General features: G+C 50.2%; 1 long non-coding RNA gene across 1 annotated transcript; it reads left to right on the forward strand.

Moving 5' to 3' along the window:
• Positions 1-1,254: 1,254 nt before the first annotated feature.
• Positions 1,255-29,895, forward strand: LOC147115202 (uncharacterized). The gene is made up of 2 exons (XR_015078933.1): positions 1,255-1,583; positions 28,304-29,895. It is a non-coding gene; the product is annotated as an uncharacterized LOC147115202 (long non-coding RNA).
• Positions 29,896-72,089: the final 42,194 nt, after the last annotated feature.

Raw genomic sequence — 72,089 nt, forward strand, 5'->3', positions numbered from 1 at the left:
TTTAATATTTAATTGACAAGGAAAATCATTGCAAATCTTCTGGCAATCAGTCCCTTTAAGCCGTGTTTCCATATTGTAATTTCTACGTAATATCTTGACAGAATATTCTTTCAGATGAGACATTAAACCGAGGCCCCATCTGCCCTCTCAGGAGGACGTGAAAGATCCCATGACACTATGTTGAAGAAGAGCGGGCGAGTTATCCCCGGTGTCCTGGCCAATCAGCATCACTAAAAACAGATTATCTGGTCATTATCACATTGCTGTCTGTGGGAGCTTGCTGTGCGCAATATGGCTGCCGTGTTTCTTACATTAAAACAGTGACTCCACTTCAAAAAGTACTTCATTGGTTGTAAAGCGCTTTGGGACGTCCTGGAGTTGTGAAAGGCGCTATATAAATGCAAGTCTTTCTTTAAACTGGGACACCGTGGTGGGGTATTTTTACCTAATTCACCAGGTGGGAAACCCATGGGATCGGGTGGAACTGACTTCAATGAAGAGCATACTCGGGCGGGCTGTGAAACCAGCGTGATGACCGATCCCGTCAGTTTCCCAACGGGCGGGTGAGGTTAAAATTGCCCCCGCCCCCCCCCCGCCCCCACTGAATTTCAAACAGCTAACCTTTAGCGGAATAGCAAATCAGTTTTGAAACCTTATTGGATTATTACAGATTTTTTGAATCAACAAAGCAGGATACCTTAGAACCAATTGTAAATACTATCTCAGACTAGATCTCTGAGAGTGTTATGACACGGTTATAAAATCATATTATTTAATTCCCCTTCCCCTGCCTGGAAATCGAAGGTGGCTGGTATCTGTAACTGTCCTGAGAACTGACCATACATGTTATGGCTGCAAGTGGCAGGTGACACCTTGGACCAAAGCCCCTGAATAATCCGTGCAAAACGGAATGTGTTACAAATGTGCCCTAACAGTGGTGCCTTATCAGGAAATATGACCAGCAGCCACCACATAGTTATGCTGGACGTCACCGATACTACCAGTTATTCCCTCAGTTACATTCAGAATTCCCTGGCATGCGACAGATCAAATTAAGCCGAATATGCGATGTTGCTCGGCAACACGCACACAGCAGACTGCGAGGGGAAAGGGCATTTCAGGGTATCCCACAAATAGATACACGCAGGCTGCAAGATGACGTCTTCCATTGCCACCGGTTTGTAAGAGCTAGATGTGCTGCACAGTTCATGTTTCACATTTACATTTATGGTCTGAGAGTGTATTTCACAGACATGTGTGTGTGTGTGTGTGTGTGTGTGTGTGTGTGTGTGTGTGTTGGGGTAATTTTAACCTCATGCCACCGCCCCACCCCACCCCACCAATGCCAACCACCGGCCTGGCGGAAACCGTACGGGTGGGCAGTTAGAATGGCCCATTCTGTTCCCGCCCCGATCTGGCCCACTGCAATTTTAAATCGCAGGCGCTAAGGAAATGTGCAGATCGGGCTCAAATTATGTTATTGGCTATTTTAATCTGAGGCCTGAGCAGGGGAACAGTGGTGGCCTCTCCACCAGGCCAAACCTGCTGAGAACAACAGCGAGGGACTGAAGTGCCCCAGTACGGTAAGTTTTTAACTTTTGTTTTAAGTTTTTAGTTTCTTTGTGGGCCAGGAGGAGCAGGAGCAGGAGTGGTCCTCAGGGCCCCACAAGGAAACCTTGGGCCTCCCCAACCTGGCTTTCCATCCACCCCCCACTCCTCCCCCCCAATAGTGCATCCGTTGTAGGCACTGCCTGGTGGAGTAGAAAGCCATACAGACAAGCAAGTCTCAGCTTCAATTTCTGGTCTGTACCGAGTTAGTCGATCTCAGCTGGGGCAACCCAATTGACCACAGCATCCCTGAGCTAGGGAGAAGAAGAACCAGCCAGAGAGTTCCCACTTCTGACCACTGACATGAATCAGTCATTCATGAAAGAAAGACTTATGAAATAATACTGAGCGGCCTACGGGTGGCGCTGTCCAGGGAGAGTATAAATACTCGGGCACGGGCCCAGCTTGTGCAGGACATTCTTAACAGGAACTAGTGAAAGACACAACTAGACCTCCATGTTGTAAAACAGTTGGTTAAAGCTTTGTTTAACGCTTAGACCAAGTGCCTAGTAGTTTTCGTACGTCAACCACTATCCAGTGACTAGAACTCAGGGGCATAGTTTCAGAATAAAGTGTCGCCCTTTTAGAACTGAGATGAGGAGGAATTTCCTCTCTCAGAGGGTTGTAAATCTGTGGAATTCTCTGCCCCAGAGAGCCGTGGAGGCTGGGTCATTAAATACATTTGTGGAGATAGACAGATTTTTACAAGATAAGGGAGTGAAGGGTTATGGGGAGCGGGCAGGGAAGTGGCTTTGAGCCCAAGATCAGCCATGATCTTATTGAATGGTAGAGCAGGCTCGAGGGGCCAAGTGGCCTATTCCTGCTCCTATTTCTTATGTTCTGCTGGAAAATGCACTTGGAAGAACGCCAGCTTGAGACAGGATCAAGCTTCAGTGTGAGACCTTCCATATTGGGACGTTTTACTACGTTAAAGGTGCTATATAAATGCAAGTTGTTGCTGTGTCAACTAATCCCACCAGTACTCATTATGAAAATTGACATATAAATAATGGTAGCACAGCGTAACCGATGGCTGTGGAATCATATCCAGGCAAGGAGTCAAGACCTTCAGTAGAGAGGAGCAGAGAAAATTTGAAAGCAAAATATAAGTGACTTATTGCCATCTCCCCAATGCCCTCCCAATGAAACAACCTGCTGACACTTACTGTCCCGGCTCACACAGGAATAACAGCTACTCGGATGAAGTGTTGGATGACTACTGGTGTCTGCGAATCTGTACCCCATCGACAGTCAGTGCCTTCATGAGAGGAGGGAAGAAAAGGGGGGGGCGGAATTGGAAAAAAGGAGCAGATTCAATAGTTTTCAAAAGAGAATTGGATAACTACTTGAAGGGGGACAAACCTGCAGGCTATGGGGAAAGGGCAGGGGAGTGGGACTAATTGGATAGCTCTTTCAAAGAGCTGGCACAGGCACGATGGGCCAAATAGCCTCCTTCTGTGCTGCATTATTCTGTATATAATTGACATATTGAAAATGAACCATTTCCTCCTTCCTCATTTTTCCTCCCCTTTTACTTCCACTTGTCTCTATAGCAGCCTGGCAAAGTAGGCTGTCAGCTCTTCAGTATTCCGCGCTGGCACTGCCCCAAGTAAGCTTAGAACAGTTGTCATCTCATCAATGTCGAAATATATATCCTAACAGATAGATGACATTGCATTTCCCAAGCCTGTTACTAGCATAACCTCAAAGTGAAATCCAAAGCTAAGGTAGATGGTGAGTGTGCCGAGAGCTCTCTCAGTACAAGGTGGTTCTCAGTATTAAACATACCGATCTAATTGCTGGTCATTTCTGGACAACTGGCCCAATTGTATCAGAGCAAATCTGTGGTTGTAATCTATTTGATTTCATTTTCACCATTGTAACTTACAATTACTGCACCCCCGCCCCCCTCAACTGTGGTTAGAGCAAGCAGAGACTGGACAGGAAGGCGTCGATTTTCATTGGGCCGTGAGGCGGGCTTTTAGGCGTGCGGGGGGTTAAAATCGCAAAACCTAGGGGTCGCGACCCCCCCCAACCTGGTTCCCGCCTCCACGCCATTTTAACCTAGGTGTGTGTGATTGACCCGAATCAGTCCTGCCTGCAACAGGCGGGACTGGTCTTTAGGGCCCTTAAACAGCACTGATTGGCCTTTATAATACCATTTTAACAGGCCCTTGCCTGTTTAACCCTTTTCCCACGTGAAACATGCCTGGTGGGGATCACGCCTATGAAACCTGGCGTGAGCACTATTGGCTTGCTGGCTATCAGCTGCAGGTCAACCATTAAAGAGGAGATTTGATCAGTCATCATTTGCAGGTGGCAGGACTTTGTTGTCTTAGGTCTGTGGCAACTTTTACCAGGCCTAACCACACCTGTGGAAGGTTGTAGCCTCACACACTTCTCCAGTGTGACCTCCTGGGAAACCCTCTCGCCACCCTCACTCAGCACTTCCTCAACGGAGTCATACACCAGAAACATGGGAGCCATTTACTTCCTTCCCTTCTGGGCATTAGATGAGGAAGAAGACCAGCTGCGGCACCAGCAGAACCAGCACCAACAGCAGCAGCACCAGCAGCAGCACCAGCAGGAGTGCCAAGCTGCTGCTCACCCACCTGAAGCTGCACAGGCCAGAAGGGGCCAGCACTTGGAAGTGGCTTGAGAGCACCTTGCTGCACATCAGGGGACCATGGGGACCTGTATCTGCACTGGCAGTCCTACTCAGAAGGACTTCCATGAAGGTCTGGTTTCTCTGTTCAATGGATGCCCATCGCTCCTCAAGAGATATAATTCTATTATGAGCACTCACCATGTTTTCCATACCCTGGCGACTTATCTCCTCCATGGAGGCTGCCATCCTTTCCATGGTGATGCAATCAGGAGCCAATGACTCCACAAAGGCTCTGCTCATGGTCGCTATGGACTCCTCCATTCACTCCACACTCACATCGACCCTGGAGACAAAACCTGCCACAGACTCCTGCATCTGTTCCTGGAGTTCCAGTCCCACTGATCTTATGGATGGACCCAGAGGCAGAGGGTCGACATGCAGCTGAGCTGAGCTGGCAGAGTCCTGCGCCCTCCGACTAGCACTCTCCACTGCTGTCCCTGTCTCCACAATCTACTGATGCTCACTTGTGAGCTGTGATACACCAGGTGACAACACTGCTCTATGTCCCGAAGGTCCCATTGAGGTGTGAGTGTCTGCGCTGGTGCTGGGTGCGCTGAATTCTGATGACGCTGCGCCCTCAGAGGTTGCAGATTCCTCTGAGGAGTCTGGAAGCTCATGCTCTTCCTCCTGGACAGTGGGGACGGGGGCTCTCGATGATCCTGTGGGGGAGTGAAGGAAAGAGTTAGAGGTGTGAGGTCAAGGTTACATGCACATTGCATATTGCAGGTGATCATAGGTCCATCTGTTATAGCTTCAGAATCATTATCAGCGAATCATGTAATGTCAATGAGAGAGATGGAAAACTATTCTGCCACCAGCTTGCTGTGATGCACCCGTCTATCCGTCTCCCACTTGCGCCTCATCCTCCAGTCCTACGATTTCCAGGATCGCCTCCTCCCAGGGGGTGAGGTGGGCTACTGATGGTGGCCCTCCTCCTGTCCTCGCTTGTTCTCTTTTATTGTGAGCTCTCTTTTCCTGCACTGCAACCACGTTCTTCGTGTGAGCCCCAAGGAGTTGACTTGACCTGCCACCTGTAGCCACACAGCCTTGGTCTGACTGGGAGGCCTCTTCCTCCCTGAAGAAGGGAACAGGGCCTCCCTGTGGGCCCTAGCACCATCCAGTATTGCCTGGAGTGAAGCCTCATCAAATTTGGGGGCAGATCTGGCCCTCCCGCTGGCCGTTGCTCCTGCAGGCTCCTGTGCCATCTTAATGGTGAAGTTTGGGAGCCTGCAGACGAAGCAGCAGCAATGATGATGTCATATTCTGCGACTTTCTGACTGGAAATACTCAATTACCAAGGCTTCCCACACGCTGGAAATCAATTGGCCAATTGAGTTAAAATTGCATCAATCTCACAGACCCATTTACAATCGTGTCGGAATCACTAAATTCGGGGAACCCGCCAATTCCCCACACCTGAACTAAAATCGACCCCGAAGAATCAGATGCTCAAAGAGTAAAGTGTTGTGGTCAGAACACACCTTGGGGTCTATTTTGGCTTTTGGCTGATCGCCAAGAGGTGGCCGTCACTTTGAGACTCCGGCCTCATCAACATCGGGCTGGCGAGCTGCGAGATGCCAAATGGACTTTCCAATGCAGCTGGCCAGATTGAGGCTTCCCGATATCGGGTCGCCCTGACCACCAACCAGGTAAGTGTGGCTGGAGGTCCTGATCACGGAGGTCCCGGGGCAGCAGGGCTCCGATTATTCGAAAAGAATTATTCCAAACTTGCCATGGGCAGGCCTCTTCGGCTCCATCGCCCCTGGAACTGGTGAGAATGTGCAGAGCGCACGGTCGGCTGCTTCCAAAATGTTGCCAGCCTCTTCGTCAGTGTTAACGGGGCAGTAAGAAAACTGACCTCATTTTGAGGCCATTAATGCCAGGCCATGGAAGTGCAAATTGAACCCTTGAGTATTGTGTCCAGTTCTGGTTACAAAAATACAAGAGACACATTTCAGATGTGTGTGACTGATCCGTCGAGTTAGAGGAACAAAGTATGAGGAAAAACTGGGGGGGGGGGCGAATTTAACCCTACCCACTTGATGGAAACTGGATGGGGGGCAGGTAAGGGGCAAATGGTTGGCAGGTGGGGGGAAGTGGGGGGAGGGTCAGGGGGAAGGTGGGGGGAAGTGGGGGGAGGTGGTGGGAGTGGGGGGGAGGTGGGGGAAGTGGGGGGGAGGTGGGGGGAAGTGGGGGGGGGAAGTGGGGGGGAGCTGGGGGGGAAGTGGAAGGGCAGGTGGAGGGGGAAGTGGGGGAGGGGGGAAGAGGGGGGAGGTGGGGGGAAGGTGGGGGGGAGGTGGGGGGAAGTGGGGGAAGGTGGGGGGGAGGTGGGGGGAAGTGGGGGAAGGTGGGGGGAAGGTGGAGGGGAAGTGGAAGGGCAGGTGGGGGGAGGTGGTGGTAGGTGGGGGGGAGGTGGGGGGAGGTGGGGGACGGGTGGGGGGAACATAAGAACATAACAACATAAGAAATAGGAGCAGGAGTAGGCCAATCGGCCCCTCGAGCCTGCTCTGACATTCAATAAGATCATGGCTGATCTGATCCTAACCGCCAATCTACTATCACAGAACCATCTCCTGAATCTAACAGAATTAGACACACGAAATAGGAGCAGGATCAGGCTACATGGCCCCTGGGCCCGCTCCGCTACCCACAGGGCCATGTCCGATCCGAACCTAGACTCATGTCCAAATTCCTGCCCGCTCCCCGTAACCCTTAATTCCCTTTACTTCTAGGAAACTGTCTCTTTCTGTTTTAAATTTATGTAATGATGTAGCTTCTACAGCTTTTTGGGGCAGCATATTCCATGGACCTACCACCCTCTGAGTGAAGTAGTTCCTCCTCATCTCAGTTTTGAAAGAGCAGCCCCTTATTCTAAGACTATGCCCCCTAGTTCTAGTTTCACCCATCATCGGGAACATCCTCCCCGCATCCACCCGATCCAACCCCTTCACAATCTTATATGTTTCAATAAGATCGCCTCTCATTCTTCTGAACTCCAATGAGTAGAGTCCCAATCTACTCAACCTCTCCTCATATGTCCATCCCCTCATCCCCGGGATTAACCGAGTGAACCTTCTTTGTACTGACTCGAGAGCAAGTATGTCTTTTCTTAAGTATGGACACCAAAACTGTATGCAGTATTCCAGGTGCGGTCTCACCAATGCCTTGTACAACTGAAGCAATACCTCCCTATTTTTATATTCTATCCCCCTAGCAATGAAAGCCAACATTCCATTGGCCTTCTTAATCACTTGCTGCACCTGCATACTAACCTTTTGAGTTTCGTGCACCAGGACCCCCAGATCCCTTTGTACTTCAGTACTTTCCAGTTTCTTGCCATTAAGATAATAACTTGCTCTACGACTTTTCCTGCCAAAGTGTATAACCTCACATTTTCCAGTATTGTATTCCATCTGCCAAATCTCTGCCCACTTACTTAGCCTGTCGATGTCCTCTTGCAGGTTTTTTATGTCCTCCTCACTCACTACTTTCCCTCCCATCTTAGTATCATCTGCAAACTTTGATATGTTACACTCGGTCCCCTCCTCCAAATCGTTAATATAGATTGTAAAGAGTTGGGGACCCAGCACTGACCCCTGTGGAACACCACTAGTTACTGATTGCCAGTCTGAGAATGAACCATTTATCCCAACTCTCTGCCTTCTGTTAGATAGCCAATCCTCTATCCATGCCAGAATATTACCCCCAATCCCGTGATTTTTTATCTTAAGCAATAATCTTTTGTGTGGCACCTTGTCAAATGTCTTTTGGAAGTCTAAATACACTACGTCCACTGGTTCCCCTTTATCCACCCTGTATGTTACTTCCTCAAAGAACTCCAGCAAATTTGTCAAACATGACTACCCCTTCATAAAACCATGCTGACTTTGTCCTATTAAATTATGATTATCCAAATGTCCTGTTACTGTCTCCTTAATAATGGACTCCAAAATTTTACCAACCACAGATGTTAGGCTAACCGGTCTATAATTTCCAGCCTTCTGTCTACTGCCCTTTTTAAATAAGGGTGTTACATTAGCAGTTTTCCAGTCTGCTGGGACCTTTGCTGAGTCCAGGGAGTTTTGGAAAATTATTACCAATGCATCCACAATCCCTACCGCCACTTCCTTCAAGACCCTAGGATGTAAGCCATCAGGTCCAGGTGATTTATCCGCCTTGAGTCCCATTATTTTACCGAGTACCACTTCCTTAGTGATTTTGATCGTGTTTAGCTCCTCCCCCCCTATAGCCCCCTGTTTGTCCAGTGTTGGGATAGTCTTAGTGTCCTCTACTGTAAAGACTGATACAAAATATTCATTCAGTGTTTTTGCCATCTCCATATTTCCCACCATTAATTTCCCGGTCTCATCCTCTAAGGGACCAACATTTACTTTAGCCACCCTTTTTCTTTTTATATAACTATAAAAACTCTTACTATCTGTTTTTATATTTTTTGCTAATTTACTTTCATAATCTATCTTCCCTTTCTTAATCAATCTTTTTGTTATTTTTTGCTGTCTTTTAAAGTTTTCCCAATCCTCTATCCTCCCACTAGATTTGGCTACCTTATATGCCCTTGTTTTTAGTCGAATACTATCCTTAATTTCTTTACTTAGCCACGGATGGCTGTCTTTTCTTTTACACCCTTTTCTTCTCAGTGGAATATATATTTTTTGGAAGTTGTAAAATAACTCCTTAAATGTACACCACTGATCATGTATCGTCTTACCCTTTAATCTATTTTCCCAATCCACTCTACTCAATTCCGCTCTCATACCTTCATAGTCTCCTTTATTCAAGCTTAGCACGCTTGTTTGAGATCCAACCTTCTCACCCTCTAATTGAATATGGAATTCAACCATGTTATGGTCACTCATTCCAAGGGGATCCTTTACTAGGACATTTTTAATTAATCCTGTCTTGTTACACAGGACCAGATCTAAGGTTGCTTGCCCCCTGGTCGGTTCAGTTACATACTGCTCAAGAAACCCATCCCTAATATACTGAATGAACTCATCCTCAAGGCAGCTCTGCCCAATTTGATTTGTCCAATTAATATGATAATTAAAATCCCCCATAATTATAGATGTTCCCTTATTACAAGCCTCAACTATTTCCTGATTGATACTCCGTCCAACAGAGTTGCCACTGTACGGAGGCCTATAGACTACGCCCACTAGTGTTTTTTTCCCCTTATTATTCCTTACCTCCACCCAAACTGTTTCATTATCCTGATCTTTTGACCCAATATCATTTCTCTGTATTACAGTGATTCCTTCCTTTATTAACATAGCCACCCCACCTCCCCTTCCTTCCTGCCTGTCCTTCCTGATCGTTAAATAACCTGGTATGTTTAATTCCCAGGCATTGTCACCCTGCAGCCATGTTTCTGTAATGGCCACAAGATCATACCCATATGTAGTTATTTGTGCCATTAACTCGTCTATTTTGTTACGAATGCTACGTGCATTCAGATAGAGAACTTTCAAATATGTTTTATGACACTTAGTTTCTGCTTTTGCCCTTTTTATTACTTTACCTTTTACTCCATACCTTCTGCCCCTTCCTGACATGCTCTGGTTTTTAATTTCCCCACTGCTACCTAAGTCTATGACCTTCTCTGTTGTCATTTTTATTATTTGCTCTCTAGGAACCTCCCCCCAACTAGTTAGTTTAAAGCCCTCTCTACAGCCCTAGTTATATGATCCGCCAGGACTCTAGTCCCAGCACTGGCCAAGTGAAGCCCGTCCCAACGGAACAGCTCCCTCCTGCCCCAGTACTGGTGCCAGTGTCCCAGGAAGCAAAACCCATTTCTCCCACACCAGTCTTTGAGCCACGCATTTAACTCTCTAATTTTATTTGTCCTAGCCAAATTCGCTCGTGGCTCAGGTAATAATCCAGAGAGGGCAGGTGGTGGTAGGTGGGGGGGAGGTGGGGGAGGTGGGGGAGAGAGGTGGAGGGGGAGGTGGGGGAGGTGGGGGAGAGAGGTGGAGGGGGAGGTGGGGGAAGGTGGGGGCAGGTGGGGGGCAGGTGGGTGAATTGCTTACCCACCCTGGAGATGCCGGGAGCTGACTTTTCCCAATTTTAATCTGCTCAACTGAACAGGCAGCATGGACACCTGCCCAAAGTCGGCGGGGTCCTTTTTAACATAGGCATGTCTCCATGACGTCATCGAGACCCAACTGCTACCAGGTGAAGAGAGTGATGAAGAGGATTGGAATCAGAAGATCCCACAAAAAGCTTTTTTTTAACTTTCCTTTTGGGGCCAGGAAAAGCAGGAAGACTTTGACCTCTCCTGCCGCAGACTCGCCCCTTCCCCCCTTCCCAATCGTGAGACCCCGCAGGACGGTCCCAGCAACCGATCCCAATGAACTATCTGGTCTCAGCGGGCAGCCTCCTGGCCACCCGATTTCGGCCACTTCCCACCGACTTCCTTCCCGCAACAGGTGGGAAGTCGGCCATCAGGAATTAAATGAGGCCCGGGAGTTAAAATGACCTGGGCCTTATTTCAGGAGCAGCGGATGAATTTGTAACTCACACCACCGCTCACTCGCCAAAAACTGGCCCGGAGTTAAGATCAAGGTTTGGAAAAACTTGAGCTTTTTAACCTTGAGGTGCACCAACTGAGGGGTGATTTGATAGAACGACATAAGATAGTAAACTCTAGAACATTACTTCAAATGTGGCAGCAGGACTAGGGGACACAGGTTCAAACTAATAATTGATGTCAGGAGCATCTTCACTCAAAGAGGTTAATTTTAATTTTGTGAGATAGTGTAAAACAGGTGACAGTGAATTTCCCATTGGGTTGGAAACAAAGCCCATTTTACATCTTTTCTCATTTTTATTTCCATCGGGAGAGATCTTGCACAAACTCAAAATTACCCCGAAGAGTTGTCAACACATGGAATGAGCTTCCAGGTTGGGTAGTAAAGGAAAAAACCCTGGAATCAATTAAACAGCAACAACTTGCATTTATACAGCGCTTTTAAAGTAGCTGGAGCATTATTAGATAAAATTTGACGCCAAACCACACAAGAAGATATTAGGACGGGTGACCAAATGTTTGGTCAAAAAGATAGGTTTTAAGGAGCGTCTTAAAGGAAGAGAGAGAGCTAGAGAGACGGAGAGGTTTAGGGAGGAAATTCCAGAGCTGAGGGCCGAGGCAGCTGAAGGCTCGGCCACCAATGGTGGAGCGATGAAAACGGGGGATGCGCAAGAAGCCAGAATTGGAGGAGCGCAGAGATGGCAGAGGGATCGTGTAAGGCTGGAGGAGGTTACAGAGCTAGGGAGAGGCGAGGCCATGGAGGGGTTTGGAAATAAGGATGAGAATTTTAAAATCGAGGCGTTGCCAGACTGGGAACCAATGTAGTGTCAGCGAGCACAGGGCTGATGGGTGAACGGGACTTGGTGCGCGGTAGGACACAGGCAGCCGAGTTTTGGATGAGCTGAGGGTGCAAGGTGGGTGGCTGACCAGGAGAAAAGGTTGGCTGCTGTGATAGGGAGTTGGAAACTGCAGGATCTTTCAGGATGGATGGGCTGAGATGGGATGGGATGGATAGCTTTCCCGATTTTATCGGCCTTGTGGTGTATGTAACCTGTTCCACCTTAAGAGAACTTAAGCCTGTTCCACCTTAAGAGATGTACTACTTTCTCTGGCTGCTGTATACGTAATACCGGTGGTGACCACCGGTATATAAGCACTGTGTAGTAATATTGTATTTTAGTATAGTGCTGACCTCCAACCAGTAAAGACCTGTTGAACTTTAATCTTGTAGTCTGTGTTAGTAATTACAACTAGAACACACAGACTTAACAGTGGCGACGAGTCCGATTCTTACCCTGCGGCAGTTTATATCCACGGCGGCTTCGTCCACAGAACGGACGTCGAAGAGAGGCTTCCACCCTCATCACCCTGCTGGAAGACACGGCGCGCGGCAGACATCGAGAAACCAGAGTGCAGAAGACATCCTGAACTCGAAGCCTCCATCAGCGGCTGTCAGCTATCTTCTTTCTTCCTCGGTGGTGGGTAAGCCGGGCAGCGACGCGACCAGAAAGTCGGCCGCGTTGGCTGTACAGACGGGGAGGGAAGACGGAGGAATAAGGGCGGTGAGATCGATCGCGACCGGAGATAAGGGCCGGGCCGCATTCGGGCCGAAAGGCGCAGCGCGGGGACATCGATCGCGGCTGGTGATAAGGGCCGGGCCGCATTCGGGCTAAAAAGGCGCAGCGTCTGGGGCAACTGAAGGCGCGAGAGCCGCGGTGAAGCGGAGACAGCGTCGGGGGGGACGGGTGAAGACTGCCAAGCGCGGGAAAACCGCCATTTTGTAGGCGGAGGACGAAGACAAGAGCGGGAAGCCACCATCTTGGATAAAAATTAAAATAAATTAAACTGCAACGATGCCTAAACATGGGAACATTAATACCTTTGATAGCGACATCGAAGATTGGGCCATGTATGTAGAACGCATACAAAATTATTGTAAAGCAAATAAAATTCCAGATGAAGAGAAAGCACCAACATTATTAAACTTAATGGGTGCGAAGACATACGGGCAATTGAAACACCTTTTATCACCAGATGAACCGGTGGATAAGACGTTCGAGGAGATTGTTACTGTCCTGAAAAATCATCTACACCCCACGCCGCTGATGCTAGCGGAACGATTTAAATTTTACAGCAGAAGGCAGCTGAAGGATGAAAGCAATGCTGAATATTTAATGGAATTGCGTAAGCTAGCAAAGTACTGTCAGTTTGGAACGAGACTGACAGAGGCGCTACGAGATAAATTTGTGTGTGGTTTATTAAAAGAAGATACACAAAAGCGACTGCTCGAGGAGAATGAGCTGACGCTTGAGAAAGCGGTCACTATGGCAGCAACACACAAAGCCGCAGCGAGAGGCACGGCAGTAATGCAGCTACGGTCACCGGAACTCAGTACAAATAAATTGGGTTTGAGTACTGTAAAATGTTATCGTTGTGGAAAGACAACGCACAATCAGAACCAGTGTTGGTTTAAAAACCAAGAATGCAGAACGTGTGGCAGGCTTGGCCACATAGCTAAAGTATGCCAGTCAGGAAAGAAGACCAGCAACAAAAAGTCACCGCAAGGAAAATACATAAAGGTACACAAGGTGACAAAGAACAGTTCGACCGAACAGAAGTCAGATTCAGACGCTAGCAGTAATGAACTGGGTAGCTTAAGAGTACACAACGTTGGTAAGGATGCAGATCTCCAGACAATTTGGGTCACCCTTCAGATAGCAGGAGTCCAAGTAAAGATGGAATTGGACACTGGATCGGCATTGACGGTCATGAATAAGAAAGATTACAAAAGGTTATTCCAACATATTCCCTTACGGGATACGGAGATTATATTGAAAACATACACGGGGCAAAGAGTGTACCCCATCGGAAAGATAGAGGTAAAAGTGGTCCACAAGGGCGAAGAAAGCCAAGTAATGGACTTATATGTGCTACCTGAAGGAGGTCCACCACTACTGGGACGGGAGTGGATTAGAAAAATGAATATGGACTGGCACTCCTTGAAGGCACTAACGGTAGATTCCGGGGAAGCAGATGTTAAACCTAAACGATTGTCCAAAATATTGGATGATGCTAAAGAGGTGTTCCAGCAGGGACTGGGAACACTGAGAGGAATTACGGCAAACATCAAGATTGATGAACATGCACACCCAAAAAATTTTAAAGCCAGACCGGTACCCTATGCAATACGACCTACTGTAGAAGCGGAACTGGAAGCGCTAGAACGTTCAGGTGTACTGTCTAAGGTAGATTGGAGTGAGTGGGCTACGCCCATTGTTCCCGTTATGAAACGTCCTTCGAGCAACAAGCCAGGAGAACCAGGGAAGGTTCGCATCTGTGGAGATTTCAAAATCACCGTTAATCCGGTGCTTCACACGGTGCAGTATCCGCTTCCACGGATTGAGGATATTTTTGCTTCATTGTCTGGCGGGAAACACTTCACCAAGATAGACCTGGCGCAGGCGTACTTGCAGATGGAGGTTGAAGAAGAGTCACGCCAATACCTCACGATCAACACGCATCGAGGTTTGTACCGGTACAATAGGCTGGTTTTTGGAGTGGCATCGGCTCCAGCAATTTGGCAGAGGGCCATGGAGCAGGTATTACAGGGAATTCCAGGCACACAATGTTGCCTGGACGATATTCTGATTACAGGTGATGGTGATGAAGAACACCTCGCAAACTTGGAACTGGTGCTCAACAGACTGAAAGAGTATGGACTTAGAGTTAATCGGCAGAAATGTGAGTTCTTCCAGAAGCGGATCTCGTACTGTGGTCATGTCATTGACCGGGAGGGGCTTCATAAGTCTCCTGACAAGATAGAGGCAGTTGTAAAGGCTCCCGCTCCGGATAATGTCTCTCAGTTGAGGTCATTTCTAGGATTGATTAACTATTACCATAAATTTCTACCAAATCTATCCACGGTACTGCACCCGCTAAACGCTCTTTTACAGAAGGGGGTACCATGGGAATGGAGCGAAAACTGTAAGAAGGCATTTCGCAAAAGCAAAGAATTGATCAGCTCAGAGGAAGTGTTGGCTCACTTCAACCCGACACTGCCTATTCGGTTGGCTTGTGATGCTTCTCCATATGGTATTGGGGCAGTACTCTCACACAAGTTGCCAAATGGCACGGAAAGGCCAGTCGCGTTTGCATCCAGATCATTGACCTCCGCTGAGCGCAACTATGCGCAGATCGATAGGGAGGCTCTCAGCCTTGTATGGGGAGTGAAGAAGTTTAATCATTACCTGCAGGGCCAAAAATTCACACTTCTGACAGACCATCAGCCGTTGGTATCCATTTTTAACCCTAAGAAGGGTGTTTCAGTGATGACAGCACAGCGTCTCCAGAGATGGTCCCTTTTCCTAGGGGCACATCAATATCAAATAGAATTCAAAGGTACGAAGCAGCATGGCAATGCTGATGGGCTGTCGCGCCTGCCACTACCTGAAGAAGAAACGACGAAAGTTGACCCTGTTGAGTTATTTCATTCGACCATCATCGAGTGTTTACCAGTCACCAATGCAAGTATTGAAAGAGAAACCAGGAACGGCCCGACACTGTCCAGAGTCTACGAGGTGACAGTGAAAGGATGGCCAACACGTGGTGATCCTCTGTTACCGGCATTCTCGGCAAGGCGAGACCAGCTGTCCGTCTGCCATGGTACTTTGATGTACGGGACAAGAGTGATTATTCCTCCCAAGTTAAGGGAAAGAGTTCTAAAAGAACTGCATGAAGGTCATCTGGGGGGAGTTAAGATGAAAAGTCTTGCTACGGCTTATGTATGGTGGCCGGGTATTGACCAACAGATAGAGGAGTTGACGAAAAGCTGCGCTGGGTGCCAAAAAGTGCAAAATGCACCTCCGATCGCACCACTACACCCATGGGAATGGCCTTCAGCCCCATGGCAACGCGTACATATTGACTTTGCTGGTCCATTCATGGACTCCATGTTCCTAATTGCGGTGGACGCACATTCCAAATGGCCAGAAGTGATCAAGATGAATACCACTACTTCAGAAAAGACAATTGCGGTGTTAAGAACAATATTCGCAAGGAACGGATTGCCAGAACAGATCTGTTCGGACAACGGACCACAGTTCGTGTCGGAAGAATTCCAAAAATTCTTAAAGAAGAATGGGGTGAAACATTATACCTCTGCCCCATATCATCCGGCGACAAACGGGTTGGCCGAGAGATTTGTCCAAACATTCAAAAAGGCAATAAAGGCCATGAACGATGATCAGATTCCGCTACAGCACAAGGTGGACAATTTCCTAATGGCATATCGAAACGCCGCTCATGCAGTGACTAACCAAAGTCCTGCCATGATGTTTTATAACAGGAGGTTGCGGTCCAGGTTGGACTTGTTAAAACCAAATGTGCGGAGGGAAGTGGAAAACAAACAGTTCTGGCATATTAATAACAAGACCACTCGAAGTTTCGACGTAGGACAACCAGTGTTGGCAAGGGGCTATGGAAACGAAAAATGGCAGTCCGGAACAATTCGGGCCAGACAAGGACCTCTAATGTACACAGTAGATATTGGTAACAATGTGATAAGGCGTCATGCGGCTCAACTGGTAGAATCGAGAGCAAGGGCCGAACGAATGGTTGCGACAAAGACAACTGTGGAAGACGTTAATGAACCGGCAGCATCTACCTCGGCAGGGAATGTATCTGAGGATGATAACACCCAATGCATGGGAGACCAACTAGAGGAGTCACCTCAGCAACAGGAATCAGAGACCACTGAAAGGCGTTATCCAAACCGAATCAGAAGGCCTCCTGAGAGACTGAACCTTTGAACTGTTTATACCTGAAGTTATATATGTTATTATGTTATGTTAAATGGGGATATGACTGTTAAGCTAAAAAGGGAGGATTGTGGTGTATGTAACCTGTTCCACCTTAAGAGAACTTAAGCCTGTTCCACCTTAAGAGATGTACTACTTTCTCTGGCTGCTGTATACGTAATACCGGTGGTGACCACCGGTATATAAGCACTGTGTAGTAATATTGTATTTTAGTATAGTCCTGACCTCCAACCAGTAAAGACCTGTTGAACTTTAATCTTGTAGTCTGTGTTAGTAATTATAACTAGAACACACAGACTTAACAGGCCTTGTGACATCTAAATGGTCGACTGCGATGAATCAGTCCCGGGTGTTATTAAAAAAATGCTAGTTTAAGCAGATCGCCCATTCTTTGAGAGACTTCAAGGACCTCATCAGCTTCTTTTCTTTCGAAAATGGTAGCTAGAGCAAACGGTCTGTCCGGACAAATCCTGCAAAGTTCCGCACTTTGCCATGATTTGCTGCCTGGGTACAGCAATTGTGCATCGAAAGCCCTGAGGGTAGTGAAGATAGTGATGTCTGAGCGGGTCGGAGCTGCAACAAATCACTTGGGTAATTGTTAGTAATTATGCGCAGAACGTTCCTACTTCCAGGTATAATTGAGATTGATCATCTCCAGCACAGGAGACAAATGGACCATTTGGTGCCAAAAAAAATTAGGCCATGCATCCAACAACAACAACAATAACATGTGTTTATACAGTGCCTTTAACTAAGAAAAGCATCCCAAGGCACTTCACAGGAGCGTTATCAGACACCAAGCCACATAAGGAGATATTAGCTTGGCCATTGTTTTACCTTATTTAGTTAAATAGTCCAATAATTTAAAAGTGGTTCCCTGATGATTCTTTCAGTTACGGATGGGCATCCATGTGCTGCATGCACCTTACCCAGATACAATGGGCACACCAGGGTCCTGTGTTCTGGCCTGTTCAAGCAGGCTATTTAAAAGGGAGATGGCAGCTTTGGAAGTCTATTTTTTTTTGTTGGCATTTTAAATTTCATTTTGCTCCATGTTTTTGCTGGGCAGTCTGCCATTTTTGGGTTTCTTTCCGTGCCAGTACAAGAAACATAGAAGATAGGAGCAGGAGTAGGCCATTCGGCCCCTCAAGCCTGCTCCGCCATTCAATGAGATCATGGCTGATCGTCCAAACTCAGTACCCTGTCCCTGCCTTCTCCCCATATCCCTTGATCCCTTTAGCCTTAAGAAATATATCTAACTCCTTCTTGAATATATTTAATGAATAAGCCTCAACTGCCTTCTGTGATAGAGAATTCCACAGGTTCACCACTCTCTGGGTGAAGAAATTCCTCCTCATCTCAGTTCTAAATGGCTTACCCCTTATCCTTAGACTGTGACCCCTGGTTCTGGACTCCCCTGCCATCGGGAACATCCTTCCTGCTTCTAGTCTGTCTAGTCCTGTTAGAATTTTATAAGTTTCAATGAGATCCCCTCTCATTCTTCTAAACTCCAGCGAGTATAAGACCAATCGACCCAATCTCTCCTCATACGTCATTCCTGCCATCCCAGGTATCAGTCTGGTGAACCTTGCACTCCCTTTGTGAGGGAATAAGCCATATTTCAAAAAGATACAACATAATATGAACAGAATACTGATATTATTAATACATGATATACTGAGTTTAAAAATCTAAAGCCTCAGAGACACAGGCTGCAAACAGAATACAGGCTCCTGAGATAAAGATCAATTGATAACAAAGTTGTAAACAAGCTTTGAAATGGGAATTAGTTAAATATACTAAAACAATGAAAGATTGAAGCAAACCATTGGTGCTTCCGAAAGGTCTATGGTTTGCAACCAACATAATGAAAATGCCCAGTTTAAAGTGTTAAGAGCTAACTCTTAAAACAGAAACACAAACATTAAAAGAACCAAGTGCCTTTGAAAAGGCCACATCAAGTAAAGAAACACCTGCTGGTCAAATAGTTTTATGTTAAACTTGGATGACAGGAAACACGATTAAATATGCAACCAATTGAGATAGCTAGAAATGCATGAAACACTCTGGTCAAAGTGTCTTTCATTTATAGACATAGGCCTAGAAATTCAGTTGGTAGCGCCAGCTGCTAGCGCCTTAAGAGGGCGATAAGTGGGGCGCGAAGCGGCTAGCGCCCGGGCGCGGTGCGATCTGCGCCTCTCGCGAACTTGAGTGAAGACTTAGTGGCAGCACAAAACCGCAACACCCGCTCAGCTGCGCGCGCAGATCCTGACGTCATTTCATGGGGCAACGCCCTTGGTGCGCCCCGAACCGGAACTTCAGTGGCGCCCCCTTCTTTCCGCCTGGCGCTCGCAGCGACTGTTTGAGAGGAACGGTTCCCAGTCGCTGTGGGGCTGGGGGGGCGCTATTTAAAGGGGACTCTTCCTGCATTCTTTGTGGTAGCCATTTTGTACCACTCCTGTGTGAGAGAGAGAGATTTGGGGAGAGACAAAGGGAGAGAGCTTTCTGCTTTGACTCAGCACTCGCACAGGTACTTCTGGCTTCAGGTCAGAGCTTTGCAGTTGGATTGATTTTTCAGTGCCATAGCCTTGAGTGGCCACATATAATGGGGGCTGTAATGGGTGGAAACGTTGGGTTTCTGCATTGCATTGAAAGGGCTCAGAGACGCTGAGAGAGAGTGCCAATCATGGCCAGACGGAGAAGGGCCAACAGGCGTCGGCACAGGAGGCCTTACCCTCCCAGGGTATACTGCCAGCACTTCTCCTACCTCAATATGTCTGAGGAGCAGTGCATTCGGAGGCTTCGAATCAGAAGGGAGGTGGCCACTGAGATCTGCCACCTGCTTCAGAGAGATCTGCAGTCTCAGCTGAGGAGCAGGACGTCTCTGTCGGTGGCAGTGAAGGTGACAGTGGCTCTCAACTTCTATGGCACTGGCTCCTTCCAATCCGCTACTGGGGTCATTGCCAATGTCTCCCAGTTCACGGTGCATTGCTGCATCCGCCAGGTCACGAATGCCCTCTTCAGAAGGAGACGTCAGTACATTTCCTTCCCCATGACCCTGGACAAGCAGCAAGAGCGTGCAATGGGATTTGCAAGAATAGCGGGCTTCCCCATGGTCCAGGGTGCCATTGACTGCACGCATGTGGCTTTGCGGGTGCCTCTAGAGAATGCCGAGGATTACCGCGACTGGAAGGGGTACCACTCGCTGAACGTGCAGTTGGTGTGTGACCACAGGCAGCTCATGCTAGCTGTCAATGCCCACTTTCCAGGCAGCAGCCATGACGCCTTCATCCTGCGCCAGACTTCTGTGGCAGACATTTTTGAAGCCCCAGGCTCACCCAGGAGGCTGGCTTCTCGGGGACAAGGGCTATCCTTTGTGCACCTGTCTGATGACCCCGCTCCGTGCGCCCACCACCCCTGCTGAAGAACGATACAATGACAGCCATCAAGCGACCAGGAACATCATTGAGCACACAATCGGCGTGCTGAAGCAACAGTTCCGCTGTCTGGACCATTCCGGGGGAGCCCTACAGTACTCGCCTGAGCGAGTCTCCCATTTCATTGTAGTGTGCTGCATGCTGCACAACCTGGCTATCCTCAGGACTCAGCCACTGACAGCAGACATTGGAGGACCACCAGAGGAGCAGGAGGAGGAGGAGGAGGGGGAGCACCAAGATGGGAGGGAGGCACAAAGTGCAAGGGCCATCCGTCAGCGGCTTATTGCAAGTCGGTTCTAGGCCCCCTCTCAGGGAATGGCTTGTGCCATTGAAAGAACATGAATGGAGCCGCTCCGCAAACCCTGAGGCGGTCAAGGCAACAAATAGTTCAAAGTGCAAACATGCACAATCTGAATAAAGACAATTTTTTATTTAACAAACTCTGTGCCCTCCCCACATGACAAACAAATACAGAGAAACCCCCCAAAAAACAGTCAGACACATAACTGGCTCTCACAACCTGGAGACAATCAACAAAGCAGTTAAACAAAAATGACCATGATCCTCGGCCTTCGTAAAAAAAACCCACAACATCCTCGGCCTTCAGAAAAAAAAACACAACATCCTCGGCCTTCAGAGAAAAAAACACAACATCCTCGACCTTCAGAGAAAAAAACACAACATCCTCGGCCTTCAGAGAAAAAAACACAAAATTTTGCCACACCTCCTACTTTTTGGCCTGCGAGGGTGATCTGCCTCGCTTACGAGATTGGCCCCTTCCCGCCCTGCAGCTCCTCCGCAATGGGACCCCAGTGGCTGCAGCAAGGCTGGGGGAAGGCTGCTGAGGGTCAGATAGTGAGTTGGCAGATGCCCTTGGGGGACGGCCTGGACCAGCTCTGGGCCTGGAGGGCCCGGCTGCTGACTGCTCCAACTCTGCTTGGGCGGCAGTAGTCTGTCCTACGGGTGGTGGCAACTGCAGTGGAGGAGTGACAGTGTTGGCAGCAGGAATGCTGCCAACCTGACAGAGCACAGGCACTCCCTGGTCGGACGAGACACTGGCACTCACACGGGCCAGCACTGAAGCATACGCAGCAATCTGCTGAAGCACAGACTGCTGGGCTGCTGCAGCGCGGCGAGGACCCCGGTGATTCCTGGCCGATCCAGCGAGGGTGGCAGCAGTTAGTGCTCGTGTGGTCCTGATCTGTGTCTGCATCAGACCAGCCAGTGACTGCATGGCACGACTAAGCACTTGGCTGGAAGCCGCCTGTGATGCAGCGACGTCCTGCTGACTCCTGGCCCGTGCTGCCCCGAAGTCCTGCAGACTCCTTGCCTGTGCTGCCCCGAAGTCCTGCAGACTCCTGGCCTGTGCTGCCCCGAATTCCTGTACACTCCTTGCCAGTGACTCTATGGAGTCAGGCATCCTTGCCACTGCAGCCATGAGCTCAATGTGCCTGCGCTCAGCCTGGGCGCCCATTTCACCAAGGAGCTGCACCTCCTCTGCGCTCACTGTAGCAGGACTGGAGGCCACACTCACCCTCCGGGGAGAAGGCCGCCGAGCTTCCCTACCCCTCCCGTGTTGCTGCAGCCCGCTGGGCCCCGGAGCTTCACCCTCCTCAGGCCCTTCCCCCCTGCTCCCCTCCAGGGAAGACGCGTCCCCATCATGGCCATGGGCTGCCTCGGCTGAGGGTGGCACTGATGGTCTGGCTTCCTCTTCCTCCTCCTCGCCTTCCGATTCACTCACAGTGCCAGCTTGAGGGCCCACCTCCTCACCTGGCGAATCAGCATCTGATCTTGCCTGCACTGCCTCCCATGGTGGAATAGCCCTGACAGTGTCAAGCCCTGATCTTGCTTGCACTGCCTCCCATGGTGGAATAGCCCTGACAGTGTCAAGCCCGGATCTTGCCTGCACTGCCTCCCATGGTGGAGTAGCCCTGACAGTGTCAAGCCCTGATCTTGCCTGCACTGCCTCCCATGGTGGAATAGCCCTGACAGTGTCAAGCCCTGATCTTGCCTGCACTGCCTCCTATGGTGGAATAGCCCTGACAGTGTCAAGCCCTGATCTTGCCTGCACTGCCTCCTATGGTGGAATAGCCCTGACAGTGTCAAGCCCTGATCTTGCCTGCACTGCCTCCCATGGTGGAATAGCCCTGACAGTGTGTCAAGTGGTGAATGTGCATATGATTTTCATGAGAGTCCCATAGGTGTTGGATGAGGGCTGGGCATTGGGGCTTTCAGGACCCTTTGGCCATAAAGTGAGGTGCACATGCAGGGATGAAGAGGATACTGGAAAGGGTACTCACCCTGACAACCCGAGTGAGATCGTTGAACTTCTTCCTGCATTGCGTTGGTGTCCTAGGGACCATGCTGCTGTGCGCCACCTCCCTCCAAGCTTTTCTATATTCGCTGGGCAGCGGCCTCCTGCCACTGTCAGGAAAGAGGATAGGTCCCCTGCGCTCCACTGCGCCAACCAGAACCTTCAGGGCACCCTCACTGAAGCACTGCGCTCGCTCCCTGGCCTTCTCCATGGTCGTGGGCGTAACGATGTCGAAGCAGGTCTGTCCAGGCCTAGAATCAGGGCTCCAGTGTGCAGGGCGTGGCAGCAAACCAAATCGACCCTCCCCCTTTAAGAGCTGACCGACGCCAGCGTGTCTGCCTGCAATCGATAACTCGCCGCACCTGCGCTGCGCCCGCCCTCGGTGGTAGCGCCTTGACTCGCCGGCTTAGCGCCTTATGATAGTCGTGCACCGCCTGCTTTAGCACAGCAGCAACCTCTCGGGACGATGCAACTCAATTTCGGCGATGGTGGCGCTAAGTTGCGCCGGGCGCTAAATTTAGCGAACGCTTGGCTGTAACGCCCCAAACGTGGCGATACTGAATTTCTAGGCCACAGTAAATATGATTCCAACAAGGACACTTTGAGGATATGACTTCAATAGATGACACCAAGCAATTACATTGTGTTTGTATTGAACTTGGAGCAGCAAGGAGAGTCACAACGTCTGCTAAAAACCAGTAAAGCCAATAGCCCTGAAATTAGGATCGGGAGCTTGCCGCGCGTGCAAGCCCCCGATCTGCACTCACCCTGCGCGCCGACATCAGAAGCCCGGGCCTGCTTGCATTTCCTGTCACAGGCCCGGTTCCGATGTCGGCGCGATGTGCTTACCTGATCCAGCGGCGTAGTTAGTGCGATGTGCCGGCTGGGATCAGGTGAGCACTGTGCAGCCAATCAGGGGAGGGGAAACTCATTCATGAGTTTGACAGTAAGAGCTGTCAAACTCATGAAAAGTATGGGCCGCCAAAACACTACTTTAACTTTAAATAACATTTTAAAAAACATCCCACTGATTGTATTAACTATAAATAAGTTTTTTAAAATGTTTTAAACAATTAATCAATTTTTTGAAAAAAATAAATTTTTTAAAAATAGGGTCTAAAACTAAACTTACCATCCTGTAAATTCTTTTAAAATAACAAACCTGTGGGGAAAAAAATTCTACATTGTGCTAAAAGCCCACTTACCTGAAAAACTAAATACTTACGTCTTGTTTTTCCACGCGCGCAACTCTGAAAAAAAAAAGGAATTTTACTGCACACGCGCTGCCTGTGCAGTCGTGCGCGTTCTGCCTCTTAACCCCTTGGGTCAGAGGACAGGAAATGTCGGTTTTCAGCGCATGCGCTGTGCATGCTGAAAACCGGCAATTCCTCCAGCACACGCGTGAGTACCCCATCCGTACTCACGCGTTGTGCCCGGAATTACTGGGCCAATATTAAGAATTGAATGAAGAATCTTCGATAAGAATGGCATCAAACAGAAACCATTGCTGTCATTGTTTTTATGATAGTTTTTGGAACACCTAAAGGTAGAGAAATAATTATGCATGCAATAGTTGAACTGATAGTAAGATAGAAAGCATTCAAACAGAGGTATCAATAGAGACAATTAGCTGACACCAGCAGAGAACATCAAAGAAGAAACCACTGCCAAAAGAGTATAAAAATAGACCTTTTCAACAGAAAGGCAGAACTCGCTGAACGGGCAAAGCATTTCTCAACTCTTCAGAGGCATCTCTGTAAGTCTTTAACTATGAGTCTCGGGAAGTCAAAGAAATTGATTTTGGTGGATGTTCTGGAATTAGAAATAAGTAAGAAATAAGAAATGTAACGAAGTAAAGATTTGAGAATAAGAATCGCTGAGAAATAAGAAATGTAAGCTAATTGTATTTTGAATTGTTAATGTTGCGACTGATTCAACAGCTGTTAACTGAAAGTCGGCTCTTAAATAAAATGATATGGCCTAGAAATTGGGTTGAGGCGCCAAACTGGCGCCAAGTTCGCCTGAGCACAGGATTTAGCGCAGCGTTCGAGTCTTCAGCGATCGTCAGATATTCAATTTCATTGCCCCTAGAGGGAGACGGGGCGAGGCTCGAGGCGCTCCGCGTCCCTCTTAGGGCGCTGAAACTGAATATCGCAGCGCAACGTGCCGCAGCGTGCAGCACGCTGCGGTACTGCAGGCCTTCCTCTCATTGTTAAGGGGGAGGGGCCTGCAACAGCATGATCCCCGATCACGGATGCCAGCAAAAGAGCCCGGCACCGAGGAGAAGTGCCGGGCTCTCGGGAAACAGCCGGCAATGCTGCGGGGGGGGGGAGGTGGGGGGTCAGGAGGCCGGGGACGGAGGTGCTGGCAGGCGGCCGCCAAAAAAGGCGGCCGCCCCGCACCTCCACCTTAACTTGCGCCGCTGCCGGCACAGTAAGGCCCCGTGAACCGGGCGCGGGTAGTGAACGGCGCAACTGCGCCTCAACCCAATTTCTAGGCCATATAGTTTTATTTAAGAGCCGACTTTCAGTCGTGAGGTCATCGGTGGCGGCGCAGCGCAAAAGGCTAACGCAAAAGGCTAACGCCACCATTATCGCCCCAACTCAATATCGCGGGAGGCGCAGCCAGTGGCGCTACAGCCACTGCCTGCCTCTTTAGGCGCTAACAAGTGGCGCTACTCACCCAATTTCTCCCCCTATATTTTTAGAATTGTCTCAAAGAGTAATTCTGTATAAACTCGCGAACCCAAATTCTGTACACTCTTTTGTAAGGAGTTGCAGAATTCTGGGGGGGTATTCCGGACCCTCATAATATCCGGAAGGTTACAGTCTAGTTCAACTTATTAAAAGTAATATCTGGAGGACGGTAACATCTTCAGTCATTCCTTTCCTTTAGGAAGAGATAGCCTGAACCTTTAGACCCATTTAAGCATCTTATGGAATTCAGCTATCTCTAACTTAAGTTGAAGGTGAATGTCTGGGGAATACGTCTGATCTGGTATAGCCCAAAAGGGCTAGGACTTGTAATTATCCCTTCACCTCCATGGCAAGAACACCCTTCCTCAGATAAGGCGACCAAAACTGCACACAATACTCAAGGTGTGGTCTCACCAAGGCCCTGTACAACTGCAGCAAGACATCCTTGCTCCTGTACTCGAATCCTCTCGCTATGAAGGCCAACATACCATTTGCTTTCTTAACCGCCTGCTGCACCTGCATGCTTACCTTCAGCGACCGGTGCACAAGGACACCCAGGTCTCGTTGCACTTCCCCTTCTCCCAATCTATTGCCGTTCAGATAATAATCTGCCTTCCTGTTTTTGCCTCCTTTGTTATTCTTGGTTGCAGGTGACATTTGAATTGTACTGTACAAAGTGGTGAGAATAGGTTTTACTTTGGGACTTTTGAACACAGTGCATGATTTAGAGGCACAAGAGATGTTCATCAGGAGCCTACAATGGCAGATGCAATGATACCCTCGCCATTAGGTCCACGCCTGTTACTACCTCGAGACCTGTATTTATAGTTACCTTCAGACCTTACCTGGACATGCCAGAGCAAACCTGTGTTCACCACCTCCACGACATGAGACAGGCAGTCACAGAGCTGTACCATCTGCTGGAGGATAACCTGCAGACACCGGCTGCAACAGGGACGGCTGTACCCACAGAAGAGAAGGTTACCACAGTGTGAGGCTTTCATGTCATCGCACCCTTCCAATAAAGAAAATAAGAAAGACTTGCATTTCTGTGTCACCTTTCGTGTCAGCTGTGGCTCAGTGGGTATCACTCTCGCCTCGGAGTCAGAAGGTTGTGGGTTCAAGTCCCACTCCAGAGACTTGAGCACATAAAGCTAGGCTGACACTCCAGTGCAGTGCTGAGGGAGTCTTTCGGATGAGATGCTAAACCGAGGCCCCGTCTGCTCTTTCAGGTGGATGTAAAAGATCCCATGGCACTATTTCGAAGAACAGCAGTGGGAGTTATCCCTGGTTTCCTAGCCAATATTTATCCTTCAACCAACATAACAAAACAGATTATCTGATCATTATCACATTGCTGTTTGTGGGAGCTTGCTGTGCACAAATTGGCTGCTGCATTTCCCACATTACAACAGTGACTCTACTTCATTGGCTGTAAAGCGCTTTGAGATGTCCGGTGGTCATGAAAGGTGCTATATAAATGCAAGTCTTTATTTTTAAGCAAGTGACATAATAATATTCCACTCAATGTTCACTTCCATTGAGTTCAGTGCAATTGAAAACCGGGTGGTTTCTATAGCGGGTGGCCAATCCACAGCACCAGTTTTACACTGAGCCGCAATTTAAAATCTACCTCAATGTTTGTCTTCAAACCCCAGAAAGCCGCAGCACAAGTCTCCAAGGGGGGAGAGGTGGGAGTTACTGAAAAAAAAAATGTCATTTATATCACATGATCCCTCCTTGGGCTTCCCCCTGGCCTCCCACAGACCATCTGGTCCACGTAGGTCCCTGCGCAAGCCCAAAGCCTGCTTGGGCAACCAAACATCTGTGAGAGATGTGAAACAGAAGTTTATTACCACTTCCTGCTACCTCATTTGAATACTTACACTGGACCTCCACTTACCACAGGCGTAGGCCCAGTCCTGCCCATCTGGAGATGCCCAGGAAATCCCAGGGCTGTGTGGCCTGGGGGCAAGCACCTTGAGGTCATGGTTCTCCTCCCCTCCTTCCTCTTCACTGTGCCTGGGAACTGAGCATTCCCCAGGCCCATGGAAGTAAGAAATGCTCTCCTAATTTAGTCAACCTTCCCTGCCACCACAACTTGCCCTTTAATAGCTGCTGCCTCGCTGGATTTTGTGCTCCCAAGGCAACTGTGCTTTAGGCCAAGCTTTCTGGGCGAGCTTTTCCTAGGCCTGTGGCCTATTCAAATGAGGATGAAGTGACATCCATCGGAAAGTTCAGCACAGCTCGTCATCTGAGCTGGCTGTGCAGGAAAGCCTGGACGGTGACCAGCTCAATCCCATTTTTGCTGCTATTAATAGAAGTTGGGCTTCTAATGTTCAATCCTTTTTTAAACATAAGTACGCATAATAAGCAATAAGAATTGGAATTAAAGTGCTAGTCCGGCACATTGCTAAACCACACAGACCAGTGTGGCTCATTGCCTGAATTGTGCTGAGTTTGCCCAGCTCAGCTTGGACAGCTGTGAGGCACTATAATAGGTCTCGGCATCCCAGATTAGCGAGCGGGGGGAAAAATTGACCAGGGATTCTATTCCCTATCACTTCCCAGTGTCCGCACCCCTCTTCCCTGTGAACATCAGCTGAGGGCTGAATCAAATTCGACTGCATGAGTTGCTTTTATATAGGCAAGAAAGAGAAAGGAACCCGTGTAACCGTATTAAAACCTACCAGAGAGCAACCAGTGAACTATTCCAGCATGAGTCACACTGCCTTCAAGAAAAGAAGGGAGAGAAGAGGAGAAATTGGGAGGGGTCTTGGGAGGGATAAGATTTTGAACATCAGCTGTTAGGTACATAAAAATTCAAAGACCCATCTGCCGTTCCATTCAAAATTTCTATTTCAAACATGAACAAATTTAATCAGCCAAAAAGACCGAGTATTTTTAAAAAATCATTCATGGGATGTGGCCGTTGCTGGCAAGGCCAGCATTTATTGCCCATCCCTAATATTTGACATTAAACACGATGCTCTAAATCCACATACAATTAGGCATTGTACAGGGTGCCTGAGAATTCATTTTTGCTTCTAAAAGTAAATAAACATAGAGCACCATCAATAATAGCCATCTCGCCCTTTTATGTGATAGTGCTATTATTGTATTAAGCTCTAAGCCAGGATAAGTTGCCATCTGATCTCACTTACTGTGATGCAGAGTGAGTACTATTAATTTATGCTTGTGCTATATTTATTTTCAGAGGCACCATGCAGTGCAAGATTTCCCTGCAGTGGCCCTTTGACTTCAACTGGCATCTGTACAGGATCCAATTATGGCTTAAAAAATCCATCCATGTAAAAACGAAACTCCTGAACGTCCATTTCATTACTAAACAAGGACCTTCTGTCACCCGCAACACGTGCCAAAAGAAAAACTGCCCAAGGCCACGCGAGGCAATGTCAACAAGTACACCGGCTCTGAGAAAGTCTCTTCCAATTCATGGCACCTCCATTCCAAGAAATTGTTACTGTTTAACTCAAGTGTAAACACCGTACAGTTTAGGGTGACAACATGATATGAGAAGTTGAAAGCCACTTCTTTTCAAAGGTATTAATGTCTTGCGTCACAGCATGATGTTGAAAAAAAAGTGGGCTTTCGGTGTTAACTCTTTGAAGACTGAAGGACAGTTTTCCTTTACTTGCTATTTTTTTCGAAGCATGTTAGACATTTTAACACAAGATGCCATTGTAACCCCTTTTTTGAAGATACCAGTGAGGTTACTGAGGCCAATTGGGCAGGACACAAACAAGGCTGAAAAAAGTGAACGAGAAGACAAGGTAAATTAGGAAGCCATGATTAGGCGACACCATTATTGGGTTTTAAAAGATAATAAATAGCAACAAAAATAACTTACATTTATACAGCACCTTTAATGTAGTAAAACGTTCTAAAACACTTCACAAAGGAGCGTTAACAAAAATTTGACACCAAGCCACATAAGGAGATATTAGGGGGATGACCAAAAGCTTGGTCAAAGAGGTAGGTTTTAAGGAGCACCTTAAAGGAGGAAAGAGAGGTAGAGAGGTTTAAGCAGGGAATTCCAGAGCTTAGAGCCTAGGCAGCTGAAGGCACGGCCGCCAATGGTGGAGCGATTAAAATCAGGGATGCACAAGCGGCCAGAATTGGAGGAGCGCAGAGTTGTGAGAGGGTTGCAGGGCTGGAGGAGGTTTCAGAGGTAGGGAGGGGCGAGGCCACGGAGGGATTTGAAAAGAAAGATGATCAAAGGAAAGAAAGCTGAGGGAGGTAAGGAGCTCAACAGTTTTGAGCTGCTGGGAAAGAACGAGTTAGAGTAGTGAGTCAGGGTTATGGTTTCAACAACAACAACTTGCATTTATATAGCACCTTTAACATAGTAAAACCTCCTGAAGCGTTTCACAGGAGCGTAATCAGACAAAAATGGACACCAAGCCATAAAAGGAGACATTAAGACAGGTGGTGATGCAGAAAGGAGGGAGAACATATGTGATGGTGTGGCGGAGCCACTGAATGACTCTGGGTAACTGTATATAATTCCCTTTAACGATGTTCTAACACCAGCCTAAGCCTGTACCATGGTGTTAGACATTACTTTGTTTTGTATATAGTGTTTTGTATGTACGGGGCGTGGCCCCTTTAAGGGCGTGGGAAAACGCAGGTAAACGCGATGACGTCACGTCGCAAACCACGTGACTGCCCAAAGAGTCCTCGTGGAATCTCCATCTTGTTAAGACCTGTTTTCGTGGTTCTCCTGTATCGATCTCAACAAACTGTTTGAACTCATTTAGTCTTACATTAAAGACCTGTTTGATTGATCTCCTGAGTCGACCTCGGTTATTAGTTAGGAATTCGTCAATTCCTACAATGGCATATTTGGAGCTTAGAAGGAAGAAGAAAGGAAAGCTCAGAGATAGAGTTAGGAGACGAGATGTGAGAGATGGATCACCTATTAGACATTAAGCATTACATTGCACTAGGTGTCAGCTGTGGCTCAGTTGACAGCGCTCTCACCTTTGGGTCAGGAGGTTGTCTTTCAAACCATTCTCCAGAGACGTGAGCACAAAATCTAGGCTGACACTCCAGTGCAGTGCTGAGGGGGTGCTGCACTGTCGGAGGTGCTGTCTTTCGGATGAGATGTTAAACCGAGGCCCCGTCTGCTCTCTCAGGTGGCTGTAAAAGATCCCATGGCACTATTGCGAAGAAGAGCAGGGGAGTTCTCCCCGGTGTCCCGGCCAATATTGATCCCTCAATCCATACTGCTAAAAACAGATTATCTGGTCATTATCACTTTGCTGTTTGTGGGAGCTTGCTGTGCAAATTGGCTGCTGTGTTTCCTATATTACAACAGTGGTTACACTTCAAAAGTACATCATTGGCTGTAAAGCGCTTTGAGACGTCCTGAGGCCGCAAAAGGCGTTATATAAATACAAGTCTTTCTTTCTTACCCTACCCAGAATGCATCAGAGGTGTTCGAAAAGCCACTTTCCCCTGATAGGGGAGCAGTTTCAGAAGGGCTTGAAATCTCATGTTGCTGAGGGGGAGAAAAAAAGCTATTGGCATGAAAGAGGAAACCACGGGGTAGATTTCTCCTCGGAACGGTGTTGAGGCGGCTACTGGGCAGAGCGGTAGTCCAGCTACCCACTTACGAGGCCTGGTTTTCAAGGCCAGGCCTTAGTTCCATGGCATTGGCAAGCTGCCTAGTCATTGGGAGTGATGACAGGCAGCCCGCCCAATTGGGCGGCGGAATTTCTGCCACAGACCTCCAGTCATTAAAGGGTGAATGCGTCTCTTAAAGAGAGGCGTGCACTCACCCTGACAAAAGTGCTTGCTGCGGACTTGACGTGATTTCTGAATAATTGGTATTGGTTCAGTGGGCCTGAGAAGTGTAAGTTCTGCTGTTTCTCCACCAGCAGTTGCAGGGCGTCGAGGGCAGGAGCTCCACATTTCAGGGACGTCGCGATGGAGGTGTTGATGGGGCAGGTACGGGACAGGAAGCATGCCCTCTTCCCAAAGGATGGCACCAAGATTCCAAAGCACACCAATTGCTGTCCTGGAGGGAGGTTGCTGAAGTGGTGTGCAAAGGGAGTGAGGTAGCAGTGGATGAACAGGGTGACTCACACAACACCTGTGAGCAGGAGCAGGAGACAGTGGAAGGGAAAGTCCAAGGCATGATAGGCCAGAGGACAAGCCCGTCCCCTCGCTCTGCTGTAAATCGAGAGGTAGACCAAGCCTGGGTCCTCGCTCTCCTAAAGAGGATCGAGAGGCAGACCAAGCCTGGGTCCTCGCTCTCCTATAGAGGATCGAGAGACAGACCACACCTGGGTCCTCACTCTCCTATAGAGGATCGAGAGACAGACCAAGCCTGGGTCCTCGCTCTCCTATAGAAGATCGAGAGGTAGACCAAGCCTGGGTCCTCGCTCTCCTATAGAGGTTCGAGAGACAGACCAAGCCTGGGTCCTCGCTCTCCTATAGAGGATCGAGAGACAGACCAAGCCTGGGTCCTCGCTCTCCTATAGAGGATCGAGAGGTAGACCAAGCCTGGGTCCTCGCTCTCCTATAGAGGATCGAGAGGTAGACCAAGCCCGGGTCCTCGCTCTCCTATAGAGGATCGAGAGACAGACCAAGCCTGGGTCCTCGTCCTATAGAGGATCGAGAGGCAGACCAAGCCTGGGTCCTCGCTCTGCTATAGAGGATCGAGAGACAGACCAAGCCTGGGTCCTCGCTCTCCTATAGAGGATTGAGAGGTAGACCAAGCCTGGGTCCTCGCTCTCCTATAGAGGTTCGAGAGACAGACCAAGCCTGGGTCCTCGCTCTCCTATAGAGGATAGAGAGGTAGACCAAGCCTGGCTCGCTCTCCTATAGAGGATCGAGAGACAGACCAAGCCTGGGTCCTCGCTCTCCTATAGAGGATCGAGGGACAGACCAAGCCTGGGTCCTTGCTCTCCTATAGAGAATCGAGAGACAGACCAAGCCTGGGTCCTCGCTCTCCTGTAGAGGATCGAGGGACAGACCAAGCCTGGGTCCTCGCTCTCCTATAGAGAATCGAGAGACAGACCATTGAGCCTGAGTCCTTGCTCTCCTATAGAGGATCGAGAGGTAGACCAAGCCTGGGTCCTCGTCCTATAGAGGATCGAGAGGTAGACCATTAAGCCTAGGTCCTCGCTCTCCTATAGAGGATCGAGAGACAGACCAAGCCTGGGTCCTCGCTCTCCTGGGTGTCTGCCTCTCGATCCTCTATAGGAGAGCGAGGACCCAGGCTTGGTCTGTCTCTCGATCCTCTGTAGGAGAGCAAGGACCCAGGCTTGGTCTGTCTCTCGATCCTCTATAGGAGAGCGAGGACCCAGGCTTTGTCAGCCTCTCGACCCTCTATAGGAGAGCGAGGACCCAGGCTTGGTCTGTCTCTCGATCCTCTATATATATTGCTGCCTGATCAACAACAACTGGTGTACAGATGTGCAGGTACTTTCACAATACTGTTCACCTAATCTGGAACTACTAACTATCAAGTGCTGCCCTATTTATTTACCGAGGGAAATCTCTGCTATTCTTATGGCAGCAGTTAACATTCAGCCACGAGCCGACGCTAACACTGCACTGAGCGAACATTACAGTGAGGTTAGCAAACTTCAGAACCGGTATCCCGAGGCAGTTCTCATCATTGCGGGAGACTTTAACCACTGTAATCTAAAGAAAGTATTGCCAAAATACTTTCAACACATCTCCTGTCCGACGAGAAACGGAAAAACTCTAGATCACTGCTACACAACAATAAAACACGCCTACCGTGCCATTGCTCGGCCGGGCTTCGGCAAGTCAGACCACGTCTCCGTGCTCCTACTTCCTGTTTACAAACAGAAGTTAAAGAGCACACCCACAACAGTGAAAATGGTGCAAAGCTGGACAGCGGACACAGAACTACAACTGCAGGGCGGGCTGGAAATAACGGACTGGAGTGTTTTCAAGAACCCAGACCTGGATGTGTATGCAGGCCACGTCACTGGATACATCAACAGACTGGTGGATGAATGCATTCCTACCAAGACTGTCCGTTCATTTCCCAACTGCAAACCATGGATGAACTCAGACATCCGCAACAAACTAAGAGAACGGTGTACCGCTTTCAAATCAGGGGACACCGAACTCTACAAGAAGGCCAAGTATGACCTCAGAAAGGCCATCAAAACAGCAATAAGAGACTGTAAGAACAAACTGGAGTCCCAGTACGGCGGGGGCTCTGACGCCAGACGCATGTGGCAGGGACTAAGGGCCATCACCAACTACAAGGGGAGTTCAGCGGAAGTCACCAACACCGATCCCTCCCTACCAGATGAGCTGAACACTTTTTATGCTTGCTTTGAGAGGGAGAACACTGAGCCGGCCATCAAAACCCCCAGCCACCCAGAGGATTACACATTACAGCTGACTGAGTCTGAGGTCCGGAGAACCTTCAGGAGGGTGAAAGCACAGAAGGCAGCCGGCCCAGATGGAGTTCCACCCAGTGTCTTCAAGACCTGCGCAGACCAGCTGGCTCCTGTGTTCATGGACATTTTTAACATCTCACTGCAGCAGTCTGTTGTGCCAGTGTGCTTCAAGGAGACAACCTTTGTGCCGTTACCTAAGAAGACCAAGGTAACAGGCCTCAATGACTATCGACCCATGGCTCTAACACCTATAGCCACGAAGTGCCTGGAAAAGCTCGTCATGACACACATAAACAGCATCATCCCCGACTCCTTGGACCCGTTCCAGTTCGCATACAGGGCGAACAGGTCTGTGGACGATGCCATCTCCCTAACACTACACACTGCCCTGGAACAACTAGACAGGAGGGACACTTACGTCAGACTGTTGTTCATTGACTACAGCTCTGCATTTAATACTATTGTTCCCTCCAAGCTGGTCCTGAAACTGAGGGACCTAGGCCTGGGCACCCCCATCTGCAATTGGATTCTGGATTTCCTGACTGGCAGGCCTCAAGTGGTGAAAATAGGGAACAACACCTCATCCACTCTGGTCCACAACACCGGAGCGCCACAAGGCTGCTGCCTCAGTCCTTGGCTGTACTCTCTGTTTACACATGACTGTACAGCCATACACAGCAACAACCGGATCATCAAGTTTGCCGACGACACCACAGTAAATGCCCTGATAAGCAACGACGATGAGACGGAGTACAGAGATGAGATAGTCCAGCTGATGAGATGGTGCAATGACAACAACCTTGCCCTGACTGTTGGCAAGACTAAGGAGCTCATCGTGGACTTCAGAAGCCATCGAGGGAACCACCGCCCCATCAGTATAGACGGGACACCAGTAGAAGTCGTCAGTTGCTTCCGATTCCTGGGACTGCAAATCTCCGATGACCTGGCCTGGAACCACAATACTGAGGCCATGCTGAAGAAGGCACACCAGTGTCTCTACCCTCTATGGTACCTGAGGAAATGCGGCATAAGCACACAGTGGCTTGTGAACTTTTACCGCGGCACCATAGAGAGCGTCCTGACGGGTGGTGTCAATGTGTGGTATGGTAACACCACTGCACAGGACAGGAAAGCCATCCAGAGGGTTGTGACGACGGCAGAAAAGATCATCGGGTGTGCACTTCCATCCATCGAGGAGATCTTCCAGACCAGGTGTCGGAACAAGGCCCGCTCCATCATCCAGGACCCCAATCACCCTGGGCACGAACTGTTCTCCCTCCTGCGGTCCGGCCGTCGGTACCGCAGCATTCGAACCAGGACCAGCAGGTTCAAGAACAGTTTCTACCCACAGGCAGTGCGCCTACTGAACTGCTAACCACACTGCCCCACATATCATAGTCACATTCTCCCCCCTACCCTGGAACTGTATGTCACATGAGCTGTGAGCACACAAGAACATTCTTGATCACTGGACTGTGTGCACATAGGACTCTTGTACCTCAACCTTAACTTATAACTTATAGAACTTATAACTCATTTGTACATTGCACACTGCATTTTAACTTATACTTATTTATTATACTTATATTACCATATACTTATCATATTATATTACTATTACTTCCAGTGGTAACAGAGGCTTATTGCACTATTCATCATATCCTGCAACTTGGACTGTCATTGCTATACTTATTTGCTTATTTGCTTATTGTTTCTATATTTATATTTGTTTTTACTTTTGCTTTTTATATTTATTATACTTATATTGTGGGAGTGAGTGGGGAGTAAGCATTCCATTGTACCAGTTACATATGGCAATAAAATTATCTTGAATCCTGATTCTTGAATCCTATAGAGGATCGAGAGGCAGACCAAGCCTGGGTCCTCGCTCTCCTACAGAGGATCGAGAGGCAGACCAAGCCTGGGTCCTCGCTCTCCTATAGAGGATCGAGAGACAGACCAAGCCCGGGTCCTTGCTCTCCTATAGAGGTTCGAGAGGCAGACCAAGCCTGGGTCCTTGCTCTCCTATAGAGGATCGAGAGACAGACCAGAGACTGGGTCCTCGTTCTCCAATAGAGGACTGAGAGACAGACCAGAGACTGGGTTCTCGCTCTCCTATAAAGGATCGAGAGGGAGACCATTGAGCCTGGGTACATGCTCTCCTATAGAGGATCGAGAGACAGACCAGAGACTGGGTCCTCGTTCTCCAATAGAGGACTGAGAGACAGACCAGAGACTGGGTTCTCGCTCTCCTATAAAGGATCGAGAGGGAGACCAAGCCTGCGTCCTCGCTCTCCTATAGAGGATCGAGAGACAGACCAGAGACTGGGTCCTCGTTCTCCAATAGAGGACTGAGAGACAGACCAGAGACTGGGTCCTCGCTCTCCTATATAGGATCGAGAGACAGACCAAGCCTGGGTCCTCGCTCTCATATAGAGGATCGAGAGGCAGACCAAGCCTGGGTCCTCGCTCTCCTACAGAGGATCGAGAGACAGACCATTGAGCCTGGGTCCTCGCTCTCCTATACAGGATCGAGAGACAGACCAAGAATGGGTCCTCGCTCTCCTATAGAGGATCGAGAGACAGACCAAGCCTGGGTCCTCGCGCTCCTATAGAGGATCGATAGACAGACCAAGCCCGGGTCCTTGCTCTCCTATAGAGGATCGAGAGGCAGACCAAGCCTGGGTCCTTGCTCTCCTATATAGGATCGAGAGGCAGACCAAGCCTGGGTCCTCGCTCTCCTATAGAGGATCGAGAGGCAGACCAAGCCTGGGTCCTCGCTCTCCTATAGAGGATCGAGAGGCAGACCAAGCCTGGGTCTTCGCTCTCCTATAGAGGATCGAGAGACAGACCAGAGACTGGGTCCTCGTTCTCCAATAGAGGACTGAGAGACAGACCAGAGACTGGGTTCTCGCTCTCCTATAAAGGATCGAGAGGTAGACCAAGCCTGGGTCCTCGCTCTCCTATAGAGGATCGAGAGACAGACCATTGAGCCTGGGTCCTCGCTCTCCTATATAGGATCGAGAGACAGACCAAGCCTGGGTCCTCGCTCTCCTATAGAGGATCGAGAGGCAGACCAAGCCTGGGTCCTCGCTCTCCTATAGAGGATCAAGAGACAGACCATTGAGCCTGGGTCCTCGCTCTCCTATAGAGGATCGAGAGGTAGAACATTGAGCCTGGGTTCTCGCTCTCCTATAGAGGATCGAGAGACAGACCAAGACTGGGTCCTCGCTCTCCTATAGAGGATCGAGAAGTAGACCAAGCCTGGGTCCTCGCTCTCCTATATAGGATCGAGAGGCAGACCAAGCCTGGGTCCTCGCTCTTCTATAGAGGATCGAGAGACAGACCAAGCCTGGGTCCTCGCTCTCCTGTAGAGGATCGAGAGGCAGACCAAGCCTGGGTCCCGATCGCTCTCCTATAGAGGATCGAGAGACAGACCAAGTCTGGGTCCTCGCTCTCCTATAGAGGATCGAGAGACAGACCATTGAGCCTGGGTCTTCGCTCTCCGATAGAGGATCGAGAGACAGACCAAGCCTTGGTCCCTCCAATGGAGGATCGAGAGACAGACCATTGAGCCTGGGTCCTCGCTCTCCTATAGAGGATCAAGAGACAGACCAAGCCTGGGTCCTCGCTCTCCTATAGAGGATCGAGAGACAGACCAAGCCTGGGTCCTCACTCTCCTATAGAGGATCGAGAGGCAGACCAAGCCTGGGTCCTCGCTCTCCTATACAGGATCGAGAGACAGAGCAAGCCCGGGTCCTCGCTCTCCTATAGAGGATCGAGAGGCAGACCAAGCCTGGGTCCTTGCTCTCCTATAGAGGATCGAGAGACAGACCAGAGACTGGGTCCTCGTTCTCCAATAGAGGACCGAGAGACAGACCAGAGACTGGGTTCTTGCTCTCCTCTAAAGGATCGAGAGGTAGACCAAGCCTGGGTCCTCGCTCTCCTATAGAGGATCGAGAGACAGGCCATTGAGCCTGGGTCCTCGCTCTCCTATATAGGATCGAGAGACAGACCAAGCCTGGGTCCTCGCTCTCCTATAGAGGATCGAGAGACAGACCATTGAGCCTGGGTCCTCGCTCTCCTATACAGGATCGAGAGACAGACCAAGCCTGGGTCCTCGCTCTCCTATACAGGATCGAGAGACAGACCAAGCCTGGGTCCTCGCTCTCCTATACAGGATCGAGGGACAGACCAAGCCCGGGTCCTCGCTCTCCTATAGAGGATCGAGAGGCAGACCAAGCCAGGGTCCTCACTCTCCTATAGAGGATCGAGAGACAGACCAGAGACTGGGTCCTCGTTCTCCTATAGAGGACCAAGAGACAGACCAGAGACTGGGTTTTCGCTCTCCTATAGAGGATCGAGAGGTAGGCGAAGCCTGGGTCCTCGCTCTCCTATAGAGGATCGAGAGGCAGACCAAGCCAGGGTCCTCACTCTCCTATAGAGGATCAAGAGACAGACCATTGAGCCTGGGTCCTCGCTCTCCTATAGAGGATCGAGAGACAGACCAAGCCTGGGTCCTCGCTCTCCTATACAGGATCGAGAGACAGACCAAGCCCGGGTCCTCGCTCTCCTATAGAGGATCGAGAGGTAGAACATTGAGCCTGGGTTCTCGCTCTCCTATAGAGGATCGAGAGACAGACCAAGACTGGGTCCTCGCTCTCCTATAGAGGATCGAGAGACAGACCAAGTCTGGGTCCTCGCTCTCCTAGAGAAGATCGAGAGGTAGACCAAGCCTGGGTCCTCGCTCTCCTATAGAGGATCGAGAGCTGGACCAAGCCTGGGTCCTCACTCTCCTATAGAGGATCGAGAGGCAGACCAAGCCTGGGTCCTCGCTCTCCTATAGAGGATCGAGAGACAGACCAAGCCTGGGTCCTCGCTCTCCTATATAGGATCGAGAGGCAGGCCAAGCCTGGGTCCTCGCTCTCCTATAGAGGATCGAGAGACAGATCAAGCCTGGGTCCTCACTCTCCTATAGAGGATCGAGAGGCAGACCAAGCCTGGGTCCTCGCTCTCCTATAGAGGATCGAGAGAAAGACCATTGAGCCTGGGTCCTCGCTCTCCTGTAGAGGATCGAGAGGCAGACCAAGCCTGGGTCCCGATCGCTCTCCTATAGTGGATCGAGAGACAGACCAAGTCTGGGTCCTCACTCTCCTATAGAGGATCGAGAGACAGACCATTGAGCCTGGGTCCTCGCTCTCCGATAGAGGATCGAGAGACAGACCAAGCCTTGGTCCCTCCTATGGAGGATCGAGAGACAGACCATTGAGCCTGGGTCCTCGCTCTCCTATAGAGGATCAAGAGACAGACCAAGCCTGGGTCCTCGCTCTCCTATAGAGGATCGATAGACAGACCAAGCCTGGGTCCTCGTTCTCCTATAGAGGACCGAGAGACAGACCAGAGACTGGATTCTCGCTCTCCTATCAAGGATGGAGAGGTAGACCAAGCCTGGGTCCTCGCTCTCCTATAGAGGATCGAGAGACAGACCATTGAGCCTGGGCCCTCGCTCTCCTATAGAGGATCGAGAGACAGACCAAGCCTGGGTCCTCGCTCTCCTATAGAGGATCGAGAGACAGACCAAGCCCGGGTCCTCGCTCTCCTATAGAGGATCGAGAGGTAGACCATTGAGCCTGGGTTCTCGCTCTCCTATAGAGGATCGAGAGACAGACCAAGACTGGGTCCTCGCTCTCCTATAGAGAATCGAGAGACAGACCAAGTCTGGGTCCTCGCTCTCCTATAGAGGATCGAGAGGTAGACCAAGCCTGGGTCCTCACTCTCCTATAGAGGATCGAGAGACAGACCAAGTCTGGGTCCTCGCTCTCCTATAGAGGATCGAGAGACAGACCATTGAGCCTGGGTCTTCGCTCTCCGATAGAGGATCGAGAGACAGACCAAGCCTTGGTCCCTCCAATGGAGGATCGAGAGACAGACCATTGAGCCTGGGTCCTCGCTCTCCTATAGAGGATCAAGAGACAGACCAAGCCTGGGTCCTCGCTCTCCTATAGAGGATCGAGAGACAGACCAAGCCTGGGTCCTCACTCTCCTATAGAGGATCGAGAGGCAGACCAAGCCTGGGTCCTCGCTCTCCTATACAGGATCGAGAGACAGAGCAAGCCCGGGTCCTCGCTCTCCTATAGAGGATCGAGAGGCAGACCAAGCCTGGGTCCTTGCTCTCCTATAGAGGATCGAGAGACAGACCAGAGACTGGGTCCTCGTTCTCCAATAGAGGACCGAGAGACAGACCAGAGACTGGGTTCTTGCTCTCCTCTAAAGGATCGAGAGGTAGACCAAGCCTGGGTCCTCGCTCTCCTATAGAGGATCGAGAGACAGGCCATTGAGCCTGGGTCCTCGCTCTCCTATATAGGATCGAGAGACAGACCAAGCCTGGGTCCTCGCTCTCCTATAGAGGATCGAGAGACAGACCATTGAGCCTGGGTCCTCGCTCTCCTATACAGGATCGAGAGACAGACCAAGCCTGGGTCCTCGCTCTCCTATACAGGATCGAGAGACAGACCAAGCCTGGGTCCTCGCTCTCCTATACAGGATCGAGGGACAGACCAAGCCCGGGTCCTCGCTCTCCTATAGAGGATCGAGAGGCAGACCAAGCCAGGGTCCTCATTCTCCTATAGAGGATCGAGAGACAGACCAGAGACTGGGTCCTCGTTCTCCTATAGAGGACCAAGAGACAGACCAGAGACTGGGTTTTCGCTCTCCTATAGAGGATCGAGAGGTAGGCGAAGCCTGGGTCCTCGCTCTCCTATAGAGGATCGAGAGGCAGACCAAGCCAGGGTCCTCACTCTCCTATAGAGGATCAAGAGACAGACCATTGAGCCTGGGTCCTCGCTCTCCTATAGAGGATCGAGAGACAGACCAAGCCTGGGTCCTCGCTCTCCTATACAGGATCGAGAGACAGACCAAGCCCGGGTCCTCGCTCTCCTATAGAGGATCGAGAGGTAGAACATTGAGCCTGGGTTCTCGCTCTCCTATAGAGGATCGAGAGACAGACCAAGACTGGGTCCTCGCTCTCCTATAGAGGATCGAGAGACAGACCAAGTCTGGGTCCTCGCTCTCCTAGAGAAGATCGAGAGGTAGACCAAGCCTGGGTCCTCGCTCTCCTATAGAGGATCGAGAGCTGGACCAAGCCTGGGTCCTCACTCTCCTATAGAGGATCGAGAGGCAGACCAAGCCTGGGTCCTCGCTCTCCTATAGAGGATCGAGAGACAGACCAAGCCTGGGTCCTCGCTCTCCTATATAGGATCGAGAGGCAGACCAAGCCTGGGTCCTCGCTCTCCTATAGAGGATCGAGAGACAGATCAAGCCTGGGTCCTCACTCTCCTATAGAGGATCGAGAGGCAGACCAAGCCTGGGTCCTCGCTCTCCTATAGAGGATCGAGAGAAAGACCATTGAGCCTGGGTCCTCGCTCTCCTGTAGAGGATCGAGAGGCAGACCAAGCCTGGGTCCCGATCGCTCTCCTATAGTGGATCGAGAGACAGACCAAGTCTGGGTCCTCACTCTCCTATAGAGGATCGAGAGACAGACCATTGAGCCTGGGTCCTCGCTCTCCGATAGAGGATCGAGAGACAGACCAAGCCTTGGTCCCTCCTATGGAGGATCGAGAGACAGACCATTGAGCCTGGGTCCTCGCTCTCCTATAGAGGATCAAGAGACAGACCAAGCCTGGGTCCTCGCTCTCCTATAGAGGATCGATAGACAGACCAAGCCTGGGTCCTCGTTCTCCTATAGAGGACCGAGAGACAGACCAGAGACTGGATTCTCGCTCTCCTATCAAGGATGGAGAGGTAGACCAAGCCTGGGTCCTCGCTCTCCTATAGAGGATCGAGAGACAGACCATTGAGCCTGGGCCCTCGCTCTCCTATAGAGGATCGAGAGACAGACCAAGCCTGGGTCCTCGCTCTCCTATAGAGGATCGAGAGACAGACCAAGCCCGGGTCCTCGCTCTCCTATAGAGGATCGAGAGGTAGACCATTGAGCCTGGGTTCTCGCTCTCCTATAGAGGATCGAGAGACAGACCAAGACTGGGTCCTCGCTCTCCTATAGAGAATCGAGAGACAGACCAAGTCTGGGTCCTCGCTCTCCTATAGAGGATCGAGAGGTAGACCAAGCCTGGGTCCTCACTCTCCTATAGAGGATCGAGAGACAGACCAAGTCTGGGTCCTCGCTCTCCTATAGAGGATCGAGAGGCAGACCAAGCCTGGGTCCTCACTCTCCTATAGAGGATCGAGAGACAGACCAAGCCTGGGCCCTCGCTCTCCTATAGAGGATCGAGAGGCAGACCAAGCCTGGGTCCTTGCTCTCCTATAGAGGATCGAGAGAAAGACCATTGAGCCTGGGTCCTCGCTCTCCTATAGAGGATCGAGAGGCAGACCAAGCCTGGGTCCCGATCGCTCTCCTATAGAGGATCGAGAGACAGACCAAGTCTGGGTCCTCGCTCTCCTATAGAGGATCGAGAGACAGACCAAGCCTGGGTCCTCGCTCTCCTATAAAGGATCGAGAGGCCGACCAAGCCTGGGCCCTCGCTCTCCTATAGAGGATCGAGAGACAGACCATGTCTGGGTCCTCGCTCTCCTCTAGAGGATCGAGAGGTAGACCAAGCCTGGGTCCTCGCCCTCCTATAGAGGATGGAGAGACAGACCAAGTCAGGGTCCTCGCTCTCCTATAGAGAATCGAGAGGTAGACCAAGTCTGGGTCCTTGCTCTCTGTGATGAAACATGCCGTTCATCAGGCACTGTATTCTCTGTGTTCTCAGGCACTGTATTCTCTGTGTTTAGTTTAGTTTCAGTTTCATTTCCCCACCGGTACTGTATTGTGTGTAGGGCTCCGCCCATACCTGGCCACTACTTAAGCAGGCTGCACTGTCTCACAGACAGTGCAGCAGATCTTTGGATGGGAGACACTTCTCCACTGTGTATTACTTTCTTCGTTAATAAAAACCTTGCTTTGCTCCGTTAACATCGAGTCTCGGATTCATTGAGGCACATCAATTTTATTGACTAAATTTTCAGCGCAATGGATCAACTCTTGAAACCCGAACGTTTGGATTTGGACCAGCATGCTTCGGACGCATCGGCACGCTTCGGACACTGGTTTAAGTGTATGGAATTCTTCCTGGACAATTCCGTAGCCATCACAGGCGCTACGGACGCCGAAAGTAGGAAACTCGGAATCCTGCGGAATTGGGTAAGCCACCGGGTTTACCCCCTCATCCAAGACGCCGACACGTACCCGGCCGCCTGCGACATCCTAAAGGCGCATTACCAGCAGCCTACGAATGAGGTGTACACTAGGCATCTGCTCGCTACTCGCGCACAGCGACCTGGGGAATCGCTGGATGAGTTCCTAGTCACCGTGAAAACGCTTGGCAAAGACTGCAAGTGCCAAGATGTAAAAGCCGCAGTGTACACTGACGAGCTTGTTCGTGATGCCTTTATCACAGGCCTCAGCTCCACTTACATCCGGCAGAGACTACTGGAAAAAACGGGATTGGACCTGAAACAGGCTGTGGACACAGCGCGATCCCTGGATGTGGCCCAGAGAAACTCGGACGCCTACTCTTCAGCCCGCGCCACCCACGCCACCACGTGTGCACCAAGGGGGCCGCCATCTTGGAAGGCATCTTCCCCGCCCGGCAGCCCGACACCGTCGGGGCCCCGCTCTCCCCCCAGAAGCCCTATGACAGCCGCGACGCGTCGGGGCCCCAACTGCTACTTCTGCGGGCAGCCGAAGCACACCAGAAACCTGTGCTCGGCGAAAGGCACCACCTGCTTTAAGTGCGGTAAGAAGGGGCACTTTGGGAAGGTGTGCAGAGGGAACCCCGCTGGAAAACCCGCCACCGCTGCGTGTGCGCCATGGGAGCAGCCATCTTGGACGCCATCTTGCCCGACCTCGTGGGGTCCGCCATCTTGTGAGCAGACAGCGTGGACGCCATCTTGTCTCGATCAGGGCCCTACAGTGGCATCGGTCACAGTGGACCAGACCAGACCGCACCCGCTATCCAAATCAATGGTAGACATCGAGGTAAACGGGTGCGGGGTTAAATGTTTAATTGACAGTGGAAGCACGGAGAGTTTTATCCACCCTGAACTGGCACAACAACTCTCTCTAACGGTGGTCCCTGCTCGGGGCACCATCTCTATGGCTGATAAAACCCAGACATCGACCGTTATGGGTTACTGCGCGGTACAATTGTCCGTTAACGGAACTGTATATGATAATTTTAAATTGTTAATCATGAAGAATCTATGTGCGAGCGTGATCTTGGGCCTGGATTTCCAGTGCCACCACCAAAGCATCACGCTCAATTACGGTGGGTCCCAGCCGCCCCTCACAGTGTGCGGTCTGGCTACCCTGAAGGTAAAGCCGCCTTCGCTATTCGCGAACCTTACTCCCAACTGCCGGCCAATAGCGACCAAAAGCAGGAGGTACAGCTGGGAGGACAGGCGGTTTATCGCGACCGAGGTAGACAGGCTCCTGAAGGAGCGCATTATCAAATGCAGCAACAGCCCGTGGCGCGCCCAAGTGGTGGTGGTGAGGGGTAGCGAGAAGAAGCGGATGGTGATAGATTATAGCCAGACGGTTAATCTATACACCCAGCTAGACGCCTACCCGCTACCCCGCATATCCGAGATGGTGAACCAAATCGCCCAATACCGGGTGTTCTCCACCATCGACCTCAAGTCAGCGTACCACCAGCTCCCTATCAGACCAGAGGACCGCCCGTACACCGCCTTCGAGGCGAACGGACGCCTCTACCAATTCCTCAGAGTCCCCTTTGGGGTGACGAATGGGGTCTCGGTCTTCCAGAGGGAGATGGACCGCATGGTCGATGACCACCACTTGCAGGCAACCTTCCCCTACCTCGACAACGTCACCATCTGCGGTCACAACCAGCAGGATCACGACTCGAACCTCGAGAGGTTCCTGAAAACCGCACAAAAATTCAACCTCACTTACAACGAGGACAAGTGCGTTTTCAACACCACACGCCTCTGCATACTAGGCAGCGTGGTGGAGAATGGGGAAATTGGACCAGACCCCGACCGATTGCGCCCCCTACGGGAGCTGCCCCTGCCCAACACTCCCAAAGCCCTGAAAAGGTGCCTGGGGTTATTTTCTTATTATTCCCAATGGGTCCCCAACTACTCCGACAAAGCCCGCCCCCTCTTGAAAACATCCTCTTTTCCGCTCTCTGCTGAGGCCCACGCCGCCTTCAAAAGCATTAAGCAGGATATTGAGCGGGCCACGCTACAGGCAGTGGACGAGAACACTCCATTTGAAGTGGAAAGTGATGCGTCTGACTTTGCCTTGGCGGCCGCCCTCAACCAGGCGGGGCGGCCCGTAGCTTTCTTCTCGAGGACCCTCCAAGGGCCCGAGATCAGACACTCCTCCGTGGAAAAGGAGGCCCAAGCCATCGTGGAGGCAGTGCGCCACTGGCGCCACTACCTAGCCGGCAAACGCTTCACCCTACTTACCGACCAACGGTCGGTAGCGTTTATATTTAATAATGAACAGAAGGGGAAGATTAAAAATGATAAGATTCTCAGGTGGCGGATCGAGCTCTCCACCTTCGAGTATGACATCATTTACCGGCCAGGGGCCCTTAACGAATCCCCCGACGCCCTCTCACGAGGGATGTGTGCCAGCGCCACCGGGGATCGGCTACAGACCCTCCACAACGACCTCTGCCACCCAGGGGTCACACGGCTGTTCCACTTCATAAAGTCTCGCAACTTACCCTACTCGATTGAGGAAGTTCGGTCTCTGACCAGGAACTGCCGCACTTGCGCTGAGTGCAAGCCTCGGTTCTACCGCCCAGATAGAGCCCACTTAATCAAAGCTACACGGCCCTTTGAGCGGCTCAGCTTAGATTTCAAGGGCCCCCTCCCGTCAGTCGACCGCAATGTTTACTTCCTGAACATTGTGGACGAATACTCCCGTTTCCCATTCGCTTTCCCTTGCCCAGACATGACCAGCGCCACGGTCATTAAATGCCTCAACAGCCTGTTCTGCCTGTTCGGTATGCCAAGCTACATCCACACGGATAGGGGGGCGTCCTTCATGAGTGAAGAGCTACGCCAGTACATGCTGTCCAGGGGGATCGCCACGAGCCGTACCACCAGCTACAACCCCCAGGGTAACAGCCAGGTGGAGCGAGAGAACGGGACAGTATGGAAAGCAGTCACTCTAGCTCTAAGGACCAAGGGCCTCCCTATCTCCCGCTGGCAGGAAGTCCTCCCAGATGTGCTCCATTCGATACGGTCGCTATTGTGTACTGCCACTAATGCCACGCCTCATGAACGAATGTTTGTCTTTCCCCGGAAATCCACCTCAGGCGTATCCATGCCGTCATGGCTCTCCACCCCAGGTCCGGTATTTGTACGAAGGCATGTGAGGGGCCACAAGACAGACCCTCTCGTGGAGTCAGTGCACCTACTCCACGCCAACCTCCAATACGCGTATGTCCGGCACGCCGACGGAAGGGAGGACACCGTGTCCATAAAAGACGTCGCCCCAGCCGGTAACGACAACAACCACGACAACAACAGCAACAGCGATCACAGCAACTCTTACCCACCCACTACTCTTTCATCACCCCCGGAAGAACATTGACCAACGGTGCCCCCACCAACTACCCCTTCAATAACCCTGGCGGCGCCGCCCAGCAGAGACCCAGGAGGCCACCGGCGACACCCAGCCGACACCCGCGGCACCATGTCAGTCACAGAGGACTATCAAACCCCTGAACAGACTAAATCTATAGAAGGGGTGAATGTGATGAAATATGCCGTTCATCAGGCACTGTATTCTCTGTGTTCTCAGGCACTGTATTCTCTGTGTTTAGTTTAGTTTCAGTTTCATTTCCCCACCGGTACTGTATTGTGTGTAGGGCTGCGCCCATACCTGGCCACTACTTAAGCAGGCTGCACTGTCTCACAGACAGTGCAGCAGATCTTTGGATGGGAGACACTTCTCCACTGTGTATTATTTTCTTAGTTAATAAAAGCCTTGCTTTGCTCCGTTAACGTCGAGTCTCGGATTCATTGAGGCACATCACTCTCCGATAGAGGATCGAGAGGTAGACTAAGCCTGGGTCCTCGCTCTCCTATGAAGGATCGAGAGACAGACCAAGCCTGGGTCCTCGCTCTCCTATAGAGGATCGAGAGACAAACCAAGCCTGGGTCCTCATTCTCCTATAGAGGATCGAGAGACAGACCAAGTCCGGGTCCTCGCTCTCCTATAGAGGATCGAAATGCAGACATCAGAGGCCCAGCCCACAGAAGGAGACTCCGTGCTATACACCAGCAGTTGTTGGGTGTTGGACAGTCTGCGAGGAGCTTCTGCAGCATGTTGGAGAGTATAGAGGAGTTCTATTCCAGCATTCTGGCCAGTGGCATCAGCAGTCTGCAGTCTACCATGGACCGTGTGGTCACCTCTGCAGAGGCTGCAGACAGGACTTCAACACAGGAGTCTGTGTCACCAACTCTAGGGGGGAATAATTGAATCATGCCCCCTTTGGGGCGCTAACTTCATCGGGGTGCTACTTTTAGCGCCCCGGAAAAATTAGCGCTCCCTCGGCCAAAATTGAGTGGTAGCGCTCCAAGAGGGAAGCGGGGCGCTACTAGAAGCACCTCGTCTCCCTCTTAGGGTGCTGCGAGGGAATATCTTAAAGGGGAGGGGCCTCGCACAGCGCGACCCGGGACCTGGGACCCAGCTGGGCCACCGGGGATCAGAGTGCCGGCAAAAGAGCCCGGCACTCAAGAGAAGTGCTGGGCTCACGGAGCGCAGCTGGTACTCCGCGGGGGGGGGGGGAGGGTTTCAGAGGAGCCTGGGAATGACAAATGGGGCAGGTGCTGGCAGGCGGCCAGCAACAAAAATGGCCGCCCGGCACCTCGCCTTTAAATAGCGCCGCCCCGGCCACAGGTAGGCCCCCCTGACCCTGTCGGACATAGCATCCAGCGGTAAGTCAGGGGGCATTACCGAAGATCGCAGCTGGGGCGCGTGCGGGGTGCTGCGCATGGCGATGACATCACTGCCCTCTTAGGGCGCTAACGGGAGGCGCAAAGCAACTGAATTTTTCCCCCTAGGAGCTTTGATGGAAGCTCAGGCTGATGCAGGGCCTGGACCCCTCAGTACCTGCCGCCTTCAAAATGCTGGTGGAATACTTGGTTCCGGCTTCCAAAGCTTCTCTGATTGCCGGCAATCTGCTCTCCCGCAGAGCATTAGGAGTAAGGATGTGCAGGACCGTGAGAGTGGCAGTGGCTCAATGGGAGTGGCGCATGCTGCCCTCTCTCAGGATGACAGCAAGTCTGCTTCCGCACTGCCCAAGCAACCAATGCCTGCCATGGTGCACGAAAGACAGCTGGGCCAGACTGGCCTGGCACCAGCCAAGGTATCGCAGTCTCCAACTGGCCTCTCAAGGGCCTTAACTGTTAGAGGTCACTGACCACGAGCATCTCAAAGGCCCTCATCTGACCACCAGCAGCTTTCCACCACCCCTGCTGAAGCCACTGGGGAAACAGCTCGTAGAAGCACTAGAATAGGTAAGAGAACACTTAAGGAAAGCACGATGGGGCAACACCAGGGTGAAAGTGTTTTGTTTGACATTGTATGAAGACATTAAAAATCAAAGCAGCTGAACAGTGCAAGTCTGTCTGTTCTAAGGATTATACTGAGGTATTCAGCCATCAATGGCAGGTGGCATCTGTGGAAATGGTGGTCAGTATATGGGCAGGGGGACTCTTGCAGTTCAGACGGTTATGATAGATTGGTATTGAAGGGATGTGAAGGGACTGATTCTGAATTTTCTTTTACTGGAAGTGGTGGTCTGTCAACTGTTGGCTAGATTGATCAAGACACCTGAAATGGTGCTTCAGCACACCAATGGCTTGCTCGATAACTGCCCTGGTCCTCCCATGAACTAACATTATTGCGCCTTTCAGCTGGGGTGCATGGTGCCGGATGGCTGTCATCGCCCGTTGCAATAGCCCTCGTCCCCTGGTTGCCATTCTTGGACCTGCTGCTCATCCTCAAAATAGGGTGGCGCTGTGGAAGTGGCGCAAGATGAAGACATCATGGTAACCTCCAGGTTACCTTGCACGCACCTATATGATTCTTAGACGATGGTCGAATGCCAGCTGCACATTGAGAGGGTGCAAACCCTTCCTATTCATAAAAGGAGCTGACTCATGTGGCAGTGCCTCAATAGCCATGAGTGCAGTCAGTAGCACCCATGAGAACTGTGGCAAATCCCACTGCTGGGTCATGTTGACTGGAGACCTTCAAGGGGAAGTTGATAACTGGTTTGCCTTCTCGAGCAGAGCTTTATGCAGGCATGTGCAGCTGACTGGCAAACATGTGCCATGTCCCACTTCGCTGCAGCCTGGAAGGACCCCGACGTTGAAAAGTTGCGGCCGACCGTCACTTTGCCTGCCAGTGACAGCGAGAGAGCGGATGGCAGAGAAGGTCACAGCTTCTCTTCTAGGGGACTGCACAGGTCTGCAACGATCTGTTGAGAGAACCAGTTCCACCTTGCACACGGCTCCTCTGTGAGCTCCTGGTAACTGATTCTGGGTCTATAGACCCTAAGTGGAGGGTAGGGTCGTTGGAGGCAGCTCTTTACCAAGGGAGGAAAAGTGACAACACCATTTCAGGTCAGCGGAAATTGAGAAGTAACCAAATAGCCATGAATATAGATTTGGTGGGCAGCCATATGATAGTATCTTACTGGAATATCCCAGTACCAGAAAGAAGAATAAAGCTCTTGCATTTATATAACACCTTTCCCATTCTTTGGTCATCTCAAAATGCTTGACAGCTAATTAATTACTTCTGAAGTGTAGAGACTGTTGTTTTGAAGGCAAACCAACTTACACACAGCAAGGTCCTACAACCAGCAATAAGATAAATCACCAGTTAATTTGTTTTGCTGATATTTTTGTTGTCAGCTGTGGCTCAGTGGGTAGCACTCTCTAGGTGGGAGGGGCTAGGAGTGAACCAGGTCTTTCTGGTTGCCTGATTGCAGCAGGGAGTTGGAGTGAGTTTGTAAAAAGTTGGTGGTGGGTTTTGGAGTTTTTGTTTTCAGGTTTTAGGGCCTTTCGGGCCCACAAAAACAGCCAGATGGCTGCTGAGGGGTCTGTAAGGTTTTGCAAGAATTTTGGAAATTTCTACAGCCCCAAAGATTATTTTTGATTAAAGAAAACCTGGGTGGAAAATACCTTTAAAAAAAAACCAGGGTATCAAAATGGCTGTCAGACCTCATGGCAGAAGACAAAGGACAGCCTGGCTGCATATCTTAAATCGCTGGCTGACAAAAGGATTTGAAAACATCAGCCTGTGTGTATGCATGAAGTACTTGAAACTGTCAATCAACTGCAGTTCAGGAAGTTTCAACCGCAGGACAATGGATGTTTGTTTACAGAACTCTCTACAATGTTGACTCAAAGGCTTAAATACTTAAAGTTGTCAATCAATTGCAGTTGGACTGACCACAGGACAATGGATTTGTTTACAAACCACTTAGTGCTATTGACTCAACACTTAGGATTCGTTTGTCCAGCACTTGAGATCTCGATAGGACATTTTAAACCGGACACATACCAGTTTAAACAAATGGGAAATACATTCAAACCCATCACAGTCAATGGGGACAGATCGATTCCCTTTTGTATAGCCCAGATACATCCAGATTTGGGAGCAAAAATTATGGCTCCCAATGGGGTATAAAGATAGCCTCTCGGGAAGCCATTCGCTCTCTCTGCAGCCTTGCCTCCGTGCCCTGTCTGCAAGCAGCAGCCAGCCCAAAGAAGTGGAATACAAGCAGTTACTTTGAATTACTGGGGTATCTCTACTTCGGGGCAGTGAAGAATCCAAGACAGGACCGCAAGGGCATGGAGCAGGTGTTCACTGGTGAGCATAAAACTTTCTGGCCCATTACAAGGCAACCTAGATAGGTATTAGGGGTGGGAATTAAAGGGGAATTTTAGTCAATTTTTCCCCGATATGTCCGTTTTCTCCTCCCCTATTAAGCAAAGGTATGCTGTGTTAAGTAAATGTGCTGTATTAAGCAAAGGTGTGCTGTATTAAGCAAAGGTGTGCTGTATTAAGCAAAAGTGTGCTGTATTAAGCAAAGGTGTGCTGTACTAAGCAAAGGTGTGCTGTAGGAAGCAAAGGTGTACTGTATTAAGTAAAAGTCTGCTGTATTAAGCAAAAGAGTGCTGTACTAAGCAAAGGTGTGCTGCAGTAAGCAAAGGTGTACTGTATTAAGTAAAAGTGCTGTATTAAGCAAAGGTGTGCTGTATTAAGCAAAGAGTGCTGTATTAAGTAAAAGAGTCCTGTATTAAGCAAAGGAGTGCTGTACTAAGCAAAGGTGTGCTGTAGTAAGCAAAGGTGTCCTGTATCAAGCAAAAGTGCTGTATTAAGTAAAAGTGCTGTAATAAGCAAAGGTGTGCTGTATTAAGCAAAGGTGTGCTGTATTAAGTAAAGTGTGCTGTATTCAATATTTTCAATTTATTCTTTTTATTTCAATAAATACTGGTCTTCTTTGCACCCAACCACGAGTCTCGTTTTGTCTATATCGCTACTGAAATAAGTCCGGCGGTCAGAACCAGAAAAGGGGAGCGATTTGAAACCACACGGGGCTCTGGAGCAGCTCAGATACTTCTGACTGGCCAGAGACAATAACCCCAGTAACCACCCCCCCTATTTCTACAGGTCCGGAGTGCTGGGCCCCTCAGAGGACAGTGTTCCCAAGATGAATTTAATTAGGGAAGAAACTGTGGTTGGAAGGGAAAGAAAAAGGCCCAAAGATTTGGGCCGGGACCCCAGGAGGTTTGGAAAAGAAAACACGGTGGTGGTTCAGTGCGAGGATAAGGAGATTCGAGCTTGGGATATTATCCAAGCGGTACATGAGGACTGTGGCGAGGGAAGCTGCTTTGCCTGCCGACCAAAGCCTAATGTTGGGTTCAAGGTGACGGTCAGTGGCCGAGAAGAGGTGGAAAGACTTTTACTCAGTCTGAAAGTTGGCGATAAGTTCTTGGACGTATCTCTGCTATATTCGGAAGAGGTGGTTGTCTCATTCTTAAACTTGCCAGTTTATATTGAGGACGATGCACTAATCAAAAAGTTGGAGTCGTGGGACATTAAAATTTGCTCAGCAATAAAGAGGAGATACTATCCAGGAACACAGGTAGCAGATGGAACCCATTACGTAAAGGTGCAGTTCCCAGAGGGGGTGAGGTCATTACCATACAGCATGAAATTCGAGACAATGGAAGGAGTGCAGTACTTTCGAGTGCTGCATGATAACCAAGTGAAGGTTTGCTATTATTGTCTTGGACACAACCATCTTGTAAGAAACTGTCCAGACTTGTACTGTTATAATTGCAGTGAGTCTGGACACATCGCTCGGAGCTGCAAGACGGCGAGCTGTGGGGTGTGTCACAAAGGCCCCACCTGCTGTGAGTGTGAGGCAGAAGGAAGCTCTATGAGTGATGAGGAGATGGGAGAAGGAGCAGGAGATGTGAGTGGAACGGCCGGAGGAGTGGAGCAGTCAGAGGACACAGCTGGTAAATTGAAGGAGAAAAGAGCACAGGAAGAGGCAGAAAATTGCGGCGCAGAGAACAGGATGGAGATGGTGGAAAACACACCAAGTACAGTGGAAAAGAACAAAGACAGCAGCGGGCAGCAAGGGTCAAGTGCAGACTCGAGCCTTAATATGGTTCAGCTCCCCCTAAAGAATCTGGTGTCCGCGGGGGGAGAGGAGGCGGGAGCTGGGTGCGTGGTAAATGTAAGTACTCCAAAGAAAGACGGGGAGTCGGACATCTCAGGGAGCAGGAGGGGGCAAGACAAGGAGAGGGTGCAAGAGGCAGGAGCCTTAAAGGGGCAGCAGGACGGGATCGGCGAGACAAAGACGCCAGAAGGGAACAATATAGGTGCGCCATTGTCCCATAGAGAGAAGGATCAGGGAGCAAGGGTCAGAGGTGGAGATGAGGTCGAAGGGAGCGGCACTGTTGGAGAAACCGCGATAGCAGGAAGACTCTCTATGGGAGATGATGTATCTGACGGGGAGCAGCATTATGTATCTGATGAGGCGCAGGCACAGAGGGTTGCAGAAGAGCTTGAGAGTGAGGAATTAGAGGGGGACAGAGACATGGAAGTCGGGGGTGGGGTGGCATCATGTGGAAAGAGAAAGGTTAGTGAGGGGCAGAAGGAGGGAGAAAGTGCAGCTCCTGGGCCCAAACTTAATGCAAGGAAAAGGCTGAAACAGCAGGGAAGGTTCAAACAGGAGGTGAAAAAGAGTCGGAGGCTGCAGGAAAAAGCAACAGCTGGCCGAAAAGTTGGGAAGGAGCATGTGAGGAGGGAAGGGCCAGAGATTAAATGATGGGGAGATTATCAGGCATACTTCCCTTCTTTGGAGCCATGATTACTTTGGTCTCAATTAATGTGAATGAACTGAGGGGTGAGAAGAAATTACAGCAGTTGTTGCAGGGTTTTAAAGATACGGACTTGTTGTGTCTACAAGAAACCTTTTGGGATGAGGATATCCTAGAAAGAGTTCAGAAGGTTTGGAAGGGAGAGGTGTTTGCAAGTTGTGCAAACAATAACCGTAGAGGGGTGGCTGTTTTGGTGAGTCCGTCCATAAAAGAGAACATTGCCTTGGTGGACAAGGACACTGAGGGGAGATTTTTATGGCTAAGGGTAAAAATGGAGGGATTTAATTGCGATCTCTTTAATATCTATGCACCGAACGACCATTGCAAGCATCGCGAGTTTTTTCGGGGGCTATTTACTGAAGCGGCAGAGGTGGAAAATCCTTGTATAGTGGGGGATTTTAATGTATTTTTATCTCGGATGGACATTTCAGCCCAGATGACCTTTAAGGATGATAACTCCAGAGGGATGATTGTAAAAATGATGGCAACTTTAAATTTGAGAGACTTATGGAGGGACCGACCGGAACCCCTTAAAAAGGGAGTTCTCCAGATCAGGTTGGGTGGGTGATGTTTTAAAACAGAGCTGAATAGATTTTGTGTTAATGCGGGAAGGGTTAAGTTCTGAGGTAATGGAGATTTATTATAAAAAAGTATTTTTTAGTGATCACTCGGCTTTGGTTCTTAGAATTAGGAACAGCAGAGTTAAGATCGGTTCAGGGGTATGGATTTTAAACAATCAATACCTGAAAGAAATTGCTTATAAAGAAGGGATTGTAAATATAATAAAGAATGCTCGGAAGGAACCTTTGTTCTTGAAAGAAAGAAGAGTTTGGTGGGACAATTTCAAATATGAGGTAAAAGTTTTTTTGGTACGTTATGGGAAAAAGAGAATATAAACAAAAGGTTTACGGATGTCTGTAAAGCAGTTGATGGAGGGGATAAGGGAGCGGAGACTAAGTTCCGGGTGCTAAAAGTAGAGTGGGAATTATTGCAAGCTGAAAAATGCAAGGGGGCCATTTTCCGTGCAAAGGCTAGAGATGCATTGGAGGGCGAAAGATGCACTAGATATTTTCTAGAGCAAGAGAAGCTGCGACAGAGATTATCGTTAATTGAAGAGTTGAAGGTTGGGGAGAAGATCCTTTATGAAAGTGGGGAGATTTTAGAGGCGGCTAGCAGCTTTTATCAAGAGTTATATACAAAAGAAGACATTTCCAATTTGGCGACTGCTTTTATTGAAGAGGGTTTAAAGGAGGATGAGAAAAGCATGTGTGACAAAGCAGTAGGATTAGCGGAAATAAAAGTAGCAATAAGTGGAATGAAGGGGGGGAAAAGCCCAGGGTCTGATGGACTAAGTGCAGAATTTTATAAAGAATTTTTCGAGATTTTAAGTCCATTGCTCTTAGAAGTTTTTAAGGAAATTAAAATTGAGGGAAGCCTGGCCCCATCTATGAGGAGAGGTATCATAAGCTTAGCTTATATAAAAATAAAGGAGATAGACGGATCTGAAGAATTGGAGGCCCATCACATTATTAAATGTGGATTATAAGATCTTGGCGAGGGTTATGGCAAATCGTTTGAAGGAGTTTTGCCCTCTCAGTCCTATGGAGTCATAGGCCAGGACATCGCAGACTCTGTGGTCTCAATCCGAGATGCGATAGAGCTCATGGAAGAGAGTGGCAGGGAGGCTTATGTATTAAAGATAGATCAAGAGAAAGCCTTTGATGGGGGGGTCTCATGAGTTTTTATTGAAGGTTTTGGAAGCATTTGGTTTCAAGGAAAATTTCATTCACTGGATAAGGATTTTTTACTCAAACATATTTAGCTGTGTTAAATGTAATGGTTTTTTATCCAAGTATTTTCCGATACAGAGATCAGTGAGACAGGGTTGTCCCCTGTCCCCATTGTTGTACACATTGGTTGCAGAACCATTAGGTTACATGATGCGAAAGAAACAAGGTGTAGTTGGGATTGTGGTCCCCAGTTCTGGGCTGGTGTCGGTGATGCACCAATATGCAGATGGCATAACCTTAACATTGAGAAATGGGGAGTCAGTGAGGAAAGTTAGGGATGTAGTGGAGGAATATTGTAGAGCTTCAGGAGCCAGAGTGAATTATAGTAAGTCCCAATGCCTAGTTGCAGGGAGGGGTAGGGGGAAAGGGTTGGGGGAATGTCCCTTTAAGGTGGTGGAGGTTTTGGAAGTTCTGGGGGTGCATATGGGGTGCAAGAAAGACAGGGATGAAATGGATCGATTAAATTGGGAACCGAAGGTTATGAAAATTAAAAAGATTTTGGGAAGATGGGAAAGAAGGTGGTTGAAAGTGCAAGGAAGAGCGACAGTGGTGTCTGCTCTCCTGCTATCTAAGCTATGGTACTTATTGACGGTGGAGGATATTCCTGAGTGGGAGGAAAAGTCCATCCGAGAGGCTTGTGTGAGGTTTTTATGGGAAGGGAAACCAGCCTTGGTGGCTTACAATACCATCATTGGACAGAGAAATCAGGGAGGACTCAATTTCCCAGATATTGATTTGAAGAAAAAAATCCTTTAGAATCAAATGGGTGAAGAGATTTCTTCAGAAGTCAAATACAAGTTTTTGGAAGAGTTGTTTTGAGCATTTAAAAAAATGAAGTGGGATAGGAGGGCAGGGGATATTGTATATGGAATACAATAATATGGCCTAGAAATTGGGTTGGGGCGCCAAAGTGGCGCAAAAGTCGCCTGAGCGCAGGATTTAGCGCAGCGTTCGCGGCTTCAGCGATCGTCCAATATTCAGTTTCATTGCCCCTCGAGGGAGACGGGGCGAGGCTCGAGGCGCTCCGCGTCCCTCTTGGGGTGCTGAAACTGAATATCCCAGCGCAACGTGCTGCAGCACCACACGCTGCGGCATGGCATGCTGCAGTACTGCAGGCCTTCCTCCCACTGTTAAGGGGGAGGTGCCTGCAACAGCGCGAACCCCGATCGCGAGTGCCGGCAAACGAGCCCGGCACCAAGGAGAAGTGCCGGGCTCTTGGGAAACAGCCGGCAATGCCGCGGGGGGGAGGTTAGGAGGCCGGGGATGGAGGTGCTGGCAGGCGGCCGCCGAAAAAGGCGGCCGCCCTGCACCTCCACCTTAACTTGCGCCGCTGCCGGCACAGTAAGGCCCCGTGAACTGGGCGTGGGTAGCGAACGGCGCAACTGCAGCGTTCGCTACCAAATATCGCGAACAGGGCGCGAATGGGGCGCTGCGCACACCGATGACGTCATCGGTGGCGGCGCAGCGCAAAAGACTAACGCTGTTGCGGCTGCCGCGGAACACGAATGGAGGCCGAACCGATCTGAGGAACACATGGCTTTTATTGCATTCTCTTGAGAGATGGCTGCCCCAGCTCCTCTCTCTGCTAAACCCGAAAACAGACTGAGGGCGACACCCGCGCTTTTGAGTACACACTGAGGGCGACGCCCGTGCCTTTGTCATGCCTTAAAGGCAGCATACTTCTTAAAGGCAAGGTGCCCGATTTATTGTCCACGGACGGAAAAGTGGATTGCGCCCGTTTAGGTGGCGATCTGCCACACAGCTCCCCCCAGAATCCGCTTAGGAGGTGTGGACGAGACGGTGCGGCGGTCTGATGGGCCGGCCGGAGCGGCTCTTGTAGGACGCCAGTGGACGTGGAACGGCCGGGCGTGGAGCAGCCGGGTGTACTGGCTTGAGGGCAGGTCGGCCGCGTGGCGGTGGACAAGCTACTGGGACCTGCTCACCGGGCTCTGAGTGTGCTGGCTTGAGTCGGTCAACCGACACTTTTTCAGTCCTGTCGCCCACTTCTGGGTCGAAAAATTTGTCCCCAGCCTGTAGCACTTTGTAGGGCCCGTCGTACGGGGGTTGAAGGGGTCCGCGGTGGGCATAGTGCCGGACGAAAATGAACCGTGCCTGGTGCAGGCTTAGCGGGACATGTGAGGTGGATTCGCCATGCCGGGCAATGGGCACCAGGGCGAACTGTAGCGCCGGTGAGGTGAAGTCGTGGCGTTGCTGGTCGGCTGACCAGGGTGTCGTGGCGGTGGGCAGGAACTCGCCGGGTACGCACAGCGGCTGGCCGTACACGAGCTCTGCTGCCGATGCGTGGAGGTCTTCTTTAACCGCGGAGCGCAGGCCGAGGAGGACCCACGGGAGTCGGTCGGTCCAGGCGCCGTCCTGGAGGCTGGCTCGAAGAGATGCCTTCAAGGATCTGTGGAACCGCTCACACAGTCCGTTGGCTTGGGGGTGGTACGCTGTGGTGCGGTGAATGGTCACCCCGAGATTGCGTGCGATGGCGGTCCAGAGTTCAGAGGTAAATTGCGGACCTCTGTCCGACATCATGTCGGAGGGGACGCCGAACCGTGCGACCCAGGTGCTGACGAAGGCTCTGGCGATGTCGGCGGTGGTGGTAGAGGTCAGTGGAATTGCCTCGGGCCAGCACGTGGTGCGGTCGACGATCGTCAGCAAGTGCATGTGGCCTTGCGACGGCGGCAGGGGCCCGACGATGTCCACGTGGATGTGGTCGAATCTACGTGAAGGGACGGTGAACTCCTCGAGGGGTGCTTTCATGTGTTGCTGCACCTTGGCCCGTTGGCAGGCTAGGCAGGAGTTGGCCCAAGTACGCACATCCTTGCGAAGGCCGCGCCAGACAAAGCGGTTGGCTACCAATTTGATGGATGCGCGGGCGCCGGGGTGGGAGAGGTTGTGGAGAATCTCGAATACCCGGTGGCGCCAGGACGCTGGGACGACGGGCCGAGGTTGAGATACGGATATGTCGCACTTGACCGTGACTGCGGTCGGGCCGCAGGCGACGTCGGCCAGGCGTAGCCCTGGTAGGTTGGTAGGTGTGGAGAGCAGATCAGGGTCCGTGAGCTGGTCTGCTGCGAGTTGAGCGTAGTCGACTGCCAGGTGTGCGGCGTGGATGGCGGGGTGGGAGAGGCAGTCGGCTACCACGTTGTCTCGGCCGGAGACGTGTTGGATGTCCATGGTGAACTCGGACACTGCCGCGAGCTGGCGCTGCTGCCTGGCGGACCAGGGGTCGGTTGTCTTTGCCATTGCGAATGTCAGGGGTTTGTGGTCGACAAACGCAGTGAAGGGGTGGCCCTCCAGCAAAAACCGAAAATGGCGGACCGCCAGGTACAGCGCGAGGAGCTCGCGGTCGAAGGTGCTGTACTTGACCTCCGGGGGGCGTAGTTGGCGGCTGAAGAAGGCAAGTGGTTGCCAGGCGCCGTCGACCCACTGCTCGTACACGGCGCCGACCGCGTGGTCGGAGGCGTCCGTGGTGAGCGCTACTCTGGCATTGGGCCGTGGGTGCGCGAGCAGGGTGGCGTCGGCGAGCGCGGTCTTGGTGGAGTTGAAGGCGGCTGATACGTCTGCCGTCCATTCGACCGCCATCTTGCCGCTCCTGCCCCGGAGGGCTTCATACAGGGGCCTCATGAGGGACGCCGCTTTGGGGATGAAGCGGTTGTAGAAATTCACCATCCCGAGGAACTCCTGGAGTCCTTTGATGGTGGCGGGGCGGGGAAATTGCTGGACGGCCTGCACCTTGGTGGGCAGGGGAATGGCCCCAGCATGGGTGATGTGGTGGCCGAGGAAGTCGATCTTGTCCAGGCCGAACTGGCACTTGGCTGGGCTGAGGATGAGCCCGTGGTCGCTGAGGCGCCTGAACAGGATGCGAAGGTGTTCGAGGTGTTCCTGCTTGGAGGAACTGGCTACCAGGATGTCGTCCAGGTAGACGAACAGGAACTTCAGGTCCCGAAGGACCGAGTCCATGAGCCGTTGGAATGCCTGGGCCGCATTTTTGAGGCCGAAGGGCATCCGCAGGAACTCGAAAAGCCCGAAGGGGGTGATTAAGGCCGTCTTGGGGACGTCCGCGGGGTGGACGGGGACTTGGTGGTAGCCGCGCACCAGGTCGACTTTGGAAAGACTGAGCGGCCGGCCAGTCTAGCCGAGAAGTCCTGAATGTGCGGCACGGGGTACCGATCAGGGGTGGTGGCATCGTTGAGGCGGCGGTAATCCCCGCAGGGGCGCCAACCCCCGCCTGGTTTGGGGGCGATGTGGAGTGGGGAGGCCCAGGGACTGTTGGAGCGGCGGATGATGCCGAGCTGTTCCATAGTGGTAAACTCAGTCCGCGCGATCTCCAGTTTGGCCGGGTCCAGCCTGCGGGCGTGGGCGTACACGGGGGGGCCTGTGGTGGGGATGAAGTGTTCCACCCCGTGTTTGGCGACCTCCGCGGAGAAGGTCGGGTTGGTGAGGGCCGGGAATTCGGCCAGGAGGGCCGAGTAGTCATCCGTGGCCCGGGCGTGGCACTGTGACGCCATGTCGGCGGGTTGACGGGGGGCCATGGCGCCCAGGATGGGGGACATGGTGTTCATGTCCACGAGGCGGTGTCGAGGGATGTCTACCAGTAGGTCGTGGGCGCACAGGAAGTCTGCGCCGATGAGAGGGGAGAGTACCTTGGCAGTGATGAAGTCCCATCGGTAGCGGCGACCAGCGAGGTCGAGGGTGACTGTGCGGGTGCCATACGTCCGGATGTCCGAGCCGTTAGCGGCAGCCAGCGCCTGTCCTCGTTCGCCCTTTTGGATGTCGAGGGCGGAGGCCGGGGTGATGCTGTGCTGAGCTCCAGTGTCGCACAGGAACCGGCGGCCGGTTTTGTCATCCGTGACGTACAGCAGGGAGCCTGCGTGGCCCACGGCCATCGCGGGGGCTGGTACGGGGGCGGACTTTAAGGAGCAGGGAAGTGTGCACCGTTGTGCCCTGGCGCTGAACCGTGCGTGGTAGTAACAGTAGCCCAGGTTTGTGGGGCGCGAAGGCCCCATGGGCCCCGTGGCTGGGCCTTGTGGCCGCGTGGTGGCCGGTGAGGGGCGCGCCCAGGCTGTGGCTGCCAGGTCTGGAGCGACGTCGCGGCTGGAGTGAGCGGACAGCAGCTTGTCGGCCTCGTCGGCCAGGGCTTCTAGGTCCGTGAGGCCGGACGCCACGATCGCTGGGCGGATGCTGGGAGGTAGCTGGCGGATGAACAGCGTGCGGAAGAGGGACCCGGGTGGGCTCTCGTCGGTGAGTGAGAGCATGTGGGAGAGGAGGTCTGACGGTGAGGCGTCACCGAGGCCTGGAAGGTCGAGGAGGCGGCAGTTTCGCTGGTATGTCGAGGTCGTAAATTTTTTAAGGAGCGCGGCCTTAAGATGTGCATACTTGCCCTCCTCTGGTGAGTTCTGCAGTGCTATCCAGACCTTCGTGACTGTGGAGCTACCGAGTGATGCGACGAGGTAGTCATACTTCGTCCCATCTGTGGTGATGTGTCGCAGCCGGAATCGGGACTCAGCTTGGAGGAACCAGGCTTCGGGCTGGTTTTTCCAAAACTCCGGCAGTTTCACGGAAACTGCGTTCGTGTCCGCCATTGCAGTGCTCGGAATACGTTCTGAGCGTCGGGGTCACCAATGTTGCGGCTGCCGCGGAACACGAATGGAGGCCGAACCGATCTGAGGAACACATGGCTTTTATTGCATTCTCTTGAGAGATGGCTGCCCCAGCTCCTCTCTCTGCTAAACCCGAAAACAGACTGAGGGCGACACCCGTGCTTTTGAGTACACACTGAGGGTGACGCCCGCTCCTTTGTCATGCCTTAAAGGCAGCATGCTTCTTAAAGGCAAGGTGCCCGATTTATTGTCCACGGACGGAAAAGTGGATTGCGCCCGTTTAGGTGGCGATCCGCCACAACGCCGCCATTATTGCCCCAACTCAATATCGCGGGAGGCGCAGCCAGTGGCGCTACAGCCACTGCCTGCCTCTTTAGGCGCTAACAAGTGGCGCTACTCACCCAATTTCTCCCCCTATATTTTTGAAATCGATTAAACTTCTCCCTAGGTTTTAAAAGGGGGTTGTAGAGACTTCAAGGGCCCAATTTTTAAAAAGTGTGCAGTTTATGCCCAAGCGGGCTGAGTAATTTTTAGAACAGCCCTTATTTTTGAACAGGTGGGTCAACATCGAAGGAGAGGTTTTATTTAATCAAGCTTTTATAAAAGCTGGGATTATATCTGTGAAAGATGTATTATATGAGGTAATTCCAGGTTGGTTACCGGAAGTGATAGTGAGGGACATGGTGTGGGAGGAGGATCAGGAGGTAGAGGAAAAAGCAATAGGAATCATGTATGAGAAGATTGTGAGGGCAATGCCACAGGATTGGATGGAAGAAATAAATGCGGAAATCTCCAAAGGAAGTAAAATGTGTCCTGCTTTTCCAAGCTTTGTACTGGAGAAAGGGGGAGAGTTGGTCCAATTTGACAACTGTAATACTCGAGATTTCTATGAGGTATTTAGAGAATGGAGATTCAAGACACCTGCTGGTCAGGAGTTTTGGCAGAGTATATACCCACAGCTGGACTTCAACAGGATTTGGAAGGGAGTGTGGGCGAATTTTAAATGTCCAGAATGGATTGAACTGGATTTCAAATTGGCTCATAACCGGATTTTTACCATGACGGTCTTGTGCAAGATTGGACGAGTGGAGCCGGCAACTTGCCCAGTGTGTGGGACACGGGATGAGACTCTGTCCCATTTACTGGTGTTATGTCCGCAGTTAAATGACTTTAAGTACTATGTTCGACAGTTGTGTGAAGCTTTTTTGCTGGGTGGGGACCGAAGAGCGAGAATGGGAATCCCATGGGACTCAATTTTGAGATGGGGATTGCAGGAGAGTCTGCCCGAGTCTAGCGGAGCGGCAATTAATTTAATGTTCAGTTTGGCTAGATTCGTGATTGTGCAAAGAAGGAATGCTCTGTTTTTTAAGGGGAGGAGAATCAATCTAAAAGAGTATTTTAAATATAAGCTAAAAGATCATTATAAGGCTCTGTGGATGTTGTATTCAGAAAGGAATTTAAGGATAGTATTTTACAACCAATTTTTAAAGTACAGTCGATTAATATATGTAACAGGAGACAAATTAAACTTCAGGTTTTGATGTTAAAATGTGGTGGCGGAATGGCTGTGCAGAGCGGCGGAATTGATTTGTATCATACAATGAAATGATCACGATGTTGTAAATGTTCTTAATGTTCAATAAAGTATATTAATTTTAAAAAATTTTAAAGTTGGTAGCACACTCACTTCTGAGTCAGGAAGGTTGTGGGTTCAGGTCCCACTCAAGGGACTTGTTAGTACATAAAGCTAGGCTGACATTCCAGTCCAGTGCAGTGCTGAGGAAGGGCTGCATTTTCAGAGGTGGAATTTTTTTGGATGAGCAATTAAACCGAGGCCCCGTCTGCTCTCTCAGGTGGACATAAAAGATCCCATGGCACTATTTTGAAGAAGAGTAGGGGAGTTATCTCCGGTGTCCTGGCCAATACTTCTCCCTCAACCAACATAACCAAAACAGATTATCTGGTCATTATCACATTGTTGTTTGTGGGAGCTTGCTGTGCGCAAATTGGCTGCTGTATTTCCCACATTACAACAGTCACTACACTTCAAAAGTACTTCATTGGCTGTAATGCACTTTGAGACGTCTGGTGGTCATGAAAGGCGCTATATAAATGCAAGTCTTTCTTTCTTTATATTAGTTGAGGGATAAAAGTTGACTGCAATACCAGAAAAGCTCCCCTGCTCTACTTCAACTAGTGCCACAGGAATATTTTACAACCACCTGAACAAACAGATGCTGCCAGCTTTAATTGTCACCTTGGCTCAGTGGTCGCACTCTTGCCTTTGAATCAGATTGTTATATGTTTAAGCATCACTCCAGGACATGAGTACATAATCTAGGTCGACACTTCAATGCAGTGTTGAGGGAGTGCTGCATTCTCAGAGGTAGAATCTTTTCGATATTATCAACGCCCTGTGTCCCTGTTCAGGTGGACATAAAAGATTCCATGGCACTATTCAAAGAAGGGCAGGGGAGTCATCCTAGTGTTCTGGCCAGCATTTATCCTTCAACCCAAAATAGATTAACTAGTCATTTATCTCATTTGTTGTTTGTGGGACCTAATTATGCACAAATTGCCTATGTAACAAGAGTGACAACAGTTTTTTTTATTCGTTTATGGGACCTGGGCGTCGCTGGCAAGGCCAGCATTTATTGCCCATCCCTAGTTGCCCTTGAGAAGGTGGTGGTGAGCCTCCTTCTTGAACCGCTGCAGTCCGTGTAGTGATGGTACTCCCACAATGCTGTTTAGGTAGGGAGTTCCAGGAATTTGACCCAGCGACAATGAAGGATCGGCGATATACTTCTAAGTCAGAATGGTGTGTGACTTGGAGGGGAACCTGGAGGTGGTGGTGTTCCCATGCGCCTGCTGCCCTTGTCCTTCTAGGTGGAAGAGGTCGTGGGTTTGGGAGGTGCTGGCGAAGAAGTCTAGGCGAGTTGCTGCAGTGCATCTTGTAGATGGTACACACTGCAGCCACGGTGCGCCAGTGGTGGAGGGAGTGAATGTTTAAGGTGGTGGATGGGGTGTCAATCAAGCGGGCTGCTTTGTCCTGAATGGTGTCGAGCTTCTTGAGTGTTGTTGGAACTGCACTCATCCAGGCAAGTGGAGAGTATTCCATCACACTCCTTACTTGTGCCTTGTAGATGGTGGAAAGGCTTTGGGGAGTCAGGAGGTGAGACACTCACCGCAGAATACCCAGCCTCTGACCTGCTCTTGTTGCCACAGTATTTATGTGGCTGGTCCCGTTAAGTTTCTGGTTAATGGTGACCCCCAGGATGTTGATGGTGGGGGATTCGGCGATGATAATGCCGTTAAATGTCAAAGGGAGGTGTTTAGACTCTCGCTTGTTGGAGATAGTCATTGCCTGGCACTTCTGTGGCACGAATGTTACCTGTCACTTATCAGCCCAAGCTTGACCGTCGTCCAGGTCTTGTTGCATGCAGGCATGGACTGCTTCATTATCTGTGAAGTTGTGAATGGCACTGAACACTGTGCAGTCAGCAGCGAACATCCCCATTTCTGTCCTTATGTTGGAGGGAAGGTCATTGATGAAGCAGCTGAAGATGGTTGGGCCTAGGACACTGCCCCGAGGAACTCTTGCAGTGATGTCCTGGGGCTGTGATGATTGACCTTCAACCACCACAACCATCTTCCTTTGTGCTAGGTATGACTCCAGCCAGTGGAGCGTTTTCCCCCTGATTCCCATTGACTTCAGTTTTACTAGTGCTCCTTGATGCCACACTCGGTCAAATGCTGCCTTGATGTCAAGGGCAGTCACTCTCACCTCACCTCTGGAACTCAGCTCCTTTGTCCATGTTTGAACCAAGGCTGTAATGAGGTCAGAAGCCGAGTGGTCTTGGCGGAACCCAAACTGGGCATCAGTGAGCAGGTTATTGGTGAATAAGTGTCGCTTGATAGCACTGTCGATGACACCTTCCATCACTTTGCTGATGATTGAGAGTAGACTGATGGAGCGGTAATTGGCCGGATTGGATTTGTCCTGCTTTTTGAGGACAGGACATACCTGGGCAGTTTTCCACATTGTCGGATAGATGCCAGTGTTGTAGCTGTACTGGAACAGCTTGGCTAGAGGCACGGCTAGTTCTGGAGCGCAAGTCTTCAGCACGATAGCCGAGATGTTGTCGGGGCCCATAGCCTTTGCTGTATCCAGTGCGCTCAGCCGTTTCTTGATATCACGTGGAGTGAATCGAATTGGCTGAAGACTGGCTTCTGTGATGGTGGGGACCTCGGGAGTAGGCCGATATGGATCATCCACTCGTCACTTCTGGCTGAAGTTGGTTGCAAACGCTTCAGCCTTGTCTTTTGCACTCACGTACTGGGCTCCACCATCATTGAGGATGGGGATATTCTTGGAGCCTCCTCCTCCCGTTAGTTGTTTGATGGTTTACCACCATTCACGACTGGATGTGGCAGGACTGCAGAGCCTTGATCTGATCCGTTGATTGTGGGATCGCTTAGCCCTGTCTATAGCTTGCTGCTTCCACTTTTTAGCATGCATGTAGTCCTGTGTTGCAGCTTCCCCAGGTTGGCACCTCATTTTTAGGTATGCCTGGTGCTGCTCCTGGCATGCTCTTCTACACTTGTTGTTGAACCAGTCTGGCCCCCTGGCTTGGTGGTAATGGTAGAGTGAGGGATATGCCGGGCCATGAGGTTACAGATTGTGGTGGAATACAATTCTGCTGCTGTTGATGGCCCACAGCGCCTCATGGATGCCCAGTTTTGAGCTGCTAGATCTGTTTTGAATCTATCCCATTGAGCACGGTGGTAGTGCCACACAACACGATGGAGGTTGTTCTCAGTGTGAAGATGGGACATCGTCTCCACAATGACTGTGCGGTGGTCACTGCTGCCAATGCTGTCATGGACAGATGCCTCTGCGACAGGTAGACAGGTTTTTCCCTCGTGTTGGTTCACTCACCACCTGTCACAGGCCCAGACTGGTAGTTATGTCCTTCAGGACTCGGCCAGCTCGGTCAGTAGTGGTGCTACAAAAGTAATTTATTTGCTATGACTTGATGGACCAAATGGCCAATTTCTGTGCTGTGACATTAAATTCTATGATTCCATGGAGGAGACTTTTGAGGTTAACGCCGAATGGGCATGATATTATAAAAGGAACATAAACAGGCTAAGTGAATGGGAAAAACTATGGCAGATGGACATCAATGTGCGGAAGTGTGAGGGCATCCACTTTGGATTTGAGAAAGACAAATCGGAATTTTTCTTAATGGTGAGAGACTAGGACCTGTGGAGGAGCAAAGGGATGCAAGTACGCAAATCTGTAAGGAAAGTAATAACTCTTAATATTAAATTACAATAGGCATCTATTTCATTTTATGTTCACTCCTAAAGCATCTTATTGTAGATGGGAGCAGGAAGTTACAAAGGGACATAGACACACCAAGTGACTGGGCAAAACTGTGGCAGATGGAGTTCAATGTGAGGAAGTGCGAGGTTATCCACTTTGGATCCGAAAAAGACAAATCCAAGTATTTCCTTAATGGTGAGAGACCAGAAGCTGAGGAGGAGCCAAGAGATTTGGGTGTCCATGTGCACAGATTACTAAAAGCTCGTGTACAGATACAAAAAGTAATCAAAAAGGCTCGGCCGTTATCTCAAGGGGGTTGGAATTCACAAGTGAGGAAGTGATGCTTCAGTTGTATAGAGTCTCGGTCAGACCCCATCTGGAGCACTCCGTTCAGTTTTGGGCACTGAACCTCAGGAAAGATAAATTGGCCTTGGAAGAGGCACAGTGCAGACTCACCAGAATTATCCCAGGGCTTAAAGGATTAAATTATGAGGACAGGTTGCATAAACTTAGCTTGTATTCCCTTGAGTTTAGAAAATTGAGGGATGATCTAATTGAGTTGTTTAAAATGATAAAGGGGTTCAATAGGGTAAATAGAGAGAAACTATTTCCTCTGTTGGGGGAATCTAAATCAAGAGGGCATAACGTTAAAAACGAGCTGGGGCTATTTAGGAGTGAGATCAGGAAGAATTTTTCGCACAAAGAATAGTGGAAATCTAGACCTCGCTCCATCTAAAGGCTCTGGATGCTGGGTCAATTGAAATTTTCAAGACTGAGATTGATAGATTTTTGTTGGGTGAGGGTATCAAGGGATGCCACCTGCTTTGGGCAGGAGTGTTGGACGTCCATCTAAAGCCCTGACTGAATGTTCATTCAGGTGGGCAAATGGGTGCACAAGTTCCCCAACCGGGTTTTCAACTGCCGGCCACCCATTTTTCTGGTGAGTAGCGGGTAGCCAGCAGTTGAAAGTCTCTCCCGATGTATGTATGCCAGGCAAATCTTCACTTTCTAGAAAATGTTCTGCTGTTTGGTGCTGAATCCATATATGGCATGCTGTCAATTTGCAGCTTATTGTGACACAGGGACGTAATGGGGTAGAAATTGGACCGGTTTAAAACAGCCGGAAAATAGGCCAATTTTGGGGACCAAAACCCACGCCCAAAAGACGCATCCTCCAGGCCTTAGGTCCTTATTAATGGTAAACGAGGGGCCTAACACCTGGTTTAGTCGTTCTTGGCAAAATTGGAGTGTGATGGTTGGAACGGGAGCTGGGCCTGCTTCGCTCAGGATTGCTCAGCAGCCGCTGGGGCCTAAGCAGCTGCCGATAACAAAAGGCAACTTTAAAAAAGTGCACCCCTGACTCCAAGTACTCGCGATTGCCTCCTTCCCCCTCACCCACCGTTGCCGCTCCTTCCTGCCTCCCAGGAATAATCTTCGGGCCACTGCTGGCAGGGCAAGCGGCCTGACATTCATCTTTTTAAAGGTGCTGCCAGTTCGTCCAAATATCGTTAATGAGGCCCGAGGCCTCCTGGTTGGGGCGTGTGCACTTTTTGTTGAGTCTGTGTGTCCCAGTTATGTTTAGGATCAATCACTGGACACAGACAACAAGAATAACTTTTAACAGGTCTTTACTATTCGGAGGTCAGGGCTGAACTGCCCAGCAAATCCTTACACAACACTTATATACCGGTGTGGTCACCACCGGTATTACAGTATACAGCAGCTAAGAGAAAGTAGTACATCTCTTAAAGTAGTTCTCTTAAGGTGGAACAGGTTACATACACCACAATCCTCCCTTTTTAGCTTAACAGTTATATCCCCATTTAACATAACATAATAACATATATACAACTTCATGCAAAACAGTTCAAAGATTCAGTCTCTGAGGAGGCCTCCTGATTCGAGTTGGATAACGCCTTTCAGGGGTCTCTGATTCTCGTTGCTGGGGTGACTCATCTAGTTGGTCTCTTATGGATTGGACATCATCATCAGGTACATTCACTTCTGAGGTAGATGCTTCAGGTTCACTAACTTCTTCCACGGTTGTCTCTGCCGTAACCATGGGTTCGACCCTTGTTCTCGGTTCTACCAGTTGGTCAGCATGACGCCGTATTACATTTTCACCAACATCTACCGTGTACATCAGGGGTCCTTGTTTAGCCCGAATTGTTCCAGATTGCCATTTCTCGTTTTTATAATCCCGGGCTAACACTGGTTGTCCTATTTCGAAACTCTGAGTGGTCTTGTTATTTATATGCTGGAACTGTTTGTTTTCAACTTCCCTCCGCACATTTGGTTTTAACAAGTCAAACCTGGACCGCAACCTCCTGTTATAGAACATCATGGCAGGACTTTGGTTTGTCACTGCATGGGTGGCGTTTCGATATGCCAGTAGGAATTTGTCCACCTTGTGTTGTAGTGGAATCTGATCTTCGCTCATGGCCTTTATCGCTTTTTTGAACGTTTGTACAAATCTCTCGGCCAACCCGTTTGTAGCCGGATGATATGGGGCAGAGGTATAATGTTTCACCCCATTCTTCTTCATGAATCTCTGGAATTCTTCTGACACGAACTGCGGTCTGTTGTCTGAACACATTTGTTCTGGCAATCCATTTCTTGCAAATATCGTTCTTAACACCGCAATCATCTTTTCCGAGGTAGTGGTAGTCATCTTAATCACTTCTGGCCATTTAGAATGTGCGTCCACCGCAATTAAAAACATGGAGTCCATGAAAGGACCAACAAAGTCAATATGTACTCGTTGCCATGGGGTTGAAGGCCATTCCCATGGATGCAGCGGTGCAATCGGAGGTGCATTTTGCACTTTTTGGCACCCTGAGCAGCTTTTCGTCAGCTCCTCTATCTGTTGGTCGATACCCGGCCACCACACATAAGCCCTAGCAAGGCTTTTCATCTTGACTCCCCCCAGATGACCTTCATGCAGTTCCTTTAGAACTCTCTCTCTTAACTTAGGAGGAATAATCACCCTTGTTCCATACATCAATGTTCCTTGACAGACGGACAGCTGTTCTCGTCTTGCTGAGAATGCCGGTAACAGTGGATCACCATGTGCTGGCCATCCCTTCACTGTCACTTCGTAGACCCTGGACAGTGTCGGGTCGTTCCTGGTTTCTCTTTCAATACTTGCATTGGTGACTGGTAAACATTCGATGATGGTCGAGTGAAATAACTCAACAGGGTCAACCGTCGGTGCCTCCTCCTCTGTAGGTAGTGGCAGGCGCGACAGCCCATCAGCATTACCATGCTGCTTTGTACCTTTGAATTCTATCTGATATTGATGTGCCCCTAGGAAAAGGGACCATCTCTGGAGTCTCTGTGCTGTCATCACCGAAACACCCTTCTTAGGGTTAAAAATGGATACCAACGGCTGGTGGTCTGTCAGAAGTGTAAACTTTTGGCCCTGCAGGTAATGATTAAACTTCTTTACTCCCCACACAAGGCTGAGAGCCTCCCTATCTATCTGAGCGTAGTTGCGCTCAGCGGAGGTCAATGATCTGGATGCGAACGCAACTGGCCTCTCCTGGCCATCTGGCAACTTGTGTGAGAGTACTGCCCCAATACCATATGGAGAAGCATCACAAGCCAAATGAATAGGCAGCGTTGGGTTGAAGTGAGCCAACACTTCCTCTGAGGTGATCAATGCCTTGCTTTCGCGAAAGGCCCTCTTACAGTCCTCGCTCCACTTCCATGGTACTCCCTTCTGCAAAAGAGCGTTCAGCGGGTGCAGCACCGTGGATAAATTTGGCAGAAACTTATGGTAATAGTTAATCAACCCTAGAAACGACCTCAATTGGGATACATTATCCGGAGCGGGAGCCTTCACAACAGCTTCGATCTTGTCAGGAGACTTATGAAGCCCCTCCTGGTCAATGACATGACCACAGTACGAGATCCGCTCCTGAAAGAATTCACATTGCTGGCGATTAACTCGAAGACCATATTCTTTCAATCTGGTGAGCACCAGTTCCAAGTTTGCAAGGTGTTCCTCGTCATCATCTCCTGTAATCAGAATATCGTCCAGGTAACATTGTGTACCTGGAATTCCCTGTAATACCTGCTCCATGGCCCTCTGCCAAATTGCCGGAGCCGATGCCACTCCAAAAACCAGTCTATTATACCGGTACAAGCCTCTATGCGTGTTGATCGTGAGATACTGGCGTGACTCTTCCTCAACTTCCATCTGTAAGTACGCCTGCGCCAGGTCTATCTTGGTGAAGTGTTTCCCGCCAGACAACGAAGCGACGATATCCTCAATCCGCGGAAGCGGATACTGCACCGTGTGAAGCACCGGATTAACAGTGATCTTGAAATCTCCACAGATGCGAACCTTCCCCGGTTCCCCCGGCTTGTTGCTCGATGAACGCTTCATGACGGGGACAATGGGTGTGGCCCACTCACTCCAGTCTACCTTAGACAGTACTCCTGAACGTTCTAGCCCTTCCAGCTCAGCTTCCACAGCAGGTCGTATTGCATAAGGTACCGGTCTGGCTTTGAAAAATTTCGGGTTTGCATGTTCTTCAACCTTGATGTTTGCCGTAATTCCTCTCAGTGTTCCCAGTCCCTGTTGGAACACCTCTTTAGCATCGTCCAATATTCTGGACAATCGTTTAGGTTTGACATCTTTTGTACCGGAATCTACCGTTAGTGCTTTTAAGGAATGCCAGTCCATATTCATTTTCCTAATCCACTCCCGTCCCAGTAGTGGTGGACCTCCCTCAGGTAGCACATATAAGTCCATTCCTCGGCTTTCTTTGCCCTTGTGGACCACCTTTACCTCTATCTTCCCAATGGGGTATACTCTTTGCCCCGTGTATGTTTTCAATACAATCTCCGTATCCCGTAGGGGAATATGTGGGAATAACCTATTGTAATCTTTCTTATTCATGACCGTCAATGCCGATCCAGTGTCCAATTCCATCTTCACTTGGACTCCTGCTATCTGAAGTGTGACCCAAATTGTTTGGAGGTCTGCTTCCTTACCAACATTGTGTACTCTTAGACTACCCAGTTCATTACTGCTGGAGTCTGAATCGGACTTCTGTTCATTCGAACTGTTCTCTGTCACCTTGTGTACCTTTCTGTACTTTTCCTGCGGTGACTTTTTGTTGCTGGTCTTCTTTCCTGACCGGCATACTTTAGCTATGTGACCAAGCCTGCCACATTTTCTGCATTCCTGATTTTTGAACCAGCACTGGTTCTGATCGTGCGTTGTCTTTCCACAACGATAACATTTTACTGTACTCAAGACCATTTGATTGTTGCTGAGTTCCGGTGACCGTAGCTGCATTTCCGCAGTGCCTCTCGCTGCGGCTTTGTGCGATGCTGCAATAGTGACAGCTTTATCAAGCGTAAGCTCATTCTCCTCAAGCAGTCGCTTTTGTGTTCCTTCTTTTAACAATCCACACACAAATTTATCTCTCAGCGCATCTGCTAGTCCTGTTCCAAACTGACAGTACTTTGCTAGCTTACGCAGTTCAATTAAAAATTCAGCGTTGCTTTCGTCTTTCAGCTGCGTTCTTCTGTAAAATTTAAATCGTTCCGCTATCATCAGCGGCGTGGGGTTTAAATGATCTTTCAGGACAGTAACAATATTCGTGAAAGTCTGATCCGCCGGTTTATTTGGTGATAGAAGGTGCTTCAATAGCCCGTATGTTTTCGCACCCATTGAGCTTAATAAGGTTAGTGCTTTCTCATCATTTGGTACCTTATTTGCTTTACAATACACTTCCATGCGTTCTACATACGTGGTCCAATCTTCGATATCGCTATCAAAGGTATTAATGCTCCCATGTTTAGGCATCCTTGCAATTTTTTTTTTTAAATTTTTCTTTTTCTCAAAATGGCGGCTTCCCGCGCTTGTCTTCTTCCCCCGCCTACTAAAATGGCGGCTTCCCGCGCTTGGCGGCCTTTCCCGCGCTCGTCTTCTTCCCCTGCCGACTACAATGGCGGATTCCCGCGTTTGCCTTCTTCCCCCGCTGGCTGCAATGGCGATTGCCTTGCTGCTGCCGTTCTCGCCTCCCCAGCGGTTCACTCCCCGACGCTGCTTTGCCTCGCAGCCCCGCTTGCAGCCCGGTCCTTTACACCGGCTGCGTTTGAATTCTCCGTGGCTCTCGTGCCTTAAGCTTCTCAACTCCCCGACGCTGCTTTGCCTCGCAGCCCCGCTTGCAGCCCGGTCCTGTACACCGGCTGCGTTTGAGTTCTCCGCGGCTCTCGAGCCATAAGCTGCCCCAGTCGCTGCGCCTCTCGGCCTCGATTGCAGCCCCGCCCTTTCTACCGGCCGTGGTCGAGCTCTCCGCCCTTATTCCTCCGTTTTCCCTCCCCTACTCCACAGCCAATGCGGCCGACTTTCTGCTCGTGTCACTGATCGGCTTACCCACCACCGTGGTAGAAG

Source organism: Somniosus microcephalus, chromosome 7, assembly GCF_052327205.1.
Source record: "Somniosus microcephalus isolate GS21.2 chromosome 7, FLI_Smic_1.0, whole genome shotgun sequence".
Taxonomy (NCBI): domain Eukaryota; kingdom Metazoa; phylum Chordata; class Chondrichthyes; order Squaliformes; family Somniosidae; genus Somniosus; species Somniosus microcephalus.